Source organism: Aplidium turbinatum, chromosome 13, assembly GCF_918807975.1.
Source record: "Aplidium turbinatum chromosome 13, kaAplTurb1.1, whole genome shotgun sequence".
Taxonomy (NCBI): Eukaryota; Metazoa; Chordata; class Ascidiacea; order Aplousobranchia; family Polyclinidae; genus Aplidium; species Aplidium turbinatum.
In genome coordinates, this window is record NC_137484.1 from 20,625,409 (window position 1) to 20,694,308 (window position 68,900).

Genomic DNA, 68,900 nt, shown 5'->3' on the forward strand with positions numbered 1-68,900 from the left:
TTTTGTGGCATAAAATTGTGAAAGTGTTTTTTTTTTTTGAGTATTTTGGTACATTTTTTAACTCATGATTATTTTCGTCTGGAAAGTTAAACAAAACTTCCTGAAAGATGAAACCCAATTCATTATTTTGATAGTTTATGGATAAGGCTTTAAGGGCATGTCACGTTTTTTCTGCAATGTCACAGTGTCAGTGTGCAATGTGCATCCAAGCATACAAAAATCAGAATTTTATCACTTTTTTTGAAAAAAGTAAATTGATACATGTGGAGAAGGTAAATTTATACAGTATATTAAATTTTTTTTTGTGCCTGTAATAAATGTTGTCATGGATCTAGTTGATTTAAGTAATATTGTTGTTCTTTATTAACTAGACCTGCTACTTTGGAAAACAACTATTATATAGGCTTTCGTAGGTCTACACGCTATCTACTGTTAAAAAATGAGAACAGCTCAAAGAACCCCTCTTAAATAAGAACTCCAGCCAATCATTCTTCCCATGTCCATCCCGCTGCAGAAGCTTCGCCGCACACATGGGTCTCAACAGTCATCCTTGCGCACAATCACGTCAACCACATATTAAATTTTCATTTAGATCTTTGCTGTCAAGGGGGATTTCTGTGTTAGTTTTACTGTATCAAATTACCTTCCGGGTGCATCAATTTACCTTCCGTGGAAGGTAAATTGATACATTTGAGTGATGTTTTTAAAATTTCAATTAAAAAAGAAAAGTAACACAAATACAAAAGTGAAAATGTTTTTAAAAAGTGTGTAAGGAATCAGACTTTCATTTCAGCTTAAAATCAATAGTTTGTGTCAAGTAATTTTCAGTTAACAGGCAAAAATGTTAAAAGTGTATCAAATTCCCTTCCCTTTCCCTATTTAAGAAAATAATACGTCTTTTCGAGTTACATTTTACCTAAAAAGTGGCTTGGTACAGATAGTTTAACTTTAGTAGTTGCTTGTGAAATAACTTATTCATCGGACCTCTAAAAATTGTCGACTTGTCAAACTGGACCTTTGTTAAGGTTAACTAGTTGAGTAACCCTGAGCTATACCATTTGATTGAAGGCAGTGCGTTGACAAAACTGTCCCGGCTCCCAGTTCAGATCCCGTCCTAGCACTCTTATAGTCCTATTCCCCTACCTCTAATCCTTAATCCTCACATCCCAACCCCATAATAAAGCGAACAAAATGTAATTAGAACGCTAAACCTACAATCGCGTTGGAGAAGATTCGAAGCAAGAATTTCAAGCGTGCCAATCTAACATGTTTACCAGTCCTCCATCACACCACTGACGTGAGCTTGCACATTACAGGCGTATTGAAGCGAGGACCGGTAGTCAAGTCCAGTGGTTCTCAACCTTTTAACAGTGGGAGACCGGCAAAATTAAAAAAAAAAAATGTTCGCGGACCGGCAACCAAAGATCGTAGTAAATAGAATGAATATTTGTAACGTTGAGTTATCCAAAGTTGTCGTTGCGCACCATAATGCAAGGTTTTAGCATATGATTCGTATTCAGGACAAAAATTGGAATAAAACGGCAATCAAATCAACTCAAACAGAAAAATGTCAATTCATTTGCATACAAAATCAATGTCAGTGGAAAATTTCCTACTGTTACGCTGCCAGTAGCCTATGTGAGGAAGACGAGATATCAAAGAAGTTTCTAAAACACGTATAGCTCTGTTTCGGCATCCAGGCGATTTCTTTGCTTTGTTATTAAAGCTAGAGATGAAAAAGAATTGTCGTAGTTGAAACAATTAGGCCTACCATCAATTCGATGGCACGAATTCGTTTGCAAGAGATATCCAAAAGTGTTACAATGATGTTTTTCAAATCTTGACTGCAAAGTAGAAGCACAACATATTGTAATTCAATCAGACTTTCTTTTTCATGAAGATTAAGGTCGCATGTGTTGACATCATTCATCGATGCATGGATTGTTTATCCAAAAGTTTCCATGTCGAGGATCTTCATGGTACGCAAAATGATCGTCAAAATTGTTAGCCAACTCTTTCAAGTGTTGACTCACAATGCTCAGCACCTCTTTTTACTTTTTCCACCACTCCATTTTACCAGAATTTTCCACAGCAAATCGTCTTGTCTTCATTCTATTCCGAAGCGCAATTTTCCGCATCGTCTTTGAAAAACAAGATCTTTGCTTTCTCAAACTCCGGTTTTGGTAAATTTCCATTGTAGGCCTGACTATCCTGGAACTTCAAATTTATCTAATTCCAAAATTTCGTCTCCAACGACTATAAAAATTTTTAAAATTAAGGACAAAATTCCCCATTTGGTTATGTATTTCTGTGTTTCAAAACTTTTTGAAAACCACGAGCAACTTGTCACAAAAACATTATCAACGGCACAGAATTAGATCATCAAAACGTTCACCTTTATTATCAAACAATTTTACGTGGAGATATGTCAGTTTTACAGCTGTGCATATTTCACAGTGCAATCACAATTTTACAATATAATAATGACTTCACATTAAAATAAGCTCTGCAGAAAGTAAGATCTTCTGCGGACCGGCAAAATAATTACACGGACCGACGCCGGTCCGCGGACCGGCGGTTGAGAACCACTGGACTCTAGTCTAGAGCAGGGGTAGTCCAGAGCAGGGATCCGCAAATAGTGGGTCGCGACCCAAATTTGGATCGCGAGACCATCCACAGTGGGTCGCAAAACCGTTTAAACTTACCATAAATATAACTTGTAAGGCAAAAATAAATACAATCATATAGTCTTTGATGTGCTGAGTTTAGTACTATTTGGTACGCTAAAAACAGCAAAAGAAATAGGCATGTACTTAGCCAAACACAATTTACCATCCTTGAAAAACAAATCAAACCTTGTAGATTTTTTGCTTTTCTCTAGTTTTCGTGCAAAAAGTGCTGCCTCCAAACGAAAAAAAATTTTGTTGGCTTTCTGTAGGAAAAACGAAGACTTAATAAATCGTTTTAAAACAACTTCCGTTTCTACATCAAAACTTGCCCCTTCAAAATTAGCTTATGACTTGGCAAAGATTTAAATTAAGTGGACGGGAAGGCAAGAAAGCCAACCTTCGTGTCCACCTTCAGGCATATCTTTAAGTGTCCTGCCAAAGACACAGCCGCATGCTCTTGAGCGATGTCGAACCGGCGCCCTTACGATTGGCGTTTCAAGGCTCTCACCACTCGTAAGCCTGGATACGACGACGACTCGGGTTCCAAATAGCGACTGTCAGAACAGCGACTGTCAATAGAGCGACCACACGACAGCGATTGATTTAAAACAGCGACTGTCAATAGAGCGACCACACGACAGCGATTCATCAAAAACAGCGACTGCCACAACAGCGACCTCACTTCTTTTATTAAATCCAAGGCTTACAAATAGAGGGTGAAGTAGGTACATACAGTGCCTTCACTACTTTACCTTTGCTTTGCTATTTTCTAACCCTACAAGTCAAGGTTTAAGATGACAAAATAGCAAATGAAAGTTACAGCAGCAAAGGCATAAAACAGCTTTTGCCTGGATGGTATTCACACACTTCACCCTATATTTGGTCGATTCTGACTCATGACGTTTTTGACCAAGAAGCTGAGCATCTGTACTTCCAATACCTTAGCCTACTAATTCTAACTGTAAACTTGTAAACTAAAACTACCCTAAAAGGTAATTGACATGATAAAAAATACTTTACAAACTTTATCACAGATCAACTAGACTAGGCAATCATTGTCAAGCTGGTGCCATACAGAACCACCCAATTTGGCACTTAAAGTGTTAAGTCGCTATCATAACAGTCGCTGTTTTAATGCAGTCGGCATTTACACAATCGCTGTTTGGAATGTCGCTCACTTCATTACGTCGCTATTATGAAGTCGCCATTATGGCAGTCGCTGTTTTGACAGTCGCTATCCGGCCTGGATGCCGACGACGACGACTTGGCAAATTCCATCAGTAAACATTTAAAAAACTTTCCTCGTCCTATGTTCATTCTAAAGTGAGAAAAATTACGCAATGGTGGCGTCTTGATTCTTCCTTTAGAAAATCTGTAAAACTCTTATATCTTGCGTTTAAACAACAAAAAATGGAAAGTGACTTGACATATCAACCCAGTAGGCCTACATTAACTTCAGAAAATGAAAAATCATGCAAGGCTATTCAATACAACAACACTGATATCGAAAATGAAACAAATGATGTCTTCAACTGCCATAGTGGAAAGTTATTATCAACAGAAAATCATGAAGAGACTTCAATGTACTGGGTGTGTAATAAACCTAACGATGGATTGTTAAACTTGCTTAACGTGGTTTCATCCTCGCTGCATATTCCCCCCCAAACAATCTGGCATTAGCGCTCACAAAAAAACAATGGGACCGCGTTCGTAGTCGCCTTGTATGTGAGGGTGTAAACGTAGTCAAATTCGGTATTTTGTCACAGAACTCTTCAAGTAAACACTAAGTCCATTGAGGCTTTAAACATTTCATCTTCACCATTTTAGCAGAAATCAAGTTTCATTAATAATGATGCAAAATATCTTTCTCTGGCTCGTCTTGATGATTTATCATTGTCTGATAATATGATAGGCCTAGATATAAACACATCTCGCTGTGACAAAAGTTTGAGAAAAGCCGCAACTCACAACGGAAAAGCTGAAATAACTTTTTTCGAAACAAAAATCGACGATACAAAAGTTGATATGAACAAGGCGAAAACAAACAAAACGTATCAGCCAAAAGCCGAAGTTTATGACCAAAAAAACAAAGTTTCTGAACTAAAAATCAAAATTGATGATAAAAAAAAAACAGAACTGGTGGTGCAAAAACTGACTAGGGACGGTACATTACGGGACGCGCAACTCCGTTGTTCCTTCAACATTAGAAGGGTCAATTGCCAATTTGACATATTTTTTACGCTTTACTGCTGGCTTGCTTTCAACTAAAAACCTTAAATTACTACAAAACCAACTTCACTCTTCTTATGTAACCCATAAAAAGTAAAATATTTTGTAAATTACAAAAAAACGTAACCCTTCTAGTGTTGCGGATAAGCCAAAAACGGATGAAGTTTCGCATCCCTATGATCTACAATCCCTAAAACTGACATTGATCATGCAAAGAATGCAACTGAAGTGACAAAAAACAACGTCATTGACGCAAAAACCGAAACTGATGACGCAAAAACTGACATTGATGACGCAAGAAGCGAAATGAAGGGAGCAAAAACCGAAACTGAAGGGACAAAAAACGACATTGATGACGCAAAAACTGACATAGGTGACGCAGAAACTAAAAATGACGAAACAGATGGTGTTCATAGAAGCTATGACAACCGGATACCTTCAATTTCCGATGAAACATTAAATGAGTTAGGAAACTTCACAGAAGCAATATCACAAAAGCGTGAACGACGTTGTGAATGGGTTGATGTGACTAATAAGTCGTTTTTCCTTACGTTGGATGAATGGAAAGAGATGACCCTCAATCGCACCAAGCATCGATTTTCCTCCAGTCTGTATCGCGATGTAATATGCAAACAGCTTAGAAAAATTTATGACAGTTGCGTTTTTTGTTTTAGAAATAATCATTTGGTATAACCAGCAGCGGTTGAATCCTAAAGCAATGGTAATTCAAAATTTTATAATGGTCATGCTAACGTGTATGCAAACACCCAAGTTGTTGTCGATGCCTTGTAAAAGGGGATGTACGCATTTTTTCATATGTTGATGAAATTGAAGTTATTGTAAATGTGATCAGGGAACGTAATCATGAAATGCATTGCGTAAAACGTAGGCAGGTTGCAGGAAAGCAGCGTAAATTACTCATGGAGAAATTACAAATTAAAATCGTATTATTTTCTTGAATATCGTAAAAAAATCCTCCATGTTTTAACCATTCTGCTGGACGTTCCTCCCAAATGCCCACCTATTGATGCACATCCCTGGAAAGGTAATTTAATACTGAATCCGATGCATGCAAAATTTAAGTGGCATGTGTTGCGGAATATAGTTTTATTTGAAGATGGAGAGGTATGTTTTTTTATGCAAAGTCATATTATTTTCTTGAATATCGTGAAAATATCCTCCATCTTTGAACCGTTCTGCTGGACGTTCCTCCCAAATGCCCACCTATTGATGCACATCCCTGGAAAGTTAATTTAATACTGAATCCGATGCATGCAAAATTTAAGTGGCATATGTTGCGGAATATAGTTTTATTCGAAAATGTTTGGAGAGGTGTTTTTTATGCAAAGTCGTATTATTTTCTTGAATATCGTGAAAATATCCTCCATCTTTGAACCGTTCTGCTGGACGTTCCTCCCAAATGCCCACCTATTGATGCACATCCCTGGAAAGGTAATTTAATGCTGAATCCGATGCATGCAAAATTTAAGTGGCATATGTTGCGGAATATAGTTTTATTCGAAGATGTTTGGAGAGGTATTTTTTATGCAAAAAGTCGTATTATTTTCTTGAATATCGTGAAAATATTCTCCATCTTTGAACCGTTCTGCTGGACGTTCCTCCCAAATGCCCACCTATTGATGCACATCCCTGGAAAGGTAATTTAATACTGAATCCGATGCATGCAAAATTTAAGTGGCATATGTTGCGGAATATAGTTTTATTCGAAGATGTTTGGAGAGGTATTTTTTATGCAAAAAGTCGTATTATTTTCTTGAATATTGTAAAAATATCCTCCATCTTTGAACCGTTCTGCTGGACGTTCCTCCCAGATGCCCACCTATTGATGCACATCCCTGGAAAGGTAATTTAATACTAAATCCGATGCATGCAAAATTTAAGTGGCATATGTTGCGGAATATAGTTTTATTCGAGGATGTTTGGAGAGGTATTTTTATGTAAAATCGTGATATTTTCTTGAATATTGTAAAAATATCCTCCATCTTTGAACCGTTCTGCTGGACGTTCCTCCCAAATGCCCACCTATTGATGCACATCCCTGGAAAGGTAATTTAATACTGAATCCGATGCATGCAAAATTTAAGTGGCATATGTTGCGGAATATAGTTTTATTCGAAAATGTTTGGAGAGGTGTTTTTTATGCAAAAAGTCGTATTATTTTCTTGAATATCGTGAAAATATCCTCCATCTTTGAACCGTTTTGCTGGACGTTCCTCCCAAATGCCCACCTATTGATGCACATCCCTGGAAAGGTAATTTAATACTGAATCCGATGCATGCAAAATTTAAGTGGCATATGTTGCGGAATATAGTTTTATTCGAAGATGTTTGGAGAGGTATTTTTTATGCAAAAAGTCGTTTAATTTTCTTGAATATTGTAAAAATATCCTCCATTTTGAACAGTTCTGCTGGACGTTCCTCCCAGATGCCCACCTATTGATGCACATCCCTCGAAAGGTAATTTAATACTAAATCCGATGCATGCAAAATTTAAGTGGCATATGTTGCGGAATATAGTTTTATTCGAAGATGTTTGGAGAGGTATTTTTTATGCAAAAAGTCGTATTATTTTCTTGAATATCGTGAAAATATTCTCCATCTTTGAACCGTTCTGCTGGACGTTCCTCCCAAATGCCCACCTATTGATGCACATCCCTGGAAAGGTAATTTAATACTGAATCCGATGCATGCAAAATTTAAGTGGCATATGTTGCGGAATATAGTTTTATTCGAAGATGTTTGGAGAGGTATTTTTTATGCAAAAAGTCGTATTATTTTCTTGAATATTGTAAAAATATCCTCCATCTTTGAACCGTTCTGCTGGACGTTCCTCCCAGATGCCCACCTATTGATGCACATCCCTGGAAAGGTAATTTAATACTAAATCCGATGCATGCAAAATTTAAGTGGCATATGTTGCGGAATATAGTTTTATTCGAGGATGTTTGGAGAGGTATTTTTATGTAAAATCGTGATATTTTCTTGAATATTGTAAAAATATCCTCCATCTTTGAACCGTTCTGCTGGACGTTCCTCCCAAATGCCCACCTATTGATGCACATCCCTGGAAAGGTAATTTAATACTGAATCCGATGCATGCAAAATTTAAGTGGCATATGTTGCGGAATATAGTTTTATTCGAAAATGTTTGGAGAGGTGTTTTTTATGCAAAAAGTCGTATTATTTTCTTGAATATCGTGAAAATATCCTCCATCTTTGAACCGTTTTGCTGGACGTTCCTCCCAAATGCCCACCTATTGATGCACATCCCTGGAAAGGTAATTTAATACTGAATCCGATGCATGCAAAATTTAAGTGGCATATGTTGCGGAATATAGTTTTATTCGAAGATGTTTGGAGAGGTATTTTTTATGCAAAAAGTCGTTTAATTTTCTTGAATATTGTAAAAATATCCTCCATTTTGAACAGTTCTGCTGGACGTTCCTCCCAGATGCCCACCTATTGATGCACATCCCTCGAAAGGTAATTTAATACTAAATCCGATGCATGCAAAATTTAAGTGGCATATGTTGCGGAATATAGTTTTATTCGAAGATGTTTGGAGAGGTATTTTTTATGCAAAAAGTCGTATTATTTTCTTGAATATTGTAAAAATATCCCCCATCTTTGAACCGTTCTGCTGGACGTTCCTCCCAAATGCCCACCTATTGATGCACATCCCTGGAAAGGTAATTTAATACTGAATCCGATGCATGCAAAATTTAAGTGGCATATGTTGCGGAATATAGTTTTATTCGAAGATGTTTGGAGAGGTATTTTTATGTAAAATCGTGTTATTTTCTTGAATATTGTAAAAATATCCCCCATCTTTGAACCGTTCTGCTGGACGTTCCTCCCAAATGCCCACCTATTGATGCACATCCCTGGAAAGGTAATTTAATACTAAATCCGATGCATGCAAAATTTAAGTGGCATATGTTGCGGAATATAGTTTTATTCGAAGATGTTTGGAGAGGTGTTTTTTATGCAAAGTCGTATTATTTTCTTGAATATTGTGAAAATATCTTCCATCTTTGAACCGTTCTGCTGGACGTTCCTCCCAAATGCCCACCTATTGATGCACATCCCTGGAAAGGTAATTTAATACTGAATCCGATGCATGCAAAATTTAAGTGGCATATGTTGCGGAATATAGTTTTATTCGAAGATGTTTGGAGAGGTATTTTTTATGCAAAAAGTCGTATTATTTTCTTGAATATTGTAAAAATATCCTCCATCTTTGAACCGTTCTGCTGGACGTTCCTCCCAGATGCCCACCTATTGATGCACATCCCTGGAAAGGTAATTTAATACTAAATCCGATGCATGCAAAATTTAAGTGGCATATGTTGCGGAATATAGTTTTATTTGAGGATGTTTGGAGAAGTATTTTTATGTAAAATCGTGTTTTTTTCTTGAATATTGTAAAAATATCCTCCATCTTTGAACCGTTCTGCTGGACGTTCCTCCCAAATGCCCACCTATTGATGCACATCCCTGGAAAGGTAATTTAATACTCAATCCGATGCATGCAAAATTTAAGTGGCATATGTTGCGGAATATAGTTTTATTTGAAGATGTTTGGAGAGGTATTTTTTATGCAAAAAGTCGTATTATTTTCTTGAATATTGTAAAAATATCCTCCATCTTTGAACCGTTCTGCTGGACGTTCCTCCCAAATGCCCACCTATTGATGCACATCCCTGGAAAGGTAATTTAATACTAAATCCGATGCATGCAAAATTTAAGTGGCATATGTTGCGGAATATAGTTTTATTCGAAGATGTTTGGAGAGGTATTTTTATGTAAAATCGTGTTATTTTCTTGAATATTGTAAAAATATCCCCCATCTTTGAACCGTTCTGCTGGACGTTCCTCCCAAATTCCCACCTATTGATGCACATCCCTGGAAAGGTAATTTAATACTGAATCCGATGCATGCAAATTTTAAGTGGCATATGTTGCGGAATATAGTTTTATTCGAAGATGTTTGGAGAGGTGTTTTTTATGCAAAAAGTCGTATTATTTTCTTGAATATTGTAAAAATATCCTCCATCTTTGAACCGTTCTGCTGGACGTTCCTCCCAAATGCCCACCTATTGATGCACATCCCTGGAAAGGTAATTTAATACTAAATCCGATGCATGCAAAATTTAAGTGACATATGTTGCGGAATATAGTTTTATTCGAAGATGTTTGGAGAGGTGTTTTTTATGCAAAGTCATATTATTTTCTTGAATATCGTGAAAATATCCTCCATCTTTGAACCGTTCTGCTGGACGTTCCTCCCAAATGCCCACCTATTGATGCACATCCCTGGAAAGGTAATTTAATACTGAATCCGATGCATGCAAAATTTAAGTGGCATATGTTGCGGAATATAGTTTTATTTAAGATTTTTCGAAGGTATGTCATGTCGCACTTTATGCCTCGCACTTATTCACGGATAACTTTTTTAGGCGGAAAGAAGAAAAATTATTCTGCCAGAATGACGGTGGTGATGCAAATGCAGCAGCAGCCTTGTCTCCTTTTTGTTTACTAGAGATCATCGCAGTTGGAGATCATTGAGGTCGTCGTAGCATTTAATTGTTGGCATTTGGCTTTTTGTATTCCTTGAGAGGCGCTAGAGAGTCGAGTGCAGGTGGCTCTGGAGCATTTTTTCGTTTCAGGCGGCAGTACGCATAATCACGTCCTTCTGGTGTTCATGAATGAATGTGGTGTAAGATTTCTGAAAAAGGCAAAGCAAATTGATTACAAGTTCAACTTTAAAATATTGAGCGACTTGGTTTATAAGTCGACCTGTACAACATGTAAAGATACGATTTGAAAGGCGAACAAAACTAATTAAAACAAAAGAACATAGGCATCGACAGGTCTAAATACCATTCACAAAATCGTAAATGTGCATAAGTTTGAACAGTCGTTCAGCAACTGCAAACAAAACACAGAAATAAAAAAGGTGCAGTAGGCTACATGATTCAAAACCATGCGGTTGTTTCATACAGTATGTAAACTAATGTTTCGTGGGCATATGCATGCTTGCCCAACATAGGTTAAATAGGTTAGTAACATGCCATGCCAACCGTTAGATGCGCGCATTTGCATGCCACTCGCAGTCATATTCAACCATACACAATAAACAAAAACGCTTAGCAGACAACCTATACAGAGAGAAAGGTTGAAATTGACAACCACTGGTTGTCTGGTTCTGCATTGGAAAGGATGCAGGCAGTGGAGAAAAAGACAACGATTTCGTATTAATGCAATATTTGCATTTTTCCTGCAACGAAGTAATATAACCTGCAGTGGAGGCAAAAACTGTTGAAACGCAGGTAGGCCATCTTATATAGCCAGACATCGAAGAGCTGCCAAAGTGGCTGAGGTGCACCTCATTCTAAAGTACTTGAAATGGCTATACTGGAAAAAGCTGTAACTGTCCTGCAAAGAACTGCATGGTTTATTAAACAGTCACATGTATTTAGAACAAACAAAAATAACCTAATTCTGCGATTACTGCAGACTGTAAAATAAACAAATGGACAAATGCTGGAGTGGTCAATCCTTAAGACCATTCGTCTTAGCACAACAGCTTGGCGCTGTTAAAAAGACACAAAAAATACAGTATAAAGTTACATAATTACAATATTGAAATACAACGTACAAGTAAATATTTGCAGCTTTAACCGCATGAGCTGCCAGGCAGTTTGAATCATATTACGGAAGAAATATTACACAATGGTAATTAAACGTTGCAGGCGGTTGACTGAGCGCCCAGATTTTGACACAAAAGGGAGAAAATCTACTCCTTGATGGACATCACCGCCGGTCGACTGCTGGGCAGATGGTGTTATTGATGGATCGTTTTGTTGACCAGTTGCATTTCCTGAGTGGGAAAGTTCATCATTGTCGATTTTCACAGCGTGTGACGTCACTTGTGGCGGTGGTGGTACTTTCTTGATGGGCTGTTCAACAAACGGTTTAAGACGATGAATTGAGACTGTGTCTGTTTTATCTCCGCGTTGGATTAGGAAGTGATTAGAACGACGTTCAATCACTTGATATGGACCATCGTATCTTAGATCTATCGGGCGTCTTTGTTCGGATTTAATTAAAACTTTGTCGACAGTCGCCAACAGAGGGTCAACGTAGGGCATGGAAGTGGGTTGTTGTCTAGTCTGTGTTGGAGACAAACTGTAAAAATGGTGTGCAAGTCTGGAAGCCAATTCAGTGGGATTAATGTCAGCACTTTGAAAAATAGCGGAAAATTCATTCGGTAAACGTGTGGTTTGTCCAAATAGCATATCGTTGGGGGTACAATCTAAATCTTCCTTTACAGTGTTTCTCAGTGAAAGTAACGTGATTGGCAAATTTTCTGACCACTTTACTGGGTGGTTTTGCATACGCAATGAATCTTTTAGCACGCGGTGAAAACGCTCGACCAAACCGTTGCATTGTGGGCGATACGAACACGTAGTTTGATGCTTGGTATTTAACATTGTCATAAGATCTCGCCACTTCTTAGATAAAAAGACGCTACCTCTGTCAGAAAGCACTGAAACAGGGGATCCAAAATATTGGACCCAGCTATTCAAAAATGCATGGCAAACAGTCTCTGCAGTGACATTTGGCATGGGATAAGCAGTGAAATAACGTGTATATCGATCTATAACGGTGAACAAGTAGCGATTATGATCTGACTCAGGCAGTGGACCAACAATGTCTACAGATATGTTATGAAAGCGATTTGTAGGAAGATCGAACTTTTGTGGTGCAGGATGAGAATGTCGCCATACCTTACCTTTCTGACATTGTGGGCAAGATTTGACCCATTCTTTAACTTGCTTCTTCATTCCTGGCCAAACAACTTTTTGTTGAAGTTGTTTGAGAGTAGACATTTTACCGCCATGTGATAATGAATGAAAATGGTTAAAAACAGTCTCACGAAATGACACAGGTACGATAGGGCGAATGGCGATTAACCCTGGCAGTAAAAGTTTCCGCTTTTAAAGTAAAAATAACAACTTTTTTGGTTAAGAACTTTTGATGTTTATACTGACAATTATGACTGCTACAGTTATAATCCGTGTATGCAATGTGTGACAAAACATGTGTTTTGCATGATTATTCGTTTCATTTTAGTCTTATGTCTCAAAAACTGCTTGTATTTTTAGGCGAAATTGCTTTATTTAGGGTGTTTTAAATATCTGGTGAAATTGTATGCAATCTGGTGAAATCTTCGTTACTTTTTGGTGCCAAGCAGCTTCCAGCATCTGGCAACGCTGGCCAAATGCCAGTAAGCAGTAGTTACAGACAGCGCTTCCACCATAGATATCTTATATATAGATATGCAACTCAGTGGTGCGTAAGATGTTTGAAGGCTAACAGCGTAGCTATGGCTGTATGCATTGACTTCAAACTTGGCACAGCAAAACAACTTTATTTTTAATATATTTTTTTGGTTTTTGTTTAAATAAAACTTTCTTCGTTTTCAAGTTGACGTATGGATTGCTTGTGATGACGTCACATTCTCGTTCCGCATGGACTGCTTTATGGAGATTCTGGCGATTGAAAACAAATCACAGTCACAGAGGGTACCTCTAAATACCCTTTGTCAGGCATCGTAGGCATTGTCGGGCATTGTCAGGCATTGTCGGGCATTGTCGGCTTTTTGGGGGGTTGTGGAGCATTTTCAGGAGTTGTCGAACATTTTCAGGGGTTTCAGGTATTGTAGAGTAGGCTAACTACTTTCAGGCATTGTTGGGAATTTCTAGGCATTGTGTAGGATTTCCAGGCATTGTCGATCATTATCAGTGGTTGACAGGCTTGTGAGGCATTGTCGAACATTTTCAGGCATTATCGAACATACTCAGGGGTTGTCGAGCATTTTCAGGGGTTGTCAGGCATTGTAGAGTAGCTATTTTCAGGCATTGTTGGGAATTTCCAGGCATTGTCTAGGATTTCCAGGCATTGTCGATCAATATCAGTGTTTGACAGGTTTGGTAGTCATTATGGAACATTTTCAGGCATTGTCAAACATGTTCAGGAATTGTCGAGCATTTTCAGGGGTTGTCAGGCATTGTAGAGTAGCTACTTTCAGGCATTGTTGGGAATTTCTAGGCATTATCTAGGATTTGCAGGCATTGTCGATCAATATCAGTGTTTGACAGGTTTGGTAGTCATTATGGAACATTTTCAGGCATTGTCGAACATTTTCAGGGATTGTCGAGCATTTTCAGGGGTTGTCAGGCATTGCAAAGTAGCTACTTTCAGGCATTGTTGGGAATTTCCAGGCATTGTCTAGGATTTCCAGGCATTGTTGATCATTATTAGTGGTTGACGGGTTTGTCAGGCATTGTCGAACATTTTCAGGGGTTGTCTAGCATTTTCAGGGGTAGTCAGGCATTCTAGATTAAGCTACTTTCAGGCATTGTTGGGCATTTCCTAGCATTGTCTAAGATTTCCAGGCATTGTCGATCATTATTGGTTTTTGACACGTTTGTCAGGCATTGTCGAACATTTTCATGCATTTTTATTCCCAGCTTTGCATGCGCAGCAGAATGATCCCTTTCTATTTTGCGTAGGTTGTAAACGTATTTACGGTATACACAAACACAGCAGCGTTTAAATGACCTGGCTATCATAAGTATCGACAATGCCTGACAAACCTGTCAAAACCTGGTAATGATCGACAACCCAAGAAAACGTTCGACAACGCCTAACAAACCATCAACCACTGAATATGTTCGACAATGCCTGGAAATCCTAGACAATGCCTGAAGATGTCCGACAATCAGTGGCGTAGCTAGGGGGGGGGGGAAGGAGGGGAGGACCGCCCCGGGCGGCACGTCTGGGGGTGGCACTTTTAGACTACGATTTTTGATTTTGATTATAATCTGATAAAAAACGCATTTCATTTTCACACAGGGCCGGATTTAGCTAATGGGGGGCCCGGGCACTTTTAGATCAGGGGCCCCCGTGCAAAAAAATTCGCCTACGGCGCGAAACACCCCCTCGACGTCTACAGTAGCATCAATTCAGCACTGCACAGCATTTTGCAGAAACCACAAAAGCTAATAGTAAAAAAATCACATTTTTTTCACGTAGGGGGCCCTTTAAAAGTCGGGGGGTCCGAGGTACCTGCACCCTCTGCCCCCCCCCTAAATCGGGCCTGTTTTCACATGCTTTTTCTTGAAGGGGCGGCAAAATCTGAATCCACCCCGGGCGGCACATTCCCTAGCTACGCCACTGCCGACAATGCCTGCCAGAAAGAATCTAAAGTATTTTATAATGCCTGAGAGCCCCTGACACCTAAAAATATTCGACAATTCTTGAAAATTTCCGACAATGACTGATAATGGTTGACAAGCCTGTCAACCATTGATATTGATCGACAATGCCTGGAAATCCTAGACAATGCCTTGAAATTCCCAACAATGCCTGAAAGTAGCTACTCTACAATGCCTGACAACCCCTGAAAATTCTCGACAACCCCTGAAAATGTTTGACAATTCCTGAAAATGTTCGACAATGCCTGAAAATGTTCCATAATGACTACCAAACCCTGTCAACCACTGATATTGATCGACAACGTCTGGAAATTCCCAACAATGCCTGAAAGTAGCTACTCTACAATGCCTGACAACCCCTGAAAATCCTCGACAACCCCTGAAAATGTTTGACAATTATCGCTATCGTATATCTCACTCTAAAATCGTTCCGGCGCCCCTCTATCTCAGGTTTGTAAACTGCCTACAACAAGCTTTAATGAGTCACTGGAAATAAGCTTAAATGATAGTTCCAACGATCATGAAACAGAAGTTGCATAACCTACGTGAAGAAAGATTATTGTCTTGATTTTTCATAGTAGGCTATTCTGTGAAAACTTGAAATATGCGCCATCAAAAATATTCCAAAGGAGCTCAAAAGCCACCACTCGCCAAGCCCAAACCGTACAATAATAGCCTACCATAGATACGCTAGCCAAGCTGGCAACCTTGATTGTTGATTGTGTCCATAAAGTCAGTCGAGCGTGACGATAATTCCACGATTGCTGAGTTGCATATCTATATGTAAGATATCTATGCTTCCACTTTTGTGGTAATTACCACAATTGTGGAATTTTTATCATGCTTGTGGTAAAAATGTGGTAATGAAAAATTTGTGGTAATTTAGTGGTAATATGGAAATTTTGTGTGGAAATGTTGCCAAAATGTTGAAATTATAAATTTTGAACATTTGTCATAAAATACTATCAATAAATAAGAGAATTTGAACTATTGTCTTCCGAAATCAAACAGATATGCAAAAACCTACTTATATAATAGCATGTTCCACTGTTTTTGGTTTGATTTGGGAATGCGTGCTGACTTTTGACTTTGAACATAGGGTGACCATGTGATCATATTCATAGCCAAGATGTCTTTCAGACTCTAGCTGCGGTGTCAAGTAGGCTACAGGATTTTGCTTACTTATTTCGGACGTTTTAATTTTAATAACTGTTAATAACCGGTACTGTTAATAAACTGAGTAGTTGTTTTAGACCTTATTTTACACTATATAGTGTAAATATAGCCAAATAATAGCATTGCCAGACAGTGGCGTAGCTAGGGGGGCGGACCGCCCTGGGCGGCACCTCTGGGGGCGGCACTTTCAGACTACGATTTTTGATTTTAATTATAATCTGATAAAAAAACGCATTTCATTTTCACATGCTTTTTCTTGAAGGGGCGGCAAAATCTGAATCCACCCCGGGCGGCACATTCTCTAGCTACGCCACTGTTGCCAGAGAAGGAATTCTGTCGTAATTTGAGAAAAGTTTAAAGCTGTTGAAAACAAAAACTTGCATTTTGGAATTTTTTTTTAATAGTTCTGGGTAAAGATCAAAACCCTAACCTTATTCCTAAGTCTAACTCTTACCTTAACCCTTCCTAACTTTAATCCTAACTCTGGCAACACCTGATTGTAACCGTGGCAACAAGTGGGTAAAATAGCCACTTTGTTAATGTAAAAGTAAGTCGAAATACGGTTAAAATCGGGAAGAAAATCACAGTAAAAAATGTGGTAATCTGAGGACAAATGTGGTAAAACAAGTGGTAATCTAGCTTTGTAAAAGTGGAAGCACTGAGTAGGTAGGAATAGGATCGCCTGGGCCTAAACCTAACCCATATGTTTTAAAAGGTAAATTATACGAAGGCTAGTCTACCGTTATTATTTGCCAAACTGTTTGCTTCTGATATTTAGAAGTCGATCGTTTGAAATTTGATGTGCCCCGATAGTTCAGTTGGTTAGCGAGTGACTTCTGAAACGAAGAAGCTTCAAGATCAAACGGCGCTGGTTCGACTCTCGGGGTGTGCGCTTGAGCAATGCATGTTAAGGACTACTCTCCATTCAGCGACATCTAATGGATGGAATAATTCCCTGACAACAAGACTTTAATGATCGGAAACTTCACTCTGTTAATCTCGGTGACCGGGCCTGCATCAGTGATTCAAAGCCTCTACAAGTATGCGAAACTTCCAGGATAAGCTCTGCAAGAAGCTTTCCCAGTCCGAGGATGAAGATTCATTCAATCAAATTAGATTAGCTTGAGAAAGTTGTTCTCATTATTATTATTGATACAGAACTACTAATCTGCAACTCTCTGTGAAATACTCTGGGTCATCAAAAATTTTCATCTATTATGAAATTTTATTGGAAAAGTTATCATTGAAAGTGATTTTGAGAGTTTGAGTACAGTAGGAAGAAAAAACTTTTGTTTTGTTACTAAAATTCGCATCATGAAAAACATTCAAATGGCAAATTCAATCCACAACACTTTTCATTAGGCCGTCATTCATTACCTACCGGTACTACATGTGTGCTTCTCTTGTTTTTGTTTTATTTTTACTATCATATTTGTTCTTTGGGTTTTGTGGGCCATTTAAAAAAAGCCGAAGTCGCTTTTTTCCGCAAACATTTTAAAATTTCCGGTAATGATCCTTAAGAGTTTGCCGAAGTCGCTGATCGCAGTTTCAGCAAACATTTTAAAAGGGTTATGGTTAGGAAAAGATTGAGAAGAAAATATTAAAAATAGCCGAAGTCGCTGATCAAAGTTTCCGTTTTTCTGCAGTTTCCGCAAACATTTTAAAATTTCTGGTAATGATCCTAACAATTTGCCGAATTCGCTGATCGCAGTTTCCGCAAACGTTTTAAAAGAGGTTAGGAAACGATTGAGAGAAAAAAATTAATAAAAGCCGAAGTCACTGATCGGAGTTTCCGCAAATAAACAAACTGAAAAAATCGAGAGAAAAAAATAGAACCGTTTTTTTGCAGTTTCCGCAAACACTTTTAAATTTCCAGTAATGATCCTAAAAGTTTGCCGAAGTCACTGATCGCAGTTTCCACAAACATTTTAAAAGGGTTATGGTTGATCGGAGTTTCCGCAAACATTTTAAAATTTCCGGTAATGATCCTAAAAGAGTTTTTGTTTGTTTGCAGAAACTGCAATCAGCGACTTCGGCTTTTTTAATTTTTTCTCCCGATCTTTTCAGGGTACGAACTGAGGGTACGAACTGTTCAGGGTACAAACTAGGTTGCATCCGGCCTACTATATAATTTTCTATTCAGGCATGTTTTAAACCTTTCAAGGTTTTGCCACCTTTTGCTGTTCATTAATGTGCTGGTAGGTCTATATCGACTATTGTAGTTAGTAGTATCTTTTTCGTCCCGAACGCGTTATTGACAAAAAATAAAATGATTAATTGATTGATTGAAATTCTATGGCAGACTGGAAGCAACAAGAGACTTAATTAGTCGGGTGCAACCTAGTTCGTACCCTGAACAGTTCGTACCCTCAGTTCGTACCCTGAAAAAATCGAGAGAAAAAATTAAAAAAAGCCGAAGTCACTGATTGCAGTTTTTTTCGCAAACAACTTGAGGGTTAGGGATTTAGGGTTAGCGGAAACTGCGGAAAAATATTTGCAGAAACTGTGATCAGCGAGGGTTAGGGTTAGAGCATAGATTACTCTATGGTTAGGGTAAAGGTTAGCGGAAACTGCGATCAGCGGGGGTTAGAGAGCATAGATTACTTGATTGTTAGAGTTAGTTAGATTGTTATGTAGAGTAGTTATTGTTATGTATGTAGATTGTTATGGAGATTTGTTATGTAGATTGTTAGAGTTAGGGCCGAGTTAGGGTAAGCGGAAACTGCGGAAAAATGTTTGCGGAAACTGCGATCAGCGAGGGTTAGGGTTACCGTGGCGTAGAGCATAGATTACTCTATGGTTAGGGTAAAGGTTAGTGGAAACTACGGAAAATGTTTGCGGAAACTGCGATCAGCGAAGGTTAGAGTTAGAGCATACATTAGTCTATGGTTAGGGTTAGCGGAAACTAGTGTTGGGCGATATATCGAATTTTCGATACGATACGATATATTTTCAATATCGATATTTATTTCAATATCGTTCGATATTTTAACTATTACAGCCCTAACTCGTAACTGCAAACCCCTACAAAAAACGTTGCCAAGGCCAAACGGCAATTGCTGTGAACATTTATTACAAAAAAATTGTACCAAAACATGTAAAACGAGAAGCGAAAAATATACTCGAGTAGTCTATCCCGTCCGCACTGTTTGATTTGTTGTGATGCAATAATACCAAAAGTAGCGATAAAGCGAACAACGCGATTACGCACGCTGTTACGGCAATTCACGTTGAATAACTCACAGGGAGGACAAGTAAGTTAATTTTGGGTTGATTCAACGTTCGAGTCAGCACAAATCGATTTAATTTTCCCGGACGGTTATATTGCGTAACACAATGCCCAATAAGAAATTTACGTTTGTTTTACATTAATTCGACATCTAGCCACGTTGAATTATCATAAAATAACGTGTCTATAATTTTCCCAGACGGTTATATTGCGTAACACAATGTCCAATAAGAAATTTGTCTTTGTTTTACATTAATTCGACATCTAGCGACGTTGAATTATCATAAAATAACGTTAATTGCTCAACCAGGTACCGGTAACAAATTAATAGTTCCCTGCGAAAAGATTGCCTCGATTTATGTATAACCTAACATAATTTCGTCACAGTCGGGATACTGCGAGCAACACAGTCTTTGAAATTACTGTCGGCAACCGGCAATTGCAGATGCATGAATGGCGCATTAGCGTCAGCAATAAAAATGTCATAATATATGTCATAATTCATAATTCGTCATAATAAAAATGTCATAATTCGTCTAAATTTCTTGAATATGTGACGTAATTCTTTTTTGACTTATCTACATTGCAGTTGCACCATTTTTGTTTTAACCATTGTTTTACTCTGAATTTATGATATATAATAAGTGTTTCCACATGCAGAAAAACATTAATAATGCACAAAATAGATGACATTAACAAGCGTTTGGTATGAAATTAAATGCACTAAACTTTAGCAAAAACCGCATAAAAGTACGTTCACCAGTCACGATCGCAACGCTTCAGGTGACGGAATGGCCCGTTTCGGTGAGTCCGATCCCTTAACGGGGGATTTTTTCAATTTTTTTTTTAAATTATTGGGTACCGTAGCCTAATTATCATTGCCGTTTTAGGGTTAGGGGTGAGAGGTTAGGAACTCACCGAATCGGACTCACCGAATAGTAGCAGACCCTCAGGTGACAACACATTGCCCAGAAATTGCAAGAGAAATGTTTGTAAAGAGTCAAGCCATTGGTTGACTTTCATGCACTTGTTGGAAGCAGCTTTCTGTGGTGCTCGACCACTTGATAGAGGAGCTGGCGCTGTTGTTCATTTTTTGTAAGGACTTCATTGAAGTCAGTAGCTAATTTGACTGCCCGCTCTGCACATTCATTGACGGCATTGAGATGACGCCAAACTTTGCATGCTTCTTTACAATCATGACGATCACGCCATGTGTCGACAGAAGCAGTGACTCGAAAAGGTTCAGTGAACGCTGTGTTACAAACTGTGCCAAAGAGAGACGTTGAAACTTGACAATTTTGTTTGGTGCAACACAACGAACATCTTCGGGAAATGGATCTTTCTTAAGAGCATTAACGATTGCCTTCTTTTCATCATCTGTGTTATTATCACTGAATAAAGGCAGTGCAGCTCAAGATCCTCACTGATGTACCACAAGCTCAACCTCAACTTTTTTCTGCTACTTGAGAAATTGCATTGTCAACCTCTTTATAATTTTCTGTGAGCTGTAACATTGCTAGGTCATTTGTAGGGGCAGATATTGATGAAGATGCTGCAAACCAAAAAGTGGCATAGATGGTAGTAGTACTGCAGTTGCAATGCAGTAGAACCACACCCCATACAGGCAGCTGACATGGCCCCTCAAGAGAGTCAACAAATGGACACCCACTCTCTAGTGTTGACTCTCTTGAGGGGCCATGTCAGCTGCCTGTATGGGGTGTGGTTCTTCACCACCTCTACTACGAGATGAAGATTAAAAAGGTTACACTGCCACTTGCTTGCAGTACAGTTCTTGTGAGTGAAAGCTAATATCGCTCCCACTGCAAAGACTCACGTTGTTACCAAACTAAAACGCATCCATCAAGAGCATATAGGAGAATCAAAGCACAAAGGGAGGCGAAATTCAGCTTCCCAGCTGACCTCAGAAGCTGACTTCACCCAGAGCTTAAGTGCATTATTTGATATTGCACATGCTAACTGGGAATGCCGCACAACAATACCAGAAGACTGCCAGTTTTTGTTAGACCAATGTGGTGCATGACAGATACTAATGACAACAGAGGACCCAATGCATCGGCAATCTGCTGCAAAGTATAGAAAGCGCAAAGATGATGAACAGAGACGCAACAGAAATCGCATTGATCCAGTACCATCAAGTGCTGCTGCTTTCTCACCTGAAAATGATCAGCAGATGATGAAGATTCTTCCAGTGACCCACTGTTTGCACCGTAAATCCAAATAACATCAAAACAAAAGAAAACCCAGTACGAGCAGCCATTACCAAAACGCTGCATTGTCGATAGTCCACTGTTTAATGCAGCACTGAACAGAACTATAACATCAAGTTGTCAAGCAATGATGATCGTCACTCCTGCTCTTGCTGCAGCTGGAATTGATATAAATGACTTGACAATGTCACATTCCTCTGTCGTAAATGCTCGAAACACCTCACGTGAAAGCCTGGCAGCTGCAGTGCTGCAAAAATTTAAACCAACAGTCCAACAGTTCCACTTGTTGCTCATTTTCATGGTAAACATTTGACTAATGCCACTGGCACAAAGTGCGACTCTTTGGCCATTGTAGTTTCTGGTATGCATGTTGAGATACTGCTTGGCATTCCGAAGCTGCCTGTTGGAGCGGGATCACTAATGGGCCAAAAAGTAGTGGAATTCATACACGAGTTGTAGCAGATCATTTAGCTGCACTTTGTTTTGACACAACATCAAGCAATACGAGAATCCACACTCCAGCTATTACTGTCGTGCAGCAGGAATTTAATCGAAGGCTGCTATTTCTTGCATGCCGTGATCTCAAAATCGTCAATGATTGTGCAGAGCGGGCACTGGGCAGTCAAATTAGCTACTGACTTCAATGAAGTCCTTACGGAAAATGAACAACAACGCCAGCTCCTCTATCAGGTGGTCGAGCACCACAGAAAGCTGCTTCCAACAAGTGCAAGTAAAAGCCAACATGCCAACAGCTTCATTAAATAAAATCAATGGCTTGACTCTTTACAAACATTTCTTTTGCTTTTTCTGGGCAATGTGTTGTCACCTGAAGCGTTGCGATCGTGACTGGTGAACGTACTTTTATGCGGTTTTTGCTAAAGTTTAGTGCATTTAATTTCATACCAAACGCTTGTTAATGTCATCTATTTTGTGCATTATTTATGTTTTTCTGCATATGGAAACACTTATTATATCATATCATAAATTCAGAGTAAAACAATGGTTAAAACAAAATGGTGCAACTGCAATGTAGATAAGTCAAAAAAGAATTACGTCACATATTCAAGGAATTTTGACGAATTATGCCAAAGAAAGCAAATTTAGAGGTCGGTGGGAGAGCACTTCCTCTTGTCGGATTCACTTCAAATTTTCACTGTGTCATTTTTTAATGAATCCTCCTCAAATGAGCGGGTGTGCAAACAAAAATAAAAAAATTTCAATTTTTTTTTGGCCGCCCTATTGGATAGGTGTCAAAGCGGCAAAAAGTGGACGTTTCATTGCGAACGGCGAAGACAGTGTAGATTTACAGCTAAGCGATAAGCCTCTTGATGTTTCTGATTCCAGTTATGACGCGACAACCTCATCCTCCGATACAGCATCTGATGATTCCGATTCTGACAGCTAGTTCTTTGTCAAACAAACTTTGTGCTGCTTGCAGTATCCCGATTGTGCCGAAATTATGTTAGTGTACTCATACTGCATTCCATACGTAAATCGAGGCAATCTTCTCGCAAGGAGCTATTAACTTGTTACCGGTACCTGGCTGAGCAATTTTCCGCAGTTTCCGCTAGTTGAAGACAAAATGCAGGAATCAGTTTACAGATGAGCACTTGTCAAGTCAACTTCGAGTTGCCACTTCTTCCGTCAAAGCTGACATTGGCAACATCTCTGGACAGAGAAGCGGAATGGCCCGATTCGGTAAGTCCGATTCGGTGAGTCCGATTCGGTTAGTCCGATTCGGTGAGTCTGATCCCTTAACGGGGGATTTTTTTTAAAATTATCGGGTACCGTGGCCTAATTATCATTGCCGTTTTAGGGTTGGGGGTTAAGGTTAGGGGTTAGAAGTTAAGAACTCACCGAATCGGACTCACCGAATAGTAGCAGACCCACAGAGAAGATATCAGACATCTCATTTATCACTCATTCAATGTGCAACTTGTGTGTACTTTTCCATTGAATAAATTGTTCATATAATTTCATGTGTTATTCGATTGACTGGCCCTCAGCATCATTATAATTGTACGTTGTGGCCCATTGCGATAAACAGTTGCACGCCCCTGTACTAAGCCTTCGGCACTAAGGAGAGTAGGGTGGCCAGTTCCTTTCTCTCGGCCACCTTTACTTCAGCAACTACGCCCACCCAATTTATTACACCATGGGTAGAGGTGAGTGGTGTTTTCAACAACCAGCTAAAGCCGGGAGTCGAACCAGCAGGGTTGAGAAAAACCCGGGTTTTTTTTAAAAAGCCCAACCCGCCCGGGTTTTTTTAAAAAAACCCGGGTTTTTTTGGGTTTTATTGTTTTTTTTAAAAAAGATGCAAAAAAGGTAGCCTAGATTCATGCTTATTTCACCTCAAAACTACTTTTTAAGAGTGAAGTCCGTTTCACTCACAGTACATGCTTGTATAACTCAATAAAATAATGCACTAGGGCTGTTGTTGCTTGAATGTTGCATCATCCATTAGTTTCAAGATCAAGTTGGATGTTGCATCATCTACTGATTTCTATGTAGGCTACCAAGTTGATGCTACTGTGGTAGAAATCACATTATTGCATCACTTGTTTAGATTTGAAGGCAAGGAGCATTTATGCCATCATGTTTAAATATTTTTTATCATTATAGTAATGGATGAGCAATTGAGCGATTGCGTGGCCAATTAGGCAAATGCTCTGAAACAGCCATTCGTTAGAATCCAGAATCTGTAATTGGTAAATAGCCTCCTAAATTGTATTTCACATCATATATACAGACTACAGTAGAGTAGTACTTTCACCAATTTAACTGTAAGGCCTTCTTGCATAAATAAGTTTTAGTGTAGTATACACAAAGTGACATTACTTGATTTTTGTGTACTGTGCAATATCCACTGCGTTTTCAGTTTATTCTTGGAAATTACTTCACAATCACATCCTTAAGTCCTAATTTAAAGTTTGTTGTAAGTGCCTTGTAGTGTTTTTGTAAATTTTTTTAATTTTCCAATAAAAACTGGACAAATATGATGCTCTGGGTTTTTTTATGGGTTTTTTTGGTTTTTTTTAAGTGGGTTTTATTAAAAAAACCCACCCGGGTTTTTTGGGTCGAGTAAAATACCAACAACCCTGCGAACCAGGTTTTCATAATTGGAAAGCTAACGCCTTATCCGTTGCGCCATCCCACCGCGCAAGGAACTAGCCACCCTACTCTCCTTAGTGCCGAAGGCTTAGTACAATGAGAACCTTATCTTCTCATACCCAACACTTGAATCAAGTATGGGACCCACCTTTACAATACAGTAGAAGTCAGAAATTTGCTTAGTTAAAAAATAGCAAGTGGCAATGTCTACGGCGCCGTAGATACAGCTATTCCATGCTATTTTTTTACGACACTTTTACTGTACGTACATGCCATTACTGCGCTTGTCTGAAACCATGGGGAAACTGTCAGTCACACACAGCAGTGAAAGTAGGCACAGCAGTTTGATAGACGGGTCTGCTACTATTCAGTGAGTCCGATTTGGTGAGTTCCTAACTTCTAACCCCTAACCCTAAAACGGCAATGATAATCAGGCTACGGTACCCGGTAATTTTAAAAAAAGATTGAAAAAATCCCCCGTTCAGGGATCGGACTCACCGAAACAGGCCATTCCGTGATAGACAGTCTAGTCAAGGCAGGCGCACTGGGTTGATAGCTCAGTGAAGTCAGCAGAGGTTTTTAGGTTAGTTGTGTGTTATTCATCCAAAAGAAAAATAACTGAGGTAGTTTGACAGCTCAGTGGAGGCAGATGTTGTTTTTGATTGATTGCGTAATTTTGCTCTGCAAAAGTGTGTCATTTATGCAAAAAAAGAATAGGCCTTACCAAGGTAGTTTGGTACAGTAACTTTTTTTTGATTGTAAAAATTTTATTGAACTGAAAAAAGGCAGGCGCAGCAATATTAGTTTTTTAAATTTTAGCATACTTTTCTGCGCAAAATCATTGCCGAAGTAAAATCACGACACGTAATAAATGCTTTTTAGAAAATAATATTCACTGCTCAGTAAGCAAAAAAAGTTGTTTCAAGCAATCAATTTTTTGATTTTTGAGTGTATTATCGTTCTCATACGGAACATTCCATGATCGTTGCAGTCGATCTTAAACCTTAGCGGCGCATAAAACAAGGAAAATATAAGTTTGGTTAGGTAATGATAGCGATAATAGACAATGTTAATGTGTTGTTTTTGCTCACACAAGAAACAATATATACTAACAGAATAAAAATGTGAGAAAATAATGTAAAAATGTTCCAAAAGTTAAAATCGATAACACCCATTACCAACAGCAATATTCAATCTTCATCGTTTAGCAGTAACTTGCATATGACTATTTTTAAACAGTGTGACGTTTTCAGCACGAAAATCGAAGAAGCAAATGTTAAGAACATCAATGCTGCAATATTTATATTTGTGACTAAAATCATTAAACAAATTTTATTTTATTATTATATTTTTCGATTTAATTCTAACACATTATGAGTATCTTTACTTCAAAAGCATCATGAAGAGTCGTGCACGTGCGTTACCAGCCTAGTTTTGCCTAATTTCAATTGTTTTGATCTTTTTTTCATGGCGATACTTCAGTTGTTTTAAATGATGTTGACCGCTTACCTGAGGAATTATAGTTTTTCCTTCTCACTCCTGGCTTTTTTGTACATGCAGATGTAAAGCCCTTTTTACATTGATTCAACGTCTACAGGCGTTGAATCAGCATAAAAAATGGTTGATTTGCTGGCTGGTGTTAATGCAATAAACAGGTGTTCGAAATTTGCATTGACATCATACAAAATGCAAGAAACAAAAAGAACAACAGAACCACACATAATTTCATTTTCAAAGTTCCATTTTCAAGTTGTATATATGAAGTTGCTCTCAGAAATGTTGAAACAGCTAAAGTTGAGAAAGAAAAAAGATTATTATTGCCACTTATTTGACTTTGCTTATGGCAAGACTTGGAGATATAATTTTGCTATATTAGCACCAGATGCAATGTCTCTGAGCAGTGTAACTGCAACAGCAGACAGAAAAAATATTCGCATTATTCCGACTGCATTATGCTGTTGTTGATTGTACAAATATCGTCACAAAGTTAATCTAAATACTTTTATCAGTAAATGATATACACTACTAGGCTGTTTATAGGCTTTAATTATAGCCTGCATTGAATTATAGTGTATCTGCTTTTCATCACAACATTTTCTTGTCTGACTGAGAGAAAATGTTGAATGTAAAAGATCTGACAGACGCTGGATTAAGAGATGAGTTGAAAAAAGTTGGTTCTATTGCTGGCCCAATCACATCAACTACAAGGGGTATTTATGAGAAAAAACTTAAAGAATTGAGGCTAGCAAAGGTAATGAAATGGCTGTTTTTAAGGTGTACACTGTACACCACATCCTGACGCGGCCGACCTGTCGCTGGACAACTGACTGTGGCCAGCCTGTTGTATGGACATCTCACCGCAGGGTACACCATTCGACGATTTGACGCGAATTTTTTACTATTCTGATTAACACTTCATGCCCCTGACTTGTTTGACTCGAACCTTGGACATTTGTTGGTCTATTTTAGAAAACAGCAACAGAGTAATCTAACAAGTTCTAACTCCAATGCCGGTTGAATGCTGATGTTTTTAATATTGTATATACTATTGATGAAAAATATTTAGCCACTTCCGAATTTAAACCGCCCGCGCAAATGATGAGAAATAAAAAGTTTGTCGGGCACACTGTAAAGCTTACACTGTCAACCCGTTCCGATGGCAACACTCCTTTAAACTAACTGCAACTGGTTTGTACATTTCATTGAATGTTTATGAATTGTGATGAATGGCTATTGCAACGTTGGACAGTCACAACGTTTAGAGATGGTCCACACTTAGTTTTTTAGTGTTTTTGGACAATTAAGACGAACTCTAACTTTTAAAAACCCGGACTATGATGATTAGATTGTAGCCTACTGCAGTTTTATAGAGCTACAGACCAGATAAAGATAGAGTAATAAATCTTCCATTTGAAATTATCGAGCAAGCTTAATTTTTTGTTTTATCATATTGTGTAGGTTTGTATAACATTTCATGAAAGAAAAGAATTCTTCTTGTAGTAATGTTATGAACAAAGAAACATTTTTTTCCAAAACTTTTGTAGATTCGAAAGCAGCTGATATTTTTGATCAATAGCACACTATTAAAAACATCAGTAATCAACTGGTATGGAAGTTAGAGATTTTAAGATTACTCTGTTGCTGTTTTCTAAAATAGATCAACAAATGTCCAAAACTCGAGTTGTGACAGGTCAGCCGCGACAGGATGTCTTGTTCCCGTTTTTAAGATGGCAGTATCTTGTCTTCAGTTATATTTCAATTAGATTTAACATCTGCATATTATATTTTAATTGGATTCATCTTTTGATTCTATAGTCAATTAGTCATTTTGATAAACCGTTTACAGCAGATGTTTTATGCCAATGTTTTTGCAGGGGTTTGGAGTGAAAAAACGTACATCAAACTTTAGTGAAAATGGAAATCATACTACTAGCAAAAGACAAACTAAAGCAGCAGCCCAGCGTAAAAAATTTGGTTTCAGTTCTGATGAAAGTGATGATAATAATGGTTGGTTTTGATTAATTATTATTGGCATACATACATACATACTGCGGTTTAGATTAATTTATAATAATTTTGATTAGCCTACTTTAAAAGATTTTTCAATTGGTCTTAGACATTTTTAAACTGGAATCCATAGGCGCCGACTTTTATTTTTGCACTGGGTGGCGAATAGCACAATATGGCAACCTGAAAACTTTCAAACTGCATGTTTTTGTTTGATTTTTACTAAGAGTGTTTCGTAGATGCAATTGTCTTTTCGCACCTGATTTGTAGCTCGATAATTTACAAAGCAACTTTAAAACAAAACACAGGAGGTATAATATGTCTTGAATTTGATTGTTACGTTGCTGCTCTGACACTTAACATTTGGCAAAAGTATTTTTGCGAACAGCAGCTCTGTCAATCCAACTGTTAATCAACTGGTCAAGTTGTAACCGTGAAGCTTCAGCTTGATAAACATTTAAAATTAGCACGTGGTTCAATCGCTGTTGCGTCATGGTAGATCGCAAGTAGGTTAAAAATTTAAAAAAAAGATTTTTGAGGGAGGCAATGGAAAGATCGTATTTTATTGATTAATAAATCCCATTGTAAACCTAACAAATGTAACAATGACTTATGACAAGTAACAAATAAAACGATCGCAACAACAACAAGGAAAAAACTCGTAGCCACGTGTTGCGTAATCTTCACGTAGCTTGCTTGATGTTGCGCGAGTATCATGCTTGTGACAAAAACAATCACTTTCTTCGTAATACTGTATTGGTTCACCTCTTGCTTTACGTTGACTTGAAGCGAAAACCAATGATCAAAAAAAGATTTAAACGTCCGTTCAAATTACATTTATTTGCAGTAAGTAATGTAACCTAAAAAAACGGGGTGGCTGCCACCCTGCCACAGCGGTTACGGGGTGGCGTGGCCACCCCGTAAGTCGGCGCCAGTGCTGGAATCATTTACCAAAGTGCGAGAAATACTGATTTAACGTACCGTAGCCTTTTTTGTGAAATGCACTGTTGTGTTTTTCTTGTACAATATGTTAACCAGTTTACAGAGTATCATCACTTTGATGAGTAATATTAAGCTATATTGCAATAAGTTATTTTATTTCATTGGTAAAAGGATGCAAGCATTGCAAGATTATTTCATTGTTAGAAAATTAAAAGAATTCAGATAAATGCTTTGTGCAATAAATAGATGTTCAAGTACGGTGTGATAAAATTGTTGGAATAATTAAGCCATAACATCCAAGTTATATCATTAACCAGAAAACTGAGCATAAAAAGAACGTCATGAATAACGAATCCAAGTGTTCATGTAGTGCATTGCTGCAACATAAGCCGCCATGTGTGGTTAATTTTCTTATCTTCATTATTTCAGATAGCACAAAGTTCACTAAAGTGATGACGTCACGGCGACTACACCATACAAGCAAAGGATTGAGCTTACGCTCGAGGTCGGTGCCAGAAAAAGTTGATAGTGGAATTAGCCGTCGCACACGCAGCAACAAAGCAACACTTTCTCCCTTGCTGGTTAAAAATGGCTATTCTGATGACTCGTCTGACAGTGAGGGGAGCTGGATTCAAGTCCAATTGGCAAATACGAGCACGTCACCGACTTTGCTGCGATCTGATCCATTTCCTTCAGTCACATCTCGCCGATCTCTCTCCAACCAGAGCTCTCTGCATAGCAGTCCCGTTCTTCAGCATGACAGCACTAAGAGATCATCCAGTCAAGACCTTGCATATACACAAACTGACTCACACAATAATACGCCTTCTCAAACTGAAAATGCAAACTTATACAAGCCACAAAATTCCACTCACCACAAAGGAAAGAACGGCAGAGATGTTTTTCGAAGACGCGCTTTATCAGGAGCCATGAGACAAACTGTATTGGAGAACACAAGTGATGTTCTTGAAAGTTCGAACATCACCCGTGACGCTTTACTTGGGCCATCGCCACTAAAGCCGTCTTTTGTGTCACGATTGCTTTCTCGTTTTTATCGCAAAGAAACAAGAGTTAATCCACCTGTCACGGATGATGCTTCCCCGAGATCTTGGTCTTTACACTGCTCTGTTCTTTTACCTATCTGTACCGTCATATTTTTCATCACTCTTGGACTGCTTTACGTGACCATGCGAGCCGATAACGTTGGCTCTGCTATACAACAGCCCATGATAGAGTCATCCCCTCATCAGGTTCGTTTATTAGATTGAAGTGTGTGACTGGAAGGTAATTAATTACTTTGTTTAAGCGTTTGTTTTTAGATTGCAACCATCTAACCAAACTTTAAGTCACAATTTTTCCATCGGTTTCTTTAATAAAATAAAATTTTGTGTGGTTATGTAATGTGTGTACAAACCAAAAAAAATAAACTTTGGCCGTTATATCCTATCCAGTATTCCAGAATTTTCTTTTATTGAATGAAACTTAAAACTTTGAGTACTAAAATCAAGTATCTCCGGACTTCTATGTATCGCCACTGACATGTGACCTGTTGTGATTTCCAGACGGCAAAATCCGTCATTTTACATTGATGCAACGTCTGCAGGCGTTGAATCAATGTAAAAATGACGGATTTTGCTGTCTAGGTCTGGGTTATTTTTTTCGCTAAGACTTTTCGGTCATTTGTCCAAAATGATTTGAAAAAACTCGGTCATTTTTTATTTATTTCGGTCATTTTTAGTCATTTTTGGTCATATATAGTCAATTGACTATATGTTTTTTCGGAAATTTTGACCGAATTGACTATATATATTTTTTTCGGACATTTTGCTAAAAAATCGGTCAATGACCGAAAAAAAAAACCCAGGCTAGGTAATAACCCAAGATCGAACATATGGTTTTTTCCAAGAATTTGTGGCACAGTCTTTTATTCACTGCAACCAGTTACTTAACAAGTATGTACGTGAGCTTGTATATTTGATTTAGACTCTGATTGTTGTTGTTTGACAGTGTTATCAGTATATTGTATTTTCCATCTAGATACAGCAACAAAGGAACCAGACAATGGAAATCGTCAACGGTATATATGAGATTTTGGGAACAACCGCAGGTTGGTAGAATTGATCATTGAAATTAACATCTTTGAATTGTTTAATAGGAAAAACGACATAATGTCAGTGCCAGTTTATAGGAAGCAAGCAAATCGTTCAACAGTTGCTTTATCTTGTGTCAATTGGTTTTTGTCCACTTGTGATTGTGAGTGTTGATAGCTGTGGATTGCGATTAGGTAGGCATATGTTGAACTTTCATCCTTGCTGTTCATTGCATGACCTATGTAAGCACACACGAGATTGTAACATGCTTGAGCATGACGAAGAGGGGCTAATTTGACATTCTAACGAGCAATTGATGTGGTGCAACTTAATCAATGGACTGCCGAGCAGTGAAAAATCACTCTCCAATTAGCAGCTGTTGTAACAATGGTTTGGCTTGATTAAACTTAAAAGGCGAATCTGCAAAATGTGTAATCACGCCATGATACAACTTAAGGCTAACAATAAACCAGCTAAATCAACACCTTTGCTCCAGCTTGCTCAAACTGCGTGCAGAAACTAAATTTCACGAACAGTGGATTAACACGTCGGCTTCAGGCACTATAGCACTTGTTCATTCTCAGCTCATTCTCTCCCACATAAGTTGAATTACACCATTAAGCTAAATAATAAAGAGAATATTTGGAAATTAAAATTACAATTGAGCTTTGGAACAACAACACTATCGTCATTAGTTTCGATTAGTTTGTTACATGGGCTCCGTTAGAGGGGGGCCGCGGGGGTGATTACCCCCCACCAATTGGAGTGGGGGGTAACTAATGCAAAATTACCCCCCCCCCCCCCACTAATGTAGAGATAAAAATTTAACTTTTATATTTTTTCTACTTTTGTGTTTTATTTTTATTTTTTTATTTTGTTGCACAACTTTTTAGTTGTTTGCTTGGAAACTCCGACTCGCAAGACAACGCAAATATGCAATAGAGACCTGCATAATGCCATGGGAATTGTTCAGGAACTAAGTAGTTTGCAAAATCAGTCTGGCAAGTTCAAAATCGCAGGAAGAATCCCACCATGGCTTGCACACTTTGTGCCAAACAAGATGGCTGACACGTGTAGGCCTACCGGCCATTTCTTCAGTGTTGTCAAACTACGAAGCCTTGCTAAATACACTTCAAAATTTCAACAATGCGAAATCATTAGGCCTTTATTCCCAATTATTGCAAGGCAACACATACTTTGCATTGCAGTTTTGTCAAGTTTTATTCAAACCACTTGAAAAGATAACTGGGCTGTTGCAGATCAAGTCTTAGCCTATACCATCAGTGACATGATGGAGCTGGTTGAAAACTCAAAAGTTAAATACTATAGTCTTAGAAATGAAGAACAATTTATGCAGTTATACAAGGAATTTCAGCAGCAAGTAGATAGCTTAGGCTCTTAGCTAAAGTCCAAATTTCAAGAAAGCGCTGTGAGCAAAGTGCTTCCCAGTTCTATGTATCTATTGACAGCATAGTGCAAGGCCTCACCCACCGCTTCAATGGAGAAGGAATTAAAACTCACCAAATGCTTGAAGTTTTAGTATCTGGCACAGTCAACGACAGTGCTGTTACAGCGTTGGAACAATATGGCTTCGACGTGAAAATTTTGGGCCAAGATTTAAGCCACTTCCATCAGAAATTTGAGATAATCAAGTATGTGTGCGATGTTCGAAACAAGTTAATGGGACTTAGGCCTATTATTGTCAAAGAGTTTTATGCCAGTGTGGAAAAACTTGTAAAATTGCTATTGGTCAATGGCCCTTCTTCTGCAGAAGCTGAAAGATCGTTTAGCTCGCTACGCCGCTTAAAAACATGGCTCCGAAGCACAATGACTGCTTCAAGACTCAATTTCATTGCCATGTACCAGTGTACCATGCCCATTAACTATTTGGATGAACTAAGTGTAGATGAAATCTGCAAAGAATTTTTTTTAACAATGCACCAAGATTTAACGTCTTTGGCGACTTCTGACTGTTCTGCTTAGAATAGAAGCAGAGTGCACACAGTGTTTTGTTTGAGTTGAGGTGTTCGTTTATAATGTTATTTCTTTGTAGTTTTTGTGGGATTTTGGCACAAGGCATTACCTGGGTGTTATGGCATTTTTTGTTTAGTGTTATTTCTTATACGGCGCAGATGGTAGGCCTTCCTGTAGCATCGATCAAGATTCAAGATGTCTCCTTATTTTCAATTCTTGTAAAAGTTAATGCATTTTAGCTTCTTTTTTTTCTGAGTTGAATGTAGGCCTAACCCTAGATGCTAAAACGTTTCATTTCACTGTGGATGTTATGGCACAGGTTGTCGTGCTGTATTCATGTACCGGTAATTGTAAATTAAGTTTTATAGATTATAGCTTTAACCTTAACGCTTTTGGCCTTTTAAATCTAACCTTTTAGCGTCTGAACTCAGCAAAATTTTGCACTCTGCAAAATTTGGAAGACTTGAGCCAAGGAAGAATACAGAGAGGGATTTTGCGTACGTCCCCTCTTCCAGTTAAAACTGTCTCAAAACCTCAAAAAAATGTGGCAAATGTTAAAAAGCTTTTGCTCGTGATTTCAGATTCGTTGAAAGAATTTTTCGATTTTAAATCGTGCTGAAAGGCCAAAATTTGTGCCTTCGACGCGAAACATGCAGACTAAGACGTTGTATAAGAAACTGAAGCTTTTAGTAATGCGAACGGGGTCTGGGGAGCGACATTCCAGAAGTATATGTAATGCGATAATCCAATAAGCCCATGTCGATGTCAAAACATCGTTCCCGCCCCTGCTTAAATTACCCCCCCCCCCACTCTCAGGAAGTGTCCGGAGCCCCTGGTTTGTTATAATAGTAACAATAATGTGTCAAGAAAATGAAATATCTTCTGACAGAGTGACAGGTGTCAAACCCACAACAATGCTTGATATGAACGACTCGGTTACATGTCTTCTAATACAAATAACATAATACTTGTTTGTATAACAATAATGTGTGTTTTTATACAGCGCTGTATTCATCGCAGATTTGCGTTGCTCTTTAGCTTCTGTTAAAGCTTCTCTTACTCATTAAATTGATAAAGCGCAATTAAAATTTTGTTTTTGCTTAGTCCAGCCTACGCAACATTTTGCTTGAAATACAAAGGAAACATTGGCGTGGTCTCGCTTTACGTATTATTATTTCATCAATAGGTGACGTCATTTGCAACGTAACGAATGAGAGCGACGTGTTGTTTGTCGGCCAACTGCGGTCACGAATGCAGGTAAGCAAAGATAGTAGAGCTGCATGAGTAAATCCCAAACAGCAAATCAGTCGTTTTTTGCATTAATTGAACGTCTGCAGACGTTTAATCAATGCAAAAAACGACTGATTTGCAGTCTGGGATATGTTCAATAATATCAATCACCAGACGTTCGGATGTAAATATTTTTGTTACATCAAAAATTGTGTTTGAATTGCACTTAATCAAGCCGCTCCATTCACACTGTGTGTAAGAATGATTGATTAAGGGAATCTTACAAAGATTTCCTGTCAGTGTGAAACTGTTTGATAGCTGTCTACATTCCAAGCCAAAAGCTCAAAAGCCTGGACCTGGTTTTCAGTCATGTCCTTCGTCATATTTGAGATATGAAACGCGTTTTGGTGTTGTTGTTTTGTTTATGTTGTTTTGTTTTTATCCTGCACTTTACATGTCGTTACAACCGTGACTGTGGGCGGGAGATTTGATACGACCAAAGTAGGTCCTTATAAATTTTAGGGTTCATGTATTTTTATCTTCGCTCTATTATCGTAGGTTCCATAATCCATAATGCACGAAAGTCAAATTAGCACCTGTCACTCTTATGACCGGGGAACTTGTTGATTTTGCACGGTCAAAGCCACAATATTAATTTCTCAGCACCGCTTTCCACAGGTTGACGACCACGCTTTCTTCAAAGCACTTGCCTTGATAAGGGAACACCCACAATGGGAAATATTTTTGTACAAAAATTCAAACGGTCTGGAGCTGCTCAAGGAGGACAGGTGAGATGGAATCGGATCCCAGCTACCAAAATCCGTTTTTTTAACATTGGATCAAGATTTACAGACGTTGAATCAATGTAAAACGAACGGATTTTGCTAAGTGAGAAGCGTTACCTTTGCAAGTCAATATACAAGTACTATTACGTTATTTCAACGCAATTATAATGAAATCAATCCTGACACAACAAACTGTCAGTCTTTATTGAATAGGACAAAATTTCTTTGAGTTTCCAAAAAGATTAGGGCGAAGGTTGCCTAAATAATTATTGTTATTATGCATGAAAAGAGAAATCGAATGCCAACAGATAACCATTCGCCCCAACACGTTTTTATCAGAAAGGCAAATGGTATTTGAAGGTGTCGACTCGCACAAGGTGGCTAGGGCGACCTTTTGTGCGGCCTGTGAGACGATTTGAATGTTATTTCACACAGCAAACAATTTGTTTGATTTATGCTTATTGTTCTCGTCACCTTCAAGAGATGATTGCGGTGGTGCAACGGTCATCAGCCAGACAGCAAAATCCGTCATTTTGCATTGATTCAACGTCTGCACGGATTTCGCTGTCTGGTTAGTGCTCATGAAAGATACATAGACGAAAGCAATCGCGTCAGCAATTACCGCGCATTGCAAACAAAATGTTTGTTTTCTTTCAGCGTTCATCTCGTCCGCTTCATGAAGGCCAAGCGACCTATCTTGCCAACCTTCTGCCGCTTCAAGCGAGCTGTGGGGAAAGTTCTATTTCGTGTTGGCGTTGTTTTAACAGGTGAGTCGCATGGTCCCATGGAGATCAGCCTCTACCAAATTCTGGGGTTTATCTCAAAAAGCAGACAATGACTTATTATTCTAACTGCACAAACCTAAGGTGTTTGCTTTATGTTTCACATTAACAAAAGATGCCCTATTGCGGCGGTTGTTATATTTTTGCTACCGTAGAAACTTTTTGGGTAGATTGTTTTGTACAATAGTATGGAATAAGAAAGGCTTATCTATTCAAAAAATAAAGATCCCAAAATGTAGATACTAAACTCATTCTCAGCAAACGTTTCGAAAACTATACTGACTTCATCTTCAGTGCTATAAATGTAAGCAATCCCTGGTGCCGCTTACCAAAGGTTCACCTGTGTAATAGTGCTTGACTTGGCTTAGTTACGACTGGTCTAAGTTGAGAATAGCCTTAACTATGGAAGAGTAAGTCGGGCGCTTAGTTAAGTAGTGCCAAACTCTTCCCAACACTCAAAGAGACATCGGTTCACAACCTACCCAGAGCTTTGGAGAAAATCGCCCTTTTTGCCTTTTATCTATATAATCCAAGCCTTCAACCATGAGCTTTGATACGATAAAAAATTGAAGGAGAACTATGTGTTCCACAGCTGGTTTGTTGATTTGGTTGGTCATTCTGTACCGGCAGTACCGCGTCAGGAGGAAAGAAGATGAGAGGAGGAAGATGTTCATTATGGTGGAACAGATACTCGGTATGTTGTCAGAGAATTATTTTTTTGCTAATCTTTATGTTAGGAGAATAAAACTTTATCACAAGCGAGAAATTGGTATTATAATGAGTTGTTGTTAAAAATATTTCATTGTTGAAATGTAATTAACTATTTTTTATCCAGATCTACTGAAAAAGCATCATCTGAACGTGTCTTGTGACGATAAACCAGAACCCTTTATACCTATCCTGCACGTTCGTGACATGCTCATCTCACCCCAGGAAAGGTAGCGCCGATTAAAAATAGATTTGGCAAATTCGTAACTTGTATAATGCCAAAGGTGATGATAAACAACGTTTAAAAAAGTCGCATTTACATGTGTCAAAACATTCACCCACGGTCCGAAATTCCTAAACTTATGTCCTGTTAAACAGACATAACTAAGCAACAACACTACATTTAACATTATAAAAACAAAAAACAACAAGCGAACGTTTTCGGCTAGTTTTTTTTATAATGTTAAATGTAGCGCTTGTTGTTTTTTGTTTTTATAATGTTAAATGTAGTGTTGTTGCTTAGTTATGTCTGTTTATGGTTTAAAAGAGTTACCTCTCTACCCAAATTGTATTATGTCCTGTTGGTGACAATTGACTACATCACATCTCCTGCTGTTTACGTTGCCACTTGGTTGAAAACAATCACAATTTCAACATCAGTTGGTCAGGCAGTAGGCGGCAAACACAAATTGTTCTCTTCATGTCGTTTCAACGTCTGATGACCTGAAAAGAACAGCTTGTGACGGTTGGTTAGTAATTTTATTACGGTATGTGTAGACTTCAAATTTGGTGTTAAGAAAATTAGCAAGACTGTGCATCCCTAATGTGCGATATAATACCACTCGACGCTCCGTAGGACTTCGGTTCGGCACCGCTCCAAAGCATGCGGCTTTGTCTAGCCAAGACACGTAGTGGCATGCTAAAATAATAGGAACAGCTGGCTCGCAGACTATATGCCCCTTCGCTATTGTCTGTTACGTTGCATCTGTGATCGCTGAGTGCTGATGTTGTTACAATGGGCGCAAAATAAAACAAGATTATTTTCCTCTGTTTATCTTATTGCCTCCTCTTCAGCGGTGGACCTGGGTTCCACACCTGGTTCAGGCGTTTCCAAATGACGAAAAATAAGGAATCAACACCTTTTTTTGCCAGTGCTCAAATATAGGTATAGAGTGGCACGAGTTACCACGCAATAAACATCGTGTCAAATGTTGCTTTTGTAAAATAAGTTACCATTAAGTATTTAACTTGATGCATTGACGCTGATGAAAATGGCGTTGATGCATCTCCAATATGTTTGAACTGTTTTTGTCTTCTATCTACTTAGTGCGCTGTTGGGTCGCTGCGAGATTGTCGACCTTTTGCTAATCACGTCATTTCCTTTGCAAAGTTCACCACACTGCTGTGGCAGCATAGCGCTTAGCATTTATCTCACACAAATATAGAACTTTGTACGCTACTAGACTGTGAGTACCCAGACAGCAAATCAGTCATGTTTTAGATTGAGTCAACGTCTACAGACGTTGAATCAATACAAAAAATGACTGATTTGCTGGTTGGGTACAGACCACTTTATTGCGAATTTTGAAAACACTTTCATTAAACAGTCATGGTTTATGTTATCACAAAGGAAAGCTCGGGCTAAGGAATGGGATCAGGCTGTCAAGTTCATCTCTGCAAGCGAATCTCGCATCCGCGTGGAAACGCAAAGAATTGCTGGAGAAGATTACAGAGTCTGGAGATGGATTCAGGTAAAAATATATTCTCCACCGAATGGATTCTATTGCGTCGCGTAATCTGCATTTTTCCAGCCACAACCAAAAACTTCAAACCCTCAGCCAAAGGATTGTCGGCTGCGTAGTCAAATGGTGAACGCCTTTGCGAAACTCGCGAGGATGTCGGTTCGACACCGCTCCAGAGCACGCAGCTTTGTCTTGGCAAGGCGTGTCATGTCAAAATATTTAGGAGCAGCTGATTTGTTTCATATCTCTTCGCTGCTTCGCGGTATGTTGTAGAGCACGTGTGTCATACGCATTAGACGGTACCAGTACGCGTGCTATCGCAATAAGCGCAAAAGTGTTATATTATTATTTGTTTTGTGGTTTCATTGGTATAAATATCTGTGTCTGCAAAAGATGGTGGACTTGTTTAGCTTTTTAAAACTTCAGTTCTAGCAAGTGACGAAATTTGAAAATAAACCTGCTTAAGGCTAGGCTATCGCTTTCAATAATCAGTTGCAGGCAAACTGTGAATATCTTCAAGCATGATTTCATTCTAACAGGTTACCTCGCCGAACAAAAGGCAGCACCCCCCTGGCCGCGTGTGGCAGGGGGAGGCCTTCGACACCAACCGTTCAGTGAACGCACCTAACATCAGCCCCACCCCTTGCCTGAAGATCCGTAACATGTTCGACCCTGATGTGTGAGTGACGTTTTGATACGGTGCTTCGAATCTTTGACCTGGCAAAACAACTGTAGTTATCGTTTCTAGCACTAGTTGCAACGTTCATCTGATGAAATTGAAAGTAAAATTAACAACAAACAAGATGCAGGGTTCCCACGCAGTCGGGAAAGTAGGGAAAAAGTAGGGAATTTGAAAACCCGTTTTCCAGACCGGGAAAAGGTCGGGAATCTTGTGAAACCTCCCTCGTGGTATTGAAAAAGTATGGAAAACCTTGATGACTAAATTGTGGATAAAAAAATGCGATATATCGGTGATATCGGCCATTTTTTTGAGTATCAGTATCGGCGAAATTTGGCTGATACTAAACATGTAAAAAAGGCGCTTGCTGTGGATTTTCTACAGAAGCAAAGATATAGATTTTTTAAAGTGCGGTAGTTACTAACGTCACATTGATGTAGAAAAATAACAACCTGTTCAAATTTTTGATACGTCACACTCCCTTGACTTCTTGCGCGCGCACTTTGGCATTGGTTGCTTGCAGTGATTCTTTCACTCAAACAAAACGTTTTGTTTTAGCAGTTTTGCGTTGTTCGATTCTTAAGTTGCAAAGGAGACTCAATTTCTCCAATATTTATCATTTGTGTTTCTTTTTTACTCTCGGCAGAGTATTAAAACTTGTAAAAGTTTTTCATCTATACGACGTCATGAATGAAATTATATCTCAAATCGACATAATGACGTGACATCATCTAAACATTTTATCGAATAGTAAATTAACAAATTGGATCGTCACAAGTGGTTTGGTGGTGGTAAACAATAAAATATCCATTAATCGGTATGTAATATAATTAGTCAAATTCCGTATCAAGAATAAGTCCATATTTTTTAAGGTTTACGTCAGCTCCAGAGATCAGTAGGCACAGCAAGACCTTTTACTGATTGGTTCAGTGAGGATTGTGGTCCCGTTGCACGTAATGAAAAAATATGTGATAAGTTTGGAAGACATTACGTCATGTATTTTCAATACAAATTGAAGTTTAAAATTTATTCTTTTGTTCATAGTCGTAATCCACCTTCAAAGCGGTATTACAAAGAACAATTTTGGATAAGGGAGGCATCAAGAATAAGTCGACATGACTTCCAAGGTTTACGTCAGCTCCGGAGATCAGTAAAATATAAGGTTGTCATCTTAGGTGCAACAAAACCATTGATTGATTGGTTTAGTGAGGATTCGTAGTCCCATTGCTTTCATTTTGAGTGATTATACTGAGTTTCATTCTATTCCTACAAGACATTACGTAATGAAGAAATGAAAAGAAGAAGGAATGAAGAAATATGTGATAACTAAGGATGGAAAACATTACGTCATGTCTTTTCAATTTAAAATGAAGTTTAAAATTTATTCTTTTGTTCATACTCGTAATCCTCCTTCAAAGCGGTATTACAAAGAACAATGTTGTGGCGCAACATGCAGCATTTCAATCAAGTTCGGGAACTGTTTTTTTCTTGTTCATCTGCGCTTTAAATACCGGTCATTCCCCGTTGTTCATCCACTAATCAGTTTAGGTTAACTGAGGTTAGCCTACTTGCAACAGGAGTTATACTGTACAGACAGTGGCGTAGCGTAACCATGGCGTGACTTATTTAATTGTGGGGCACTGCAGAAGCAGAAATATTTAACTTGACAAGAAAATTTAGCTTCGAGCGATTTTTGTTCTGTAGCCTAACATTCAAAATTTTACTTATTACCGTATATACTCGAGTGTACTTCGAGATTTTCGCAAGTGGTTTTCACCTCAAAAAGCTAAGTTCGACTTATACACGGGACAAGCTGTTTCCAGCTCGGCAGCCTTCAAAATTAACGCATTTTTGCTGCGACAAAATTATTGCCGACCTAGATTACTAAGTGTGAAATAGCGTCGGCCGAAGTAGAAGTTTTGAATACGTTTATTTGCCGTGATTCAAACTTCAGCTTCAAATTTAATGATTTCTTGTCAATTCTAAACTTTATACACTTGTTGAGCAATACGCAAACTCACGAGACAAAAGAGCTGATTTAAGCAATCGATTTTTTTTATTTTTGCGTGTATAATCGTTCTTATTACGTAACATTCCATGATCGTTGAAGTCGATTAGCGGCCGCATAAAACAATGATGTCAGGTGGCTAGGTGATAATAGCGGTTAGAGACATCGTTAATGCAGGCAATATCTGCGACCAAGGCCACAATACCTCAATCACGGTGGCCTTTTATTACTAAAACCTGCTATTATGACACAACAATGCGGTTGAGATTGAATTCTTGAATCTTTAATAAATTGTGCCAATTCAAAGCTTTTAATAGTTTTTATGCAAATAAGGTAATTGATATAATTCCTTCCAAATATCAAAATTGCTTCGTTTTGTAACACTAAACTAAAGTATCGGCCAAAATATCGGTATCGGCCTAAAAAAGTGATATCGGTTCCGGCCACAATATTGGTATTGGTACATCTCTAATTAGGACTTATTGACATTTTATCACCCTGGTTATATTACATACGGTCTTCAACAAGACCAGATTAATGCAAAGTGCGTAATATTTCATAAAAGAATTGGAAATATCGTTAGCCAGAAAACACTTTGCAACTGCATAAACGAGACGTCGCATACAGGCTGTGAGAATCCAACTTGCGAAAGAAAAAAAGTGTGCGTTACGGTAGGGTTTAGGATTTGACATGGTGACGGTGGATTTGCATTAAAACATGGTGACAAGTAAAACGATAAGAGATCGATTTTGTAACTGCAGCAGTAGGTTAGCCACGGCTAACTAACGGCACAGCAACGAGTCAGTGGAGTATAATTTTCCATTTTTGTTTACGCTATAAAATACTAGTAATTGTAAGTGTTGTATAAAGGTACCAATTCAGTAATATGCCTAATTGCAAGTTCAACGATTTGTGGTTGCAGCATGCGACATACAAGGACTGGATTCAACGTGACCCATCAAACTGTAACAAAGCTCTTTGTAAGTACTGCAGAAACAAGTCTATTGATATCAAAACTATGGGGTGTTCTGCCCTAAGTAGTCACATGAAAAGCAAGAAGCATATTCAACTGATGAAGCTTCAGAAGGAGACTGGTGGAATCCATCAATTTGCAAAAAAAACGACTGCAGCTCCGTCAATCTCTTCCAGTTCCTCGTCTTCTAACATGCTGGAAGGTGATGTTCCTGCTGAAGCAGCATCATCCATTGCTGCTGCCCCTACGCGTAACACGCTTGATGCGTTTATCTCTCGAGATGATGTCTTAAAGGCAGAATTGTGGTGGGCTTTGAAGTCAGCCACTAGCGGATATTCTTTCAACTCCAGCACTGATATATCCTTCGTGCTACAACAAATGTTCCCATCGGATGAAATAGCACAGAAATTCTCTTGCGGGGAAACAAAAACTATGTACCTATTGTGTTATGGAATGGCCCCTTATATACAAACGAATTTAAAAACGAAAATCAGTGATGAGAAGTATGTTTTGATGTTTGATGAAAGCTATAATAAGCATTTGCAAAAAAAACAAATGGATGTCGTTATCAGATTTTGGGAAGGTGGTCATGTTATAAGCCGATACTATGACTCACAGTTTTTGGGTCATGCTAGGGCAAGTGATTTGTATAATAGCATACAAGAAAGCATCGAAGGTAGCTTGGGATATAAAAACATAATCCAGCTTTCAATGGATGGCCCGAATGTGAACTGGGCATTTCACAAAACGTTTGAAGAGAACAAAATCAACCACTTCCAATCTGGACTTATAAATGTTGGATCATGTGGCCTGCACAAACTCCATAATGCCTTTAGGGAAGGGGCTAGTAAATCAGGCTGGCAAGTCTCAGAATTTTTGACTGCTCTTTACAAGCTGTTCAAAGAAACACCAGCAAGAAGGGAAGACTTTGAAACAGTTACTGGTTCTGTTGTATTTCCCGTTAAATACTGTCCTCATCGCTGGGTGGAAAATGTGCCAGTAGCCGAAAGAGCCATCGAAATGCTTCCTCACCTCAAAACGTACCTTTGTGCTGCCAGGAGAAAGGAGATACCCCAACCTTCAAGCAAGTGTTATGGCATTGTGGAAGATGCATGCAAAAATGCCTTCCTGGAAGCTAAACTGGCTTGCTTTGTGTCCATCGCAAAGCCACTGTCAGTTTTTCTAACAAAATACCAAACTGACAAACCAATGCTTCCATTTATTTGCAAAGATTTAGAGAAGTTGCTTAAGTCAATGTTAAAAAGGTTTATTAAACCCATTGTGATAGAAGAAGCTAGAACCATTACAAAGCTTCTTGCAATTGATTTGTCAAAAAGTGCAAATCTTAAAGATCATACAGAAATTGACACTGGTTTTGCAACAGACAACCTTTTGAAAGCATTACTCTTGAAGAAAAAGGCCAGTGATCTGAATGTGATGCAGTTCCGTATGGATTGTAAAAAATTTCTTATTGGTTTAATTAAACATTTACTCAGAAAAAACCCTTTACAATACAGCATTATTCGAAAAATAACTTGCTTGAACCCCAAAAATGTGTGCGATTCTGCCTTACGGCACGAAAATGTAAAGAAAATGAGAAGCTTGTTAAACCATCTTACTGAAGTAGGCTTTGTGAAAACAAATGAATGTGATGATCTTTTAAACCAATTTGATGATTTCCTGACATATGCTCCCACTGTTTCTGCTTTTAGACAGTTTTCCGAGTCCGACAGAGTGGACTCATTATATTTCGACAACATCAGCAGCAGTAAAGACTTTTCCAAGCTTTGGCCTATCATCAAGCTTCTGCTTACTTTATCACATGGACAGGCTACAGTTGAACGAGGCTTTTCCATCAATAACAGTTTATCTGATGTCAATTTAAAAGGCTGCCACCTTGTTGCTCGAAGATTGATAAAAGATCATGTAAACGCGCTTGGGGGATTGCACAAGCTAACCATTGATGCAGATACGTTAGCTTTTGTTCGTGCTGCAAGAGGACGGTATCAAGCAGAGTTGCAACAGAACAAAGAAAACAAACAGAAAGCTTTAAAAAGTGAAAAAAGAAAGCATTGTGAAGATGAAATAGATAGCATCAAAGAAAAGAAGAGAAGGTACCAAGAAGACATCACTTCTTTGCACAAAGCAGCAAGTGAGCTGGCCGAAAAGGCTGAAAGGCTTGCTAAATTGACATTGCTAACTCGGTCAAATAGTTTGAGAAAAACTGCCAATGAAAAAAAGAAAGCCTTGGACATACTTGACAAACAGCTCCAAGAGAAAGTGTCATGCTTGTCATCTTTGTGAAATGTTTTGTATCGTACAGTATATAACCATTTATCTGGGCATGGGAATCCGTTGTTGAAAATAATTAATAATTTTTGAGCTTAAATGATTGTGTAGCTGTACCAAGATTGCTTGTCTTTGTGTGTTCTTAATATCATTCATAAATCTTATTTACTGTGCAATGTCTTTGTGATTCAGTGTTCAGAATCACAAAGACAGTGTTCAGTGTTCTTTTCACTTACTTCATTTTGTCAAGTACTGTGATTTTTAATTGTTTTGGTTTGGCTTATGGCAGGTTGCCATGTCCGATGGAATGAGGCTTTGAATTGAAATTTTAGTATAAATGTGACAGTTTATCCAAACTGATTTCAGTTCAGGTATTTTGAAAAAAAAGAGTTTTTTCTTCAAACAGGAATCTTCTACTGTACATTATTATTATTTTTCATACTGATTCGAATTTAACAGAGTCCGGATATACAATTTTAAACCTGTGCATGATCGTGTTTGGAAATAATACAGCACAGAAATTGTCATTGATTAAGCACTGTTAATGCGCAATTTAAATCAAAATCAGGTTGGGAATGTTTTTAATTTAGTATTGAAAAAGTAGGGAATTTTTAGAATTTAGTATTGAAAAAGTAGGGAATTTGTTTATAAAAAATGTGTGGGAACCCTGAAGATGGTTTATTGCTTCACTGACGTTTCGCGCACCATGACACTGCGCATCCTCAGAGCGAATAACATACAAAATAAAATTTCACCAGGTTATATACTGCAGTGCGATTGAAGGCAAGAAAAAATTGCAGTATATAACCTGGTGAAATTTTATTTTGTATGTTATTCCCTCTGAGGATGCGCAGTGTCATGGTGCGCGAAACGTCAGTGAAGCAATAAACCATCTTGTTTGTTGTTAATTTTACTTTCAATTTCATCAGATGAACGTTGCAACTAGTGCTAGAAACGATAATTGTCCTGATGAACACCCAAACTTTTCATTATTCAAAACAACTGCAGTTGATAGTTTCTAATCTATTATTAGTCATTTCTACAACTCTGGTTTTGCGTGTCATCCTGATAAAAGTTGAATTAAACAGGAAACTTTTTCTTTTCAAATTTCAGTCGTTTCATCGAAGCTCGTGCGCAAGTTGATTTTCATTTTTGGTTGAAAAAGGATTGAAAGCTTTTGATTTATTACTAACTGTAAAAGCTAAGTAATGATTTCCTCGTGCATTGCAGAGAGAAGGATTCGAACTGGCATCTCCAAGTTCAAGATTCCATTCTGGAGAAATGCTCGGATAACAACGAAATTGTATCGGTTGTGGTTGAGCAAAAGTCTAAAGAGGTAAGTATTGAGCTACTGTCTAATCTTAAGAGGGTTTGGATTGAGGCAATGGACCCTCTCTCTCCCCGATAAATATAAGAAAGCAATCTGATGGCGCGGCTGGATATCCGTTTGCAAATTATTGTTTTTACGTTGATTCAACGTCTGTAGACTGAATGTAAAAAGGGTTGATTTACTGACAAAAGCGGCTGATAAAAAGGCGTCGAGTGACGAATAATTCATGTAATATAAAATTTGTTCATTTATTTAATGATAAAAACATCTTCGATATAGAATCGGTATTAAATATCATTGTTCCCTCCCTAGCCCAAGGCAGGCTTGCGTTAATGATCCTACGTTTGTTACAGGGCGTCGTCTATGTCAAGTGTGCGTCCTGCAGTGGTGCTGGAAAAGCCTTCAAGTCTCTGCATGGTTCCTGGTTTGATGGACGTCTGGTGACAGTTAAATTCATAAAACTCCAACGGTTCCATACCAGGTACCCCCATACTGCCGACCAAACTACCCCTTTGAGACCCAGCTCAAGCACTCCTGTCTCTACCTTCTTACCACCAGAGGACGCAACAAGCGGATTTTTGACTTCCACGCCATTGAGATCTGATGCTTAGCTCAAAAACACTGAATTTTTGTTGAAATAACGAAAATCTACCGCAGTCCGTCAACCTTTTTACCCAGAGCATCAAGGGATGAAATTGTACGGACACCGCCACAGATTCGTGCAGTTGGATTGAAAAGCCAAGACGATGTTTCTCTACTTTATTGCAATAAGCGTTGAGAGTTTTGTACTTTCAGCTTCGCTCTCCTCATCACTATTCTACCTGCTCAACAAACGAGTTCTTTTGTACATTGATTCAACGTTTGGACTGATTTGCTGTTTGGATAACTTTGAAGATAACTTATAACTGGCTCGTTGCATGTGTGTCATCAACCCCATGCAAGGAGCCACAGTGCTGTATTTAGTGCGAAAATGTGACTTACTGATCTTTTCAGAGATTTTACTTTTTGATTACTTTTGTGTTCTTAGCAGTGCTGGGTTGTAAGTCTGTTCAGGTAGGCTTTGGGTTTCAAATTGAACAAATTTAGTGAAAACTTGGTTTGGAACACCGTAGGTCTGTCTGTAGATTTGTTACAATCAAGATTTTTTTCAGGATCTGCTTTAAGCTTTAGAACAATTCTCAGTCTTGTATTGTCCTGTTTCGGCCTAAAATCTAGAACCTCATAACTAATTTTGCTGCAATTTATTTTGCCATGGTATTGTCCTCCCTACACACCTTTTTGTTTTTCCAACAGTACGAAATATCTTGAGCATTTTCGGAAGCGTTTGTCTGTTGGGTCACGGTCTTTGGATATAACCCAAAACATAAACAACAGACAATGATGCATCTCATATGCAGACAAACTAAAAAGACGCTTCGAATTCTTTTTACAAGTTGTCTGAAATCACCATTGCCTTGTTAGCATCCCTCACAGCAAAATCCGTCATTTTTACATTGCTTCAACGTCTGCAAACGTTGAATCAATGTAAAAATGACTTAATTTGCTGTCTGGGATGGTATCCAGTTTTGAATTCTGTTCATCCAACGTGGCACAATCTAAGCACAAAGTGTGCTTGAGAAACCTAACCGCATCAGCATTGGTCTTGTGAACTTCATCGATGCCCTTTGACAAACAATGACTGGTACGTGAATTCATCTATTGAATGAGCGTGAGTTAAACGTAATTTGTTGCACCGGGGCAATATTTTCAAATCTTGCATTATCGTGTAATCAGCAAGCGAAAATATTTTGTACGGTTTGGCTAGCTGGTGTAATTTTACTGAAAGCATTTATTTTATGCCTACATGGCTGTCTTCAGTTACCAGACTGCCGCACATTTTGTCCGATGGACTATTCTCCAAGTTGACAACTGGGTAATGCTTTATCAGACACGTGCTTATATGTGTTCGGGTGTTCTATTAATATGAACTCGGAGACTTACGTGTTTCTCCAAACCTTTCATTCAATATGACGATTTTGACGTCATCATTTAATGTGACGATTTTGACGTCATCATTGAATGTGACGATTTTGACAACCCATCCGAAGGAAGGGCGATGTTTGAAGAGTCTCAACATCACCAGTATGGTGGAGGAAAAATAAGACGTAGTGATCCCAGACAGCAAATCGGTCGTTTTTGCGTTGATTCAACGTCTGATTTGCTGTCTGGGAAAGAGCCAAAGAATTTTCTAGTTTCCCTTGTATTTGTTCACGATTGTAATCTGCTGCTGCGGATCGAGTTTTGCGCACCACGACTTTTGCAATTTATTTTTTTCTAAAAATGGAAAGCAATGGAACGATAAAAGCTATGTCTGTTACAAACAAAGTCGTTGGAAAGGTCGGCCAGATTATTCCACCTATGCAGTGGAAAATGGATGTGGAACGGTTGAGAAGAATTTGTAAACTATAGTCATCATAGAGAGTTACTGTTGTTCATTATCATGTGACTTTCTACATCGACATAGCGTCCAATGACATTGCAGCAACTTTCAGTTTTATCGTGAGTACCATTCAACTCATGAATGTAAAGCGAAACGTATGCGCAGTTTGGGTTGCGCAGCGCAGTGCAAAAATGACCAGCTGGCTGAGTTTCTGCCCGGTATTTATTCCCATTGTATGATAGTCGCACTTTTCAAGAGCACGTTTACAGCCATTTTGATTTTTTCGGTCGTGATACTCTTAATTTCAACCACACCGTTGGCATCTTATCTCATCGAGCAGATATTATTACTGAATCTACGTTTAGCTACGTTGGACCAACGTACGTGAAAACGAAGCAAGTTGCAGTTCTGCCAACGCCGGTAGGCCCAAAGAAAATAACCTCTCTACTGCGGAGTGTGGTTTTCGTGTACAATAGCACTGCTTTGAGCTGAAGCTGAGCATGACTTCGCAGTTTGAATTCAAAGACACTTCATATGATACTATGTTGTACAGCATATTCAAAATATATTAGAAAGTGCAGGTTTATCAGCTTGCTAGAAAATGTTACTGTTTTGTTTTAAGAGTGGCGTTGTAGAGTTTGTAATGGCCACTTGACGTTTGCAAATGTAGAATTAACATCACGTATTAACCTCAATATCTTTAATGTGAATGCGATACCGTTTGAATGCATAACGCCCTGAGTAGCCTGCAGATGAAGTAGCCTGACAACAAAATCCTTTATTTTTACTATTTTAATCTAAAAATGACGGATTTTGCTCTCTAGGTAATAAACCAAGCCTTAGATTTTCACAAGTGAAATGCCACTTTTGTGTTCTGTAGCAAAAAAAAAAACTGTTTTAATAAAAGCCGCTAGAGAGTCAGCTACATGATCAAGTTTGAAGTGAATTGGTCCTTTCCTGGTACTGTGTAATATGAAACGCAAAACGAATCCTTTCACACTTTTTGTATCCTTGCTTGCCACCAATCATTATCGTCGCTTTCATAATAAACATATCACTAGTTTAAGCACTGATTTTTTTAAAGCGAAACGCATTCGTGGATTTTGGTGTCATATTGTGGAGGTGTCAGCTTTTTCTCTGAAATGTTGTATTTTTCTGGAGAGATAGAAAAGACGAGCAACTGATTTCTCAACAGCTCAAAGCCATAATTGCTTGACTCGGTGTTTCAAATACGGTTTATTTTTGTCGTTCTGCAACTTTGGTTGGTTTTGAATCTTTATCCTCGGACTGACAAAACCTTGATTGGTTATTCCTGGTAGTTTCTTGGGGTAGTTTCGCATACTTGTAGACTTGTAGAGGCTCTTGACGCAGGGCCGGTTACCGAGTTTGACAGAGTGAAGTTTCTGATTGTTGAAGTGTTGTTGCCGGGTAATTGTTCCATTCACTAGGTGCTGCTGAATGGAGAGCAGTCCTGAAATGCGTTGATCAAGCGCACACCCCGAGAACCGAACCAGCGCCGCGTGATCTTGAGCCGGTTGCGGAACCACTGAGCTATCAGGGCGGACGGTCTTTAAGAATTGATTTTTAGCGCAAAACTTAAACATAGCGAAGAGAAAGTTTTTCACTGCTCAAAGCCATACGTCACCACGATGAGGTTGACTATTCTGACGACAAGCTCCTGTCCGCCCCGTTAGCTCATTGGTTGCGCGCTCGCCTCAAGATAACACGGCGCAAGTTCGACTCTCGCGGTGTGCCGAGAGATGTCAAGAGTCTCTACAAGTATGCGGAACTACCAGGAATAACCAATCAAGGCTTTGTCCGTCGGAGGATACAGATTCAAAAACCCAACCACTCCTGAAGAGATTTAGATGAAAAAGTACGGCAGCTTCGAGCAATAAAAAACACTCGCCTCGTCATATTAGGTCTTTCAGTATTTGCCGTCTTTGCATCATTTACGATGTGACATACTCCCTCCACGTATTTCCATCGCTTGACACAGGTTGATTTTGAATCTTCACCCTCGGACTGACAAAGCCTTTGATAGTTTTACAGACGGTTTGAACCTAAGGCTGGCTACCGAGATTGGCAGAGTTAAGATTCCGTTTGTGGACGTGTTGTTGCATGTGAACTATTCCACAACTCAGTGCACTGAATGGAGAGCAGTCCTTGAAAAGCGTTGCTTTAGCGCACACCCCGATAGTCGAACCAGCGCTTCATGATTTTGTGGTTTCTTCGTTGGAATTCCCTAATTTTTGTAGCATTTCTGGTGTTCTCAGTTTTGTTAAAACATCACCAGAATGAATGTATTTCCTCACTAACTCAAAAATATTGCAAAAAATGTTAGTTTTGATTTTATGAGCAAATATTTTCATAAATAAACCAATCCATCCACTGATTTATGTGTAAGTAGCCTTTAGGCTACTGTAATTTTGAGCGTGAAAAACAGACTTTTTGAAGAACTTGAGTATTTATAGAAGAGCAGTTGCAGCATACGTTGATACTTCAATAAGAAACATTGGAAGGAAATGCCTTACCTTGGTTGTAAACAAGCTCTCAGCCTATATGCAGAATAGTACAAATCTCAACATTTTTAAAGCACTTCATTGAGAAGTTTAGTAATGTGACGCAGGGATATCTAAAGGGAGAATACGAAGGCAGGCAGTGATTGCCGTATTGTGACACTAGAAAGCCGGTAGTTGGCACAGCGTTAAACATGGGGCTCTTAAAAATTCCAAAAAGTTTCATAGTGGAGCTGGTACTATCAGCTGCAGAAGACAGTTAGCAAATTGTATGTAGGACTTATTTAAAGAATACTTGTTTGAAAAGACAGTTGAAAGATTACCAGAAAGCTCTTTTTCTCAACAAAGCCTTTGCAGTTGGCTAGGTGTAAAGCAAGTATGTGGATAGTTGAATTAACAAGTAAGTAGGCTATATGCATTCAGTGTATCCAGCCCTGATGCTAATAGCGCAATGCAGGTTGTCATAACAAGTTTTATTAATTTATTACGTGTGCCAATTGTCATTTTACAGTAGGCTACACAGAGGTTATTTACGATAAACAGAAGCCCTTCTATAGTCCGACATTATAAAAGCTTTCGCATCCCACTTCTTTATTCATCGCTGATGTGACGTCAGTCAAATAACATTCAAATCAATAATGTGAGATTATAGCATCGATTTTGTCTGGTGTTCAGTAATAACTTTTTATTTAACTAAAATAATGACAAGGAGCAATATTTTACTGCGGCAAATGAATTGAATCAAAAAAGTAATTAGCAGGCCTACTTTGTTGAAGTTAGGGATTAGTAGAAGTAGCCTACAACTTGTTTTCCCTGATTAGTGTGTAGGCTACGTCTTAATTAACAAAAACATGGTCATCTTGTTACTTAAGGACAATCCATAACGACAATTTCCCAAATAAAAAGAAAAGTACAAATATCACTTATAATTTGCACTTGGAAACAAATAAACTTGAAATTAAAACTTTAAACCACACAATAATGATCTCCCGTTAGGTGATGACATTGAGTCATTTGTGGGTCAGTCTCGGCGTAGTGTCAGCATGATCCGTATGCGGCTGAGAATGAGGCCAATCGACTCGAAAATAGGATCAAGCCAAGTTCTGATACAGAGCGACCACAATTGGCTGATGAAGCTCATCTGAAAAGTAAAAACATGGTCACAAAACTTGCCATTCATGGTGAAAAGCGTTTTTGTTATGATTCTTCTGCAGATGCTGTGGCAACAGCCGCCTTTATGTTTAGCCTGTCACCTTGCTCTATTTTTTACCATAGGAGTGGGTGAAATTTTTGGTTACTGGGCTAACGACTGGTCGCTATTTGACACATGGACCATCATGTGTGTATAGGCAAATACTACACAAAGGATGTTTAACTACTAATTATAAATGTTGCTTGCAATAATAAGCCTATTCGCATGTAGGATGTAGCCTAGTAGGCCTACCGACTTTGCAAAACCATACAAGCATAACGTTTTAGATGAGAAGTCCATACAGCTTCCTATACGAGTTTTTGTACTAATTGGAAAGTCAGTTCTTTCTGACTCTGCTCGATGTTGGGGGCAAAAAAATTGTAATTGGAAAAGTTTTGAAGTTTTCCGAAGATGAATTAGAAGGAATGAATAAGTCGATTGGAAAGATCGCCATTCAAGACAGTAAAGACCATTTTTATAGAAAACCTTAAAGCCTCTCAAGAATGAGTTTGAATGAGAAAGTGGTGATAAAATAAAATTGCGGTTGAGGAATTTTCGAAGCGATTGCGGTGAAAATCATTTGGAGCGTTTGAAAAATACATTGGTTCAACACACTAATTTATAGCCTGCCAATATCTGGCCGATATCTGCCAATATCTGGCCAATATCTGGCCGGCCAGATCAAACGATCCAACCGCAAACCGTAGTTTGCTCAGGTCTGCTTTACAAGTTTCAAAATTTATTTTTTGCTTTAAACTTTTTCTATTTCTTTCATTATTTCTTTTAACATTCTCTGAACTCTTGCTGTGTCTCTGTAGTGATTACAATAAGTCGAAAGCAATGTTAAAAAATTATTCAAACTTAACGGTTCAGTGAATTGTAATATCAAATACACCAACTTTACCTTAATCTTTATCGCTCTCAAACAAGGCATTATCCACCAAATGCTGAAGAAGGCGAGGCAAGAGAAATAAATTCCCCAACATAAGGCACACGGCACACCGCAAATTAGGGTTAAGATTCGGTAAATCCAAAACTTGGTCATGGAATAAACCTTAAAACTACTTCCCCATATTGTGTTGAAGCTGTGTGCTCCGGACGGTTCGGCAATGATATCGGCAAAGTTCACCTGTGCAAGACATTAGTTTTTTAGCCTTGGTTACAAAAGCAAAGGTTAATGAAAAAAATCTTAAAAAGTAAGTTTACTGGTTGTTAAAAACTGTCTTACACTTGCAATTAGGGACAATACTAACAACATTCATCGCTTTAATTAAGCTACAATCCTAATTGTGTACAACATTACAGCATGAAGCACAATAACATAATTTAAGTTAAATGTTACTAACTTATAAGTATCTATTTGCGCTGTTTCGAGTAGACTAACCAACTGTTTATCAACTTAAACAGATTTCTCATTGGATAAATGGCCAGGCAAGTTTTTCATTCAGCACCAACCTTCACCGCTTCTTGCAAATTTTCCGGATCTCTGTTGACAAAGTCAATCATTGGGTCACGTTTCTTTTCCTTCTTCTTCTTAGATTTTTTTGATGCTTTTGCTGACTCCGGTTGACTTGTTTTCACATTTCCGGTCGAGCCCAGATCAACCGATTCCATTCCTGTTGAATCGATAGGAATTTTTACAGAATCATCATCTTTCTGAGATCTCTGGACTTCTTTGTTATAATCATCCAGTTCTACTTCCTTTTGTGATGAATCTTGGCTCATTCTCTTCTGGAAAGATCCACTTCTTTGCGGGGATTCTGGCCCCGTCGCTTCGCTGTTGTCAAATGGATTGTCGGTATTGGCTTGTTCGGGCCGCGCGCCACTTTCACTGTCTGCCATTTTTGCAAGAGAAAAACTTCATAAAATATTATAAAAGCTGGATTTTGTGTCGCTACTTTCAAATCTTATCGGTTGATTGATAAAAAAAAACTATACTTTAAAAGATACAAAATGTTTGCTTGAAAAATGTTTCCAACTTACTGGCAGACTAATATCTAGCTAACCTGTCATCGTACCCACTAGCGAAGCCTTTCTAATGTTTCAAGCAGATGGTGCCTTGTGCCTTTTTCTCTCATCACTCTCATCTAGATTTATCACATCAACTGAAATATGAGGTTTCAAAGGCTTAAGCCAGGAAAGTTATTTACGGTGGCAGGAAAATAAAAGATATCAATATAATTTTAGGACAATCTGATATAAAATTAAATGCTTTAAAGGAATGCGAAAGCTGATGATCTCAAGTCACCCAGGAAACATAACCTATTTAAAAAACTCAGTTTTCCCATCGAATTAAAAGTATCTTTGTTATTGCCATATTTTTAGTTAAAATACTTTAGCTCCAAACCATTGACATTTTTCTATGATACCAAATCATATAATCTGTACAAGAGGTTGAACATGCTTATGATTGAACAGTAGTTGTTTCAACAAGTTTGTACAAAATGCTTCTAAAAAAAATCAAAATTATTTGCGATTTATTTTCACAATATTCATCTTTGTTTTATTGTTTTTCGTCGCATCCAAGCTGCTTCCTAGTTGTTGAAAATACAGCTAAGGAAACATCTTCAAGAGTGTCGTTTAAGCGCCATACCTGGACACAACTACGCAATCTCGGTGAGAATTGCGCCCATACCCCTGCGAACGTCTTCCCGGAGTTCTCACCGCTCGGCCACACACCTTGCATTGAGTTTGCTTCACTTTTTATCATAAATTGTCAGCCATCTAACAATTCAATAATTTTTGCATTGGCTCAACGTCCACAAACGTAGAATAAATCAAAAACATTGATTTGTTTGCTGAGTAACCTACTTACGTTAAACGTTTGTGTGAAAGATACACGGCACACAAAAGAAGAGCTCAAAAAAGTGAAGAACCGAAGGCATTATGAGATGTAAGTCCACCTATTGCGTGAGCAAAATCTTACCAAATAAAGACTTTTACTAACCCATTGGTGGATACATAAAGTGTATGTGCATCTGCAGGCCCAGATTTAGGGGGACAGAGGGTGCAGGTGCCCCGAGCCCCCCGACTTTTGAAGGGACCCCCTATGTGGAAAAAATGTGATTATGTGTTAGTTATCTTTCTTTCAGCCTTTGAAGTTTCTGCAAAATGCTGCGCAGTGCTGGATTAATGCTACTGTAGATGGAGAGGTGGTTTTTGCACGGGGGGCCCCCCGATCTAAAAGTGTCCCGTGCCCTCCATCTGCTAAATCCGGCCCTGTGCATCTGACATCATTGTTGTTGTGATACCTCCACTGTTTTCACAATATCTCTCCCCTAAAACATAGAAAAGTAACTTTATTTGCGGTGTATTTGCAAAGTCGAATTAAATCATAGTCTTTTTGCCAGGTATTCTTTGGTCCATGTTTTATTGAAATTGCATTTCCCAACGTTGCTTGCTGGATCCGTTTCATGCTGTAGTGTCGAACTAATGAAAATGGTTATAACTAGTGAAAGTCTGGGTCTTCGATGGGTCCACTTAATTGTGAATTAATGCTTCTGTTTGCCAATGTTAGAAATAAGCAAACTGACGTTAAAAAGACATCAAATGTTATGGTCCAGCTTTGCAACTGTTGAGCTTCAGCGTGCCTCAAGAACAACTGCTTCCACTCATGCAAAGGTCATTTAGATCCAAGTGGCGGCCGATAATGCAAAGCAACCGCTGCTTTTCACTGAATGCAATTAGTTTGTTAGAGACTGTGGGATCAGACTACATTTGGAAGATGACTCCGCAAATTAAGTTTGTATTTATCTTTGTCACGTGACACCAAATCCCTGATGTCCGTACCTCAGTGGCACGAGCGATAGCTAAATTAGGTACCGGCTTTTTGCGTAAGATGCAAACGGAATAAGCATAGCATTGAGACTATAAATGCAAAGATTTGAGATTTTTGACATCATAAGTCCGTAGCAAAATATTTAAAAAATAAGCAACTTTAAAACAAACTTAACACTTTTCTGCTTGGTGACCTCGTTTGAACTTTATTCAGAACGGGCGGTCTTCCAATTACCAATATTGTTATCAGTTAGACTGTATCCAGCATACCAGCCCTTTTTTACATTGATTCAACGTACGTAGATGGTGAAAATTTAGACTAAAATGAAGACAATACTTGTTTGTCATCAGTGGCGCAGCTAGGGAATGTGCCGCCCAGGACGGATTCAGATTTTGCCACCCCTTCAAGAAAAAGCATGTGAAAATGAAATGCGTTTTTTTATCAGATTATAATCAAAATCAAAAATCGTATAGTCTGAAAGTGCCTCCCCCAGACGTGACGCCCGGGGCGGTCCGCCCCCCTCTAGCTACCCCACTGTTTGTCATCCATCAAGAAAATATCTTACCCAAACACAACCGCCTGCACCCAATAAGAGTCGAACCTACATTTTTCGATTGCTGTTTCACATTTTTTATCGTCTGCTCAAAACTAAAGATTACTTTTTATTGTTATATCCATCAAAACAGTCCTTTTTTACATTAATTTAACGTTCGAGGACGGTCTATCAACATGTGTCCGCCACGATAGCTCAATTTAGCGCGTCACGTCTGGAACGAAGAAGCTTCAAGATCAAGCGGCGCTGCTTCGACTCTCGGGGTGTGCGCTTGAGCAACGCACGTTAAGGAATGCTCTCCATTCAGCGGCATCTAATGGATGGAATAGTTCCCCGGCAACAAGACTTCAACAATCGGAAACTTCACTTTGTCAATCTCGGTGGCCGGGCCTGCATCAGTGATTCAAAGCCTCTACAAGTATGCGAAACTGCCAGGATTAAGCTCTGCAAGAAGCTTTCCCAGTCCGAGGATAAAAATTCAATCAATCAATCAATCAATCAATCAATCATGTGCGAAAACGTTGAATCAATGTAAGAGAACTGAATTGCTATCTTAGCTGAGGTTCTTAAGTGGACACAAAAAGTGGTTTGATTCTACCTGTATTTGGCAGTAGGCCTAGGCTACAAGCTACAGTTGCACTCTTGAGCAAAACATCTTGAACGGCAAGCTAAAAAACATGAGCGAGCAGTCATCACAAACAACATAACCAGTCATGTTTACATTGATACAGACGTTGAATCAATGTAAAAATGACTGATTGTGTTCGTGTTGTCTCGGATCATTTCAAATTTAACTGTCATCGCTCTTGTAATAAAGAGATAAACGCAGTATATATTGCTGCAGTCTTTTTTAAGCTATCTAACAGACGAATGCCAGTAATTCCTCTGAGTAGAAAGTTAACAGGGTAGCCAAAGGCTTCTTGACTAGTTATCTACTTTCTTTTGGCTATTGTGGGCTAGTTGGTCATAGCTGTTTTCAATTTTTTATGAAATGAACCTTTCCTTGAGCACTCTTGCAAATGGTGATGACATGAAAATTAAGGCTGTACGTCAAAGCTAGCTTGAGCTTTCATTTGTACAATGCGTAAGGTGCAATGATTTATTACGATAAGCCACAAATTCAGCAGAAAATTGTAAATGTTTAAAACATAAAAAAGTCACTCAATGTGGTGTAGGCTGTAGCAAATCAAGTATTCAACTCTTTCGATAATTGAAAATTGGCAACATTAAATCAAAGCTACTTCTCTTGCCAGACATTAAAAGATAACGAAAGTGAAACAACAAGATCATCATGTTTTTTGTTCAGAAGAAAGAGAAATATGCATTTATATCATCACTAAAGTGCACATGAAAAAAGGTGGCTATTTAAATCAACAAAATCATCGTTGTAATTTTAATTTGTCATTTTCGTCCAGCAAAGGATAAACTTGGTTTTGCGCATGAGCTTGTGGTAAGCATACTTTATGATTTTCTATAGCAGTAGAATTTTGCGAAATTTTCTTTTAAGACGATGAATGCAATCAAAAAAGATAAAAATCCGGTTTTACATCAGAGCTAGGTTTCAATTTTAGCAAACACAATTTGTAGCACATGAAAGAAAACTTTTGTTTTTGTATATTTTATGCTACACAATGTACTTTTCCGTTCTAACGTTCATTTTGCTGAAGATCATTCCCATACTCTCATAAACTGGATCACAACAAGATGATATTAAAACTCCCCAAAATCCCTTCCAGCAGGACATCTTTATGCTGTTGCATCGCTTGAGAGGCACAAGGCACCAGACATTAAGGCACGCTAACAAGGCAAACCAAACCCCCCACACAAACGAGAGTGGGATGCCGCAGAAGAAGGTGGCACAAGAGTAGCAACATCCTTTTCCGAATCCATACACTTCCTGGCTGAGGTTCCAGGAAAACTTCGGGGTGTAAAATCCTTCTGGTTCGGCGATGACGTCGGTAAAGTTTACCTAAACCAAGAATAAGATATTTTGTCAAGGTTTGCAAAGAAAAACAAAATAAAGCGAATTGTTTATTCTTGAGCAGTAGAGAAAAATACCACAAATCTCTTTTTAAAACTATATCATGCAAAATTATGGATAAAGAAATATTTCATTTTGGTTTTAAAAAGTTTGCCCATTTTCTGTAAAAAACATGATAACAGCTTTTAATAAAAATTACACTGCAATTCTAGGTTAGAACAAACAAATAAACAAATACTTTAAATACAACCTGGATCGTTGAAAGGATAATTTAGGCCCAGTGCCAATGAGACACTCTCGTCTCCAATTAAGGTATTTCTAAGAAAAACGGGCTATATCCAAAGAATATACGGTGATTTCTTCAAGTTTTGGGATCTATCGGAAAGGTTATGGCCCTTAAAATCACCAAGGCCCTAAAGTACCCATTGGATCTCCTTGTCGATTCTATTGGATACACTTTATTTTTCTACTTACTCTCAAATCTTGATTAATTGCTTCCGGGTCGCGTTCTTCTCTGGATTTGAAAGCCCGTACAGGAATAGGAAGACCACGTGTTTTCTTCTTCTTCTTTTTCATTTTTTCTTCTGATGTTGTAGAAACTTTGTCCTGATAATCATCGTTAGCTGACGTCACAATCGGTTTTTCGTCGTTTGCTTGACCCAGCTCGTCATTTTCTTCTGAATATGGGTTGATTGGATCCCGAGAAGCATTGAGGGAACGCCGGTCGCTTTCAGTGGTCATTATTGTTCGTAGATTGGTCGTTTGGCAACCCTTTTTATAAAAACTTATGGGAGGGTTTGGTGATGTTGAAACTGACCACAGTGATGACAACGATGATTCGGTATCACAAGTTTCCTCAAATTTTCCTTTTTCAAAAGGATTAAAAGATTTTGAAATATCTGGTGTCTCTATTCCAGTTGCTTGGTTTGGAACCGAAGCGTGTCTTGTTAACTTTGTGCCTTTCTTGTCCCTGCTACCAAAAACTACTTCAAAATCATGAGCTTCCCTGACTTTTCTCAGCAACTCCAAGTCTTGTTCGCTGGAAGTGATTTGGTTGTCAACTGAAGGCGTCAGATCATTTGCTTTTTTCTCATCATTCTCTTGTTTCAGGGAGAAAAGCGAAACTGCTCTCTCGTTTTTCATTACGCAGTTGAGCTTTTGCATTCTCAGAATCCGTTAATTCTGTGGTCAAAATACAGTCCTCCTTTGCACCACCAGAAGATGAAAGCGATTTTGCAGATTCCCATTCCAACAAAGATATATCTGCCTCACAATTGCTTCTGTCTGCATGTTCACTCATATCAAACTCAGTTTGCACTTAAGCTTCTGGCAATCATGCTCTTTTGTCGCGACTTTCAAAACAAGACCCTTGCTGTTAAAAACGTGTTTATTTAATATTTCTTAAAACATTCCCAAATAGGAAATTAAAATTTCCGATACTAAACCAGTAAAAAAGAGTTGGAAAACAATTGATCTGGAAAGCAAATTAGCCAACAAGTATTTAGAATTTGTAACGATAAAGAAAAAAATTACGAAATGTTAAAAGTAGGCTAAGACCTTCTCATTGGTTGTGGTGTAGATAAAAATTGAAAAAATTTAAACATATATAGCAATTATGTTACGCAAGTAAATGAAATCAGCCTGGTTCGGATACTTGTATAATTTATTGATGAAGCTTTCGCCGCCGCAAAGGCTGCTTCTTCAGTAACCCATCGGGAACAGAAAACGCAAATGAAAATATAAAAACTATTTCAACGGTGAAATCAACTGCAAAAATGCGCAGTGCAAAAATCATTTAAAACAAGAACTTCTTAACAGTTGCAAAGCTACATAAGATTCATTGTGAAGATATCATAGAACTGCCCAGAAATGAGGCCTCGCTAAGAAGTTCTATATCTTTCAAAAAGAATCTTATGTGGCTTTGCAACTGTTAAGAGGTTCTTGTCTTAATGATTGTCATAGTGCACATTTTCACACCGTTTCAGAGAGAAGTTTCAGCGCAAACGTGTGAGCTCAACCTAGGACACTGTTGCTATTTTCCAATTGCCTTTGTGTGGAACGACGTACAAGAATTTCAAGATTCTGGTTTGGCTCGACGGGGTGGACCGGAATGATCGCAAGTTGAATAGACCTGTTGGCAGGGCCGTTAAGAGAGTAATTTGGGCCCGGTACCAATGAGATCTTCTGGCCCCAAATCAAGACAATACTAAGAAAACTCACGATATTGACAGAATACGCGGTGGTGTCTTCAAGCTCCCGAGCTCATGGAAAGATTACAGGTCCCTAAAATTATCACCGGCCCGGGTCCAAAAGTATCCCCTTGGACCCCTTATCAATGCTGCTGCCTGTGGTGAGAAAGTTTATCTTTCACCACCTTATTTGATGTTGTTTTTGTACTTTATTACACGTTCAATTAATATTATTTTAACAACATACTCAGCAACAAGCAAATCAATCCTTTATTATAGTGATTTAAAGTCTGCAAACTTTCTAAAGATTGATTTGCTGTCTGGGTAGTAGACATACTTCTCAATCAATATCAATACGAGAGATATAAACCTCATCTGCAGTTGTTGTTAAGTACAAACGAACCCTGGGGATTTCTCAAACTACGTCATTTTGACGTATCACAACCGGCTCCGTCTTACCATAAATTAATCTATTTTTTCATCTACTTCTCCACTTTTGTTTCTTAATTAAGTTCAGCTCATTTCTATGTGATTGACTCAATGATAAAAAGATTCAAAGTTGTTCGTTCCAAAAGGTTGTCAAAACCTTAAATTTGAAGTTTGGTTAATTACGTTAAATCAACATGTAAAACAACGTCGGCTTCTACCTGCTTGCTGCATCCAGTTATGCATGAGATCTTGCAAACTTTGTAAGTGATGTCCATTGGGGCAGCAAATGTGTGTTACCGGCAACCGCTGTTCTAAAAGTGGAAACTCAGATCTCTTGTCAACGCGGCAGCTGACACATAATCCACAGCCACCTTCAATGCGATTCAATGCATGCCTCATGTCTTGGTTCAAATCGTCAACATGGAGGCTAAATTTGGCCGGCAGTCTGCTTGTCAAAGTTTTTGCCACCGTTTGAACTCTTCTGTAAGCTGTTTCAACACGGAAGGAACTTGCATTATCGGTACAATTCAATTCAATTAAAAAATGCATTACCAATATTTTTTTGCTTAAAAGTGGACGCGAGAAATTGATTCTTATCTTTACGTCTACTCATTTTAAATCTTTGATTTTCTGACAAACTTTGATTTCTTGATAATTTATGTTGCGGACGTCGAGTAGTCCAAAGCATCCGTTCATACCTAGCCACCTAACGGAGTGGAAGGTCTGCGTGTCATGGATGATGAAACCAAAGACTGGCTGCTCTCTAGTAGCCTTCCAGTGTAGTCCGGCAACATCGTGAATCTGGGGTGGTAAAAGGACAGACCCTCGGCCTCAGACGCTCACACGACGACGACGATACCTAGCTGTAAATTATTGCAGCAACATCCCGAGCACATCGGTGGTGGGATGATCCGAGAATGATGTCTGGATGTCTCCATGTATGAGTTTATTTCAGAAAACAAATCTTCAAACCATCTGACTGGATATGACAAAATAATGTTATCAACACCTAGTTTCAAGAACTCACAAATTGCTTTTGCAGATACACAAACAATACATGAAAAAAAATGTTGATGACTTGTAATTTTTGTTTTTTTTAAAATACTTTATAAATCAATAAAAGTTTTATACACCAGGTACATTTTTTGCTGTGCGTTGACATCTTTTGTGTCAGTCTACTGAATAGTAAATCTTATGGTACAAATGTCTGCAATGAATTCAAAAGCAGACACGCCAATGAACATTTACCTAAAAAAAATTACAACTTATAAGATAGTTGAACACAGTGGTTCTTCATCTTTTTCTATCATGCCTCCCTTTAGCAGTGATCACGTGCTTTGAGCTCTCCCCCTCTATTCTGAACAAGTGTACTGACACCAAAAGCAGTTTTTGTTGTTGATGTTTTGATCACGGTAGGGTGGCTACATACAGGGCCCACAAGAGGGGGAGACAACCGGTGCATTGCACCGGGGCCCGGTGAGTTCAAGGGGGCTGGACAAAATGTCTAAATTCACTCGATAAAAAGATTGATTTCAACGATTTTACATAAAATATTGTTTTTATATTAGTTCCGTATGTTGAATGGGGCTCCCTTTTGGGTAGCCTAGGCTATGCCCTTTTATAAAATTACAGAATTTTCATTTTTTTTAGTTTAGGGGCCCGACAAAATGTTTAAATTTGCGTGCTCAGGTCGATTTTGCATATAATATTGTTTTTTATATGAATATTAGTTTTGTATTTTAATTGGGACCCCTCATGGGTATGCCCAGTGGCGTAGCTAGGGGGGGCGGGAGGGCGGACCGCCCCGGGCGGCACGTCTGGGGGGGGCACTTTCAGACAGGACGTTTTTTTTGTTTTGTTGATAATGCAAAAGTACACGGAAAATAAAAGCAAACAGAATGGCAACGTTCAAAACAGTGGCGTAGCCAAGGGGGAGGAGGGGTTTGGGGGTTACAACCCCCCTTTGGCACGCATGTGACGTCACGATATTGAGAATGATGCTTTCAGTCTCTATGTCTCTAAAACAAAGTTTGCCTAATTTTAAACGAAACTCCATTAAAAGAGCGAGTTTTGCCAATACCAAACATTCAAATATCTTTGCAACAAGAAAACATGGAGACTTAGCTTTATTAAGTTACCGAAAAATTCCCAAGAAAACATGGTCTTATCCTTTTGCTATGCTACCGGACAGCACCATTTTACAGGAATGTTTATACTAGTGGATTTATACCCACATTTTTGTTGAAAATGCTCTCAGAATGCATCAAATCCAAAGTAATTTTTCAAAATTTTCTGGGGGAGGTCCCCCAGACCCCTCGCCGCTGGGTGTCGTCTTTGGCGAGGACGCCGTCGGGCTTCGCCTGCCGCCCTTAAAAATCCCCCCTTTCAAAATTACTGGCTACGCTACTGGTTCAAAACATACAATAATTCCACTTTAAGTCAACTAAAAAAATTTCATTTTCAAATGTTTTTTCTTGAAGGGGCGGCAAAATCTGAATCCGCCCCGAGCGGCACATTCCCTAGCTACGCCACTGGGTATGCCCTTTTTTAGAACAACAAAATTTTCATTCTTTTGCGTTCAGGGGGCCAATAAAATGTTTAAATTTGGGTGTTAAGGTCAATTTTGCATAAAATGTTTTTATATTTTGAAGTTGGGATTTCTTATATGTAGTTGGTATTTCTTATATGTAGTTGGTATTTCTTATATGAAGTTGGTATTTCTTAATGTCATGAACAATAGCAATGCATTCATCCTAAGTTTGCTGCCCTAGTCTCTGCAGATTTCAAGGTCAGAAATGGTATTGTATGTTAATGTAAAGTTGTATGCACACATATGCAATGCTATGTCGGATAGTATTGCAATTTTTATCTTCGAAATGGCTGATTTTACCCACTTGTTGCCATGGTTACAATCAGGAGTTGCCAGAGTTAGGAAGGGTTAGAGTTAGGAAAGATTAGGGTTTTGATTTTTGCCCAGGTCTAAAAAAAATTTCCAAAATACAAGTTTTTGTTTTCAACAGCTATAAGCTTTTCCTCAAATTAGGGCAGAATTCCGTATCTGACAATGCTCTTGAGGCTATATTTACACTATGTAGTGTTTTAGCATTTTACAGTATTTTATCTTTGTGTATAACTAGTGTGTATCTGTGAATTTAAAGTTATATTTACAATAGTGCATTGTTTGTGAAATAATGGAGTGTTAATACTTTAACCTAATTTATCCTTTGTAAGAACGCGCACCGCAAATTTTGCTTGTAATTGGTGAGATATCACGCGACATGTCGCGCTGGGGGGGCCGGCAGCAACATCTGCACCGGGGCCCGGCAGGGCTCTTGGAGGCCCTGGCTACATATCAGTGAGATGCTTGACACTGATTCTTAGACACCAGATTTTTAATTGGGGTAAACTTCATAAATTTCTAAGCTAAGCCTTCATATCTCAACCGCCCTAGTCTTGATGGCAATTGCAACAACAAATGTAGCTTTACAAAGATATTTGGAATCGAACTGTATTAACATTCGAATTGGGACAAGTGGATAAAAAAGAAAATAATTGGTCCAGACCGTTAAAAAAGTCAAATTTTAAAAGACGATTGTCAATGATGCCATTTTTTGTAAAATCACCCATTGCTTATACAGGAGGCAAAGTTGTGGATACTATGGCTTCGCTATAAATAATGCAATAAGTAGACGACAAATACGAAATTTTTTTTTTCTCATTTGGCAAAGCCAGATAGTAGACCGAGTCCCGTTAGCTCAGTCGTTAACCTCCCGGCTCACAATCAAGCGGCGCTGGTTCGACTCTCGGGGTGTGCGCTTGAGCAACGCATTTCAAAACTGCTCTCCACTCAGCGGCACCTGGTGAATGGAATAATTTTCCAGCAACAAGACTTGGACAATCGGAAAACTTCACTCTGCCAATCTCAGTAACCGCCCCTGCGTCAAGAGCCTCTACAAGTATGCGAAACTACCAGAAATTACCAATCAAGGCTTTGTCAGTCCGAGGATAAAGATTCAAAACCGAACCAAAGCTTCATCTAATAAGTTGCCAGCAATTCTATTCCCAAAAAATGATTTTCTTGAAAAAAGTTTTAACGCAATATGAAATATGAAAACAAATTAGCTTGTTAGGATATATATCAATCCAAACAGACAGTACAAAACATTAAAATAACTGCAAAGATTAAATATCGGTGTAGAGCTTTTAGAACTGTAGAGCTATCAGGGCTAGAGCCAAGTATCGTAGCAAGATCTATTGATTTACTTTAAGGCGTGGAGCGGCTTTAAACTTTACATCGTGGATCATAGTAATGAAAAATAAATTTACTAGGTGGCGCTCAAGCATTGCTTCTTTACTTGACAACCAGGGCTGTGGAGTCGGGCAAAATTTGTACGGCTCGGACTCTTCGGTTCATAAATGGCTGACTCCGGGCACGCCCAAGTCACTGCGACTCCGACTCGACAGCTGTGACAGAGATGTAGAATCAGGAGAAAAATATACGACTCCGAGTCACCGACTTCTCGGTTTATAACTGGTCAACTGCGACTCCGGACACGCCAAAACTCCTCCGATTCCGACTCCGCAGCACTGTTGGTAACTAGTGGCATCACTCCAAATTTTTGTCACACTTGGCTGTTGAGTTACACTTCACAAGAACTGCTGCATCCTAAAATCTGCTATAAGAGCAAAAGAAATATCCGAGTTTCTGTTGATAAAGTTGCTTTATTGCAGATAGCTTTTATTTCTGATGATTGTATTACGCATTTGTACACAGTCAAAAAGAAAACGTCAAAGCGTTGTGCAGTGCTTGAACAAAATAAAGCAGTCAACAAGAAAACGCTGTGAAACATTTTTGGAACAAATCTGAAAAAAATCATAAAGTTATATTTGTCGACTAGTTTGTTTAGAAAAGTGATAAGCTTAAAGTTATATTTTTTCAAAAACAAAGGGCTTTGGAACCTCGTAATTGTGACAATTCGAACGCTCGATCAACCTCTGTTTCTGAGCAGTCGAGTGCAGCAAGAATTGGCAGCGATAGACACGTGTTTCGCCCATGAGGTGAGTAGTCAGGCAGCGCTGACGCCAGGTAGATCGCTTCTTCTCAACCGATCAATCTCTTCCAAAAAAGACCGAAATCTTTTTACGCGATAATGTCAACTAATATCAGCATAGGAAGTATGAATAATTGAATATATCCAACCTACGGTATGCAGACGATAGGCCTACTGTTTTATTGGCGGAATCAGCAGAAGCTCTCCAAATAATAATAGAAAAAGTGAACAATATTGGAAAGGAATATAACATGAAAATCAACACAAACAAGACGAAAACGATGATTATTACAAAAAAAGAAAATGTACCAAGTTTAAATATTACTATTGACGGAATGCTGGTCGAGCAAGTCAAAAGCTTTACCTATCTGGGACACACAATAACTGAAAATGGCAGATGCGATACGGAAATATTGAGACGAATAGAAATAGCAAGAAACAACTTCGTAAAAATGAAAAAAACATTAACAACACGCAAAATTAACATCAACACTCAAAAACGAATTGTGAAACGCTATATACGGACTATGTTACTTTACAATGCAGAAACATAGACACTGTCATCACAAATGGTTAAACGACTTGAGGCATTTGAAATGTGGATTTATAGAAGAATGCTTAAAATTTCATGGAAGGATAAAATCACGAACAAAGATGTACTATCTAGAATACAAACCAACATGGAAGTTCTACAAACAATTAAATCAAGAAAATTGAAATATTTAGGCCACATGATTCGCAATAATTCCGTTCAAAGACAACTACTAGAAGGAAAAATAAACGCAAACGAAATAGGGGCAGACCACCAAGAACTTGGACTAACGATATTGAAGACTGGTCAGGACTTCATTACAAAACTGCAGTAGAAAAATCTCGCAACAGAGAAACTTGGCGCCTCATTGCCTCCAACCCTCGACGAGAGGAAGGAACTTGACGATGATGATGAATGTCAACTAATGTGCACAGTTTCCACATTTCAGTTGAAAGTATCTCAGACAGCAAAGTCCGTCATTTTTATATTGATTCAACGTCCTTCAATGTATCTCTTTTGTAAAAGATTAATCTTTTGTTTTATTGCTTTCTCTTGTTTATTTGAGAGAAGAAAGCTATTGACCAATCAGATGCTTGCTATACCGGTCAGTTGCTAACGGAAGCAATGCCGACAGTGTTCGCTATCTGGACAAACAGAGCAATGTTTCTAACTGGGTCATTGTGTTCAAATTATGGAAATAAACAAACTCTGCACGGGCTTTTCTGTTGACAATGATTGTGATGCTTCGTGTTTTGTGCCCACCAAGTAGAAAGCAAAAGCTGTCTTTTTACATTGATTCAACGTCCACTAATGTCTGAAGACATCAAATCAATATAGAAAGGACGGATTTTGCTGCCTAGGAGCCACGGGCCTACACGCACAGTTTTGTTACGTGTTTGAAACGAAAATAACAAAATGGACCAGAATCTCAGAACGCCAAAAGCGCCGTAGAGTTTATGGGGCGTGGCCTTTAAACAATGCTCCTTGAAGGATTAATTATAGATTTGAGCTACAAGTTTAAAAAAAACGGTACCCGGTCATTTGGTCGACAGGACGTTTGGTCGACAGGACGTTAGGTCGACAGAACGATTTATTTTAGGGTTAGGGTTGGTTAACTAACCATAACCCTAATCTAACCCTGACTCTAACCCTAACCCTAACCCAAAAATGAATCGTTCTGTCGACCTAACGTCCTGTCGACCAAACGTCCTGTCGACCAAACGTCCTGTCGACCAAATGTCTGTCGACCAAACGACCGTGCACCAAAAAAAAAACAATGCATTGCGAAAAAATGTTCACAATAAGGAAAACTTTGATTTGATGCTTGTAAGTTGCGTTGTTCTGGTATGGTTTTGTTCCATTTCGAATAAACTTTTTCGGAAAAAAATTGTTCCATTTTGAACGGCTGTTTACAAATTAGCTCTACTATCAATTACACACCCTCAATACCTTAGTAAGGGGGGTTCAATAACAGAACGGATAAAGATAAACAGTTTTAAAACATTGCATAAAATTGTTTACAGGCATACATCGCCTCAATTTGAGTTAAAAGTAATTTGTACTAAAAAGAAAGGTTGCAACAGATCAGTTTTTTATGATTCAAACTTCAAGTGAAGACTTCAATCTCAAATAGGCTACTGTGTCAGTAGTACTTTAGATTGGAAACATTTTGTTTAATTTAAACTACCTATTGACTCATTTCAAGTCATTTTCCAGTAATTTTCCACTGCGTCAGGTCAAAGCTCTCGAAAGATCAGCAAAGAAAGCAAAACAGATGATTCTCTTCAACCGATCAGCTGATTTTCTTTGTGACGTTACCAAAATCTAAGGTTATTGAAAGTCGAATTACCGAAACAGACCAACAGACACATTTGAGTTTAGTCAAGTTTTTGTTTATTCCTTGAAAAGAGCAAAGAAATAAAAGCGAGATAATTTCCAAATCTTCAATAAAACTGTAACGCCGTGTTGTCATATTTAAAGGGAGCTATTGAAACATGAAAAATGAAACATGAAACATGAAAAGGGGAAGGCTTACGCTCTGCAGTGGGCTCTCACAGGCTGAAAATGATGATGATGATGATTGAAACATTGTAAAACATATTTACAGCACACATTGAAAAGCTTGTTTTTTAAAGGGAGCAATTGAAACATTGTAAAACATTTTTCAAACTGCAGTTAGCTACTGTTTCCATCTTCACTTTAATTTCAACTGCTAAAACTTTGATTTGCAATAACCAAGATGAAAATAAAAATAGCTTTTACACATTTC

General features: G+C 38.5%; 3 protein-coding genes across 3 annotated transcripts; 1 reads left to right on the forward strand and 2 right to left on the reverse strand.

Annotated features, from left to right (window-relative positions):
* The first annotated feature begins 26,996 nt into the window (after positions 1-26,996).
* On the forward strand, positions 26,997-49,318 carry LOC145782505 (inner nuclear membrane protein Man1-like). The gene is made up of 13 exons (XM_082594307.1): positions 26,997-27,200; positions 28,324-28,456; positions 29,828-30,648; positions 31,436-31,505; positions 34,649-34,719; positions 35,371-35,480; positions 36,135-36,244; positions 36,852-36,953; positions 37,095-37,197; positions 38,598-38,718; positions 39,249-39,388; positions 45,889-45,994; positions 46,342-49,318. The coding sequence occupies exons 1-13, from the start codon at positions 27,066-27,068 to the stop codon at positions 46,597-46,599; spliced, it is 2,280 nt and encodes a 759-aa protein (XP_082450433.1). The 5' UTR covers positions 26,997-27,065; the 3' UTR covers positions 46,600-49,318.
* A 1,431-nt stretch (positions 49,319-50,749) lies between these two features.
* Positions 50,750-54,130, reverse strand: LOC145782065 (caveolin-1-like). The gene is made up of 3 exons (XM_082593800.1): positions 53,574-54,130; positions 53,023-53,247; positions 50,750-52,067 (listed from the first exon to the last, which is right to left on the reverse strand). Exons 1-3 carry the CDS (start codon positions 53,958-53,960, stop codon positions 51,948-51,950), a joined length of 732 nt encoding a protein of 243 aa, XP_082449926.1. The 5' UTR covers positions 53,961-54,130; the 3' UTR covers positions 50,750-51,947.
* A 3,404-nt stretch (positions 54,131-57,534) lies between these two features.
* LOC145781730 (uncharacterized) lies at positions 57,535-59,573 on the reverse strand. Its single transcript, XM_082593400.1, has 2 exons — positions 58,905-59,573; positions 57,535-58,418 (listed from the first exon to the last, which is right to left on the reverse strand). The coding sequence occupies exons 1-2, from the start codon at positions 59,571-59,573 to the stop codon at positions 58,074-58,076; spliced, it is 1,014 nt and encodes a 337-aa protein (XP_082449526.1). The 3' UTR covers positions 57,535-58,073.
* Between the last annotated feature and the right edge of the window lie 9,327 nt (positions 59,574-68,900).

Bases quoted from the DNA above. Each gene is read 5' to 3' on its own strand.
- LOC145782505 (XM_082594307.1), top strand. From the start codon at position 27,066: ATGTTGAATGTAAAAGATCTGACAGACGCTGGATTAAGAGATGAGTTG. The intron at 28,457-29,827 runs GTTGGTTTTGAT...TCATTATTTCAG, and splicing joins TGAAAGTGATGATAATAATG to ATAGCACAAAGTTCACTAAA. The intron at 37,198-38,597 runs GTAGCGCCGATT...GTTATCACAAAG, and splicing joins CTCATCTCACCCCAGGAAAG to GAAAGCTCGGGCTAAGGAAT.
- LOC145782065 (XM_082593800.1), bottom strand. From the start codon at position 53,960: ATGGCAGACAGTGAAAGTGGCGCGCGGCCCGAACAAGCCAATACCGAC. The intron at 53,248-53,573 runs GTTGGTGCTGAA...TGTCTTGCACAG, and splicing joins ATTTGCAAGAAGCGGTGAAG to GTGAACTTTGCCGATATCAT. The intron at 52,068-53,022 runs GTAAAGTTGGTG...TTTACTTTTCAG, and splicing joins TGAGAGCGATAAAGATTAAG to ATGAGCTTCATCAGCCAATT.
- LOC145781730 (XM_082593400.1), bottom strand. From the start codon at position 59,573: ATGAAAAACGAGAGAGCAGTTTCGCTTTTCTCCCTGAAACAAGAGAAT. The intron at 58,419-58,904 runs GTAAGTAGAAAA...TTCTTGGTTTAG, and splicing joins CAATTAATCAAGATTTGAGA to GTAAACTTTACCGACGTCAT.